The sequence below is a fragment of the Rutidosis leptorrhynchoides genome, chromosome 9 (genome assembly GCF_046630445.1).
Source record: "Rutidosis leptorrhynchoides isolate AG116_Rl617_1_P2 chromosome 9, CSIRO_AGI_Rlap_v1, whole genome shotgun sequence".
Classification (NCBI taxonomy): domain Eukaryota; kingdom Viridiplantae; phylum Streptophyta; class Magnoliopsida; order Asterales; family Asteraceae; genus Rutidosis; species Rutidosis leptorrhynchoides.
This window is the reverse complement of record NC_092341.1, coordinates 261,818,423-261,890,511: the sequence shown is the minus strand read 5'-3', so window position 1 is coordinate 261,890,511 and position 72,089 is coordinate 261,818,423. Positions and strand designations below refer to the sequence as shown.

At 32.6% G+C, this 72,089-nt stretch overlaps 2 protein-coding genes across 4 annotated transcripts; one reads left to right on the top strand and one right to left on the bottom strand.

The window, feature by feature from the left end:
* Positions 1-22,182: 22,182 nt before the first annotated feature.
* LOC139866183 (uncharacterized) lies at positions 22,183-23,187 on the top strand. The gene is made up of 2 exons (XM_071854337.1): positions 22,183-23,007; positions 23,105-23,187. Exons 1-2 carry the CDS (start codon positions 22,183-22,185, stop codon positions 23,108-23,110), a joined length of 831 nt encoding a protein of 276 aa, XP_071710438.1. The 3' UTR covers positions 23,111-23,187.
* A 6,774-nt stretch (positions 23,188-29,961) lies between these two features.
* On the bottom strand, positions 29,962-35,125 carry LOC139866358 (uncharacterized). Of its 3 annotated transcripts, none has more exons than XM_071854580.1 (9): positions 35,064-35,125; positions 33,192-33,555; positions 32,941-33,022; positions 32,656-32,725; positions 32,441-32,521; positions 31,760-31,896; positions 31,351-31,606; positions 31,176-31,239; positions 29,962-30,673 (listed from the first exon to the last, which is right to left on the bottom strand). In XM_071854580.1, exons 2-9 carry the CDS (start codon positions 33,508-33,510, stop codon positions 30,126-30,128), a joined length of 1,557 nt encoding a protein of 518 aa, XP_071710681.1. In that variant the 5' UTR covers positions 33,511-33,555; positions 35,064-35,125; the 3' UTR covers positions 29,962-30,125. The 3 variants fall into 3 exon arrangements, with proteins under 3 accessions (XP_071710681.1, XP_071710683.1, XP_071710682.1); XM_071854582.1 differs by having other exon boundaries at positions 33,204-33,555; XM_071854581.1 differs by lacking the exon at positions 35,064-35,125 and adding an exon at positions 33,792-34,210.
* Between the last annotated feature and the right edge of the window lie 36,964 nt (positions 35,126-72,089).

The window sequence follows — 72,089 nt, the reverse complement described above, 5'->3', positions numbered from 1 at the left end:
ACTGTGAGTATAATCATCGTTCTACATGACGTTCTACATCTTCGCTCTTCATGATGATTATGTAATCTCTAATATTTTAGAGATTATGTATTCTAGTTCTAACGGTAAATCAAATGAGATTAATATTATATTAACTCATTTAATCCATGATTACATCTGAGGAAAATATATATGTAAGTATATTTTCATAAAGATTGTAATTAAAAATTCTTTTGTACAAACTGTTAATGGTGAAAATATTTTAACGGGTAGGTAATACCCGAGGAATATTTAGATTTCACATTAATAAGTTACAATGTACATTCTTCGAATCTGATTCAAAAGTCATTTACTATTCTATTTACAACCACCGATATACGTATTCAATCACTAAAGAATAACTATTTTCATTCATATTCAATTTCATATTTGGATTTTAATTTATCAGAATCCAACAAGTGGCATAATGAAGAAATAATGGACACAATAAAAATTGATTAGAAACAGACTAATTAACAATATAAAATTTTGTTAAGAAACCACGCTAACAAGATCCTAGCTAACTATTCCTAGCTAACTGATTACATTTTATTTATCGCAGTTTATTTATCGCAACTTAATTATCCAATTTTATTTATCGTCATTTAATTTCTGTTATTTACTTTACGCATTTTATTTATCGTCATTTAATTTCTGTATTTATTTTATGCACTTTAAATATCGGGACACGTATACAAGGTTTTGACATATCATATCGACGCATATATATATATATATATATATATATATATATATATATATATATATATATATATATATATATATATATATATATATATATATATATATATATATATATATATATATATATATATTATTTGGAATAACCATAGACACTCTATATGCAGTAATGATCGAGTTCTCTATACAAGGTTGAGGTTGATTCTACAATAATATATATACTTTGAGTTGTGATCGAGTCTGAGACATGTACACGGGTCACGATACGTATTAATTAATTCGAATATTATATATTTAACTATATATGAATTATTGAATTTCTAACTTTGGACTATCAACTGAGGACTACCAACATTAGACAATTAAAATGAATTAAAATATTGATTATAACATATGAAACTAAACAATTCTTCAAGTTTGCCACTTGATTTCATCTTAAACCTCATTTGTATCTTGACGATTACAATCTGCGTTCAAACCTTTCATAATTCTTGAAAACACCTCAATCGAGAGGATGAACCAACCGCACTTCATCTACGGAAGGAAAGATTTATGCATATAGTTATGCACCTGAAAAATATCTCGGAACCTGAGTAAACTTTTAACGCGTAGCTGTGCTAATTCCTTTAGCGTTATTATTACCAAAAATAACTTTGCAATCTCTTTCCAAATTAGCCAATTTTGTCCCAGCTCCAACAAGTCAACTTCGACTTTTCATTCAAAACAACCTTATTATAACTTTGATATATATATATATATGCGTGCTCTTTTATTGCTACCAGAGAACCTTTTATATTTCACCATATTACCTAATCATCTAAAAACAAAATTCTCTTGAAACCACCTCGGATTGATAACCAATGGTTCGGATATGGTAGCATTAAATGCAGAGGAAATAGCAAAACCATAGATGGTCTAAACGGCCAAAAGTTTGATGATAAAAAATTGAGTGTTGGGAACGCTCGATAGAAAATTTGATACTGAAAAACGAATTGAGCTAACCATGAAGGAGACCAAGGACAAATACAAGGACCACACCCTATATTCCAAGAATTCCGATAATTCTGTATTTGGTGAAATCTTTAGAGAATATCTTGCTCCGAAGTCATGTTAAAATCTTGCGGAAAATCTTTCTTCATCAACCTTCAATCTTAGAAATTCTAAAATATCATCATAAATATCTTCGATATTTCTGAGGATATTTTCATAAATATTCTCGTCCGATATTAATTATCTCTCCGCTCTATCTGTGTTATATCATAAAAGAAACTGTTTTGGTTTCTAAAATTCTGAAAAATTCGAATTTGAATTATGAATGATTTTGAAGTAGTGTTGGGAACTGAAGCATGAGTTAGTATAATATAATGACACTTGATCAACATGATTATATTACAGTAAGTCATGCTGAGTTTCTAATGGAACGTGATGATTCACAGACCATAACGTCATCATGTGCCAATTTACACGACTCTTACATTCTACTTAATCTTTAAATATATCAAGAACATATCTTTCTGATAGTTCTATCTTTTCTCTTGAATTCTGGTAATTTAACCAATCAAGATCGTGCTATATTAATTTCTCTCTTAGAACGTTAATCATGTTCATTCAAAACTTCATACCTACGAATTCTGGACCATTATTCGCTTGACTTAAAGTCGGGAAGAGAAAATAAGAGAATGGAACTCCAAAATATAAAGGAAACAAAGAGGGTGGTTTTATAGTGAGATATTAGACAGAGTAATCGAGACAGATCATCGCATTTAACCGAAGAGGATCCTAATTTCCTTAATTATCAAAGAACCAAATCTTATTACGAAGATTTTCTTTAAATCACTTGAATTCCGGAAATCCACCGTGACTACGTCAAAAGTTAAATCTCTATCTCAATCTTTTGTGACAGCTTCACTCGTACGCTTCGCATAATTGAATTGTTTTATTCATATTAGTCAATAATGATAAAACTCTATTTATCAACTCATATTCGTCATGAAAACATATTTATTGTCAGTCATGACCATCCCAATCAAATTTCGAGACGAAATTTCTTTAACGGGTAGGTACTGTGACGACCCGGAAATTTTCGACCAAATTTAAACTTAATCTCTATATGATTTCGACACGATAAGAAGAGTCTGTAAAGTTGAAATCTTACAAACTCTGAACTGTGTTTAATATATTCATTTGACCTTCGACCGTTTCCGACGATTCACGAACCATTGTGTGTAAATAATTATGTAAATAAATAAATACAGATATATATATATATATATATATATATATATATATATATATATATATATATATATATATATATATATATATATATATATATATATATATATATATATATATATATATATATATATATATATATATATATATATATATATATATATATATATATATATATATATATATAAACATAAGTGTATATATAATATTTTGAATTAATAAAATACACTTTAACCAATTAGAACTAAAAATGTAAAAATAATATAGGTTATAATTAAAATGAATATCTATAAGATTTCCATGTATAATTATTATTATATGCATATTGTTATATATATATATATAATTTATGATTATTAGATATTCAATAAAAGTTATTATATAATATAATGTATGATATTACATAACTAATAATATATAATGTAAGTAAAAAAATATATATATAGTTGTTATGTTAATACTATTACATTCATTATTGTTAATATTAATATCATTATTATAAGTATGAAAATAGGATACATTAATTTGTTATATCTTTTATATCACTTGTATTATTAAATATAATTATTATTAAGAATTATTAGTATTATTATAAATTAATATTATCATTAGGAACTAATACCTTTTATTGTTTTTTTTTAACATTTTTATTAGTAGTATCATTATCATTAAATATCATTAACTTATTAAAAAAAAATTTTGTTATTAATATCACCACATTATTATTACCATTAATTTTAAGTTCATTATATTTAGTATTTTATCAAAATAATATTATTGTTATTATTAATATAATTATTATTAATAAGTATTATTATTATTATTATTATTAATATATGTATATTAGTTTTTTTTAATGTTAATTAATTATATAAAATAACAACAGATATAATCGAATCTGTTTTCTCCCATTGTGAAAATATGCTTTATTTTTTTTGTCGACTCCAGTATTATTATTTAATATCATTTATTTGTTATTATTATTTAGAATTATTATATATTACCTAATTATATTCTATAAAATAGGAAAACCGTACCATTTGTTATCTTTCACGATCAAAGCTATATACTCCTGTCTCAAATCTTTATAAAACAACAAAATTCAATTCATAATAGATACAAAATCTGTTGAGTGTCACGATCGTTTTATTTTTTATTTTTATTATATTTATTTTCTTCTATCTGTGATAAGTTGTCAATTCTCATGAGCATCTTTACATATCAAATGATTTAATTGTGTTAACATATTCAACCTTTTGTCATCAGTTATCCACTACAACGGATAGAGTCTTAATTTCGCGAAATTTAAAAAACAAAATATTTAGAACACATCTTATATTGCTCTGTTCTTCACTTTTTCATCAAAACCTTGAAATTGAAATTTAATTCAAAAAGTATTAATGTCGTTCTGTTAGTAATCCCTTATGAAAACTAACTGCAAAAGCTCAAATTCCATTTTTATCTATTGAGTAATAATTTTGGAGTCAAAGTTTAAATGTCAAACAGTCAAAGCTTGTGTTCATAGCGAAATTCGACTTCCAGTTGATGAATTAGGTTCAATTAAGGGTACAGATAGATTATAGAAAGGTTTTTCAATCTTTTTCATGTTGAAAGAATGATCTAAAACGTTGTTAATTTTTGAATTGCACTTTGAGTTCATCGAGTTCATCAGCGAACTGTTTCTACTGATTATATATTTTTTTTTCTTTTTCTTTCCTTTTCTGTTAATGCAAGTCAATCACTGACTGTTGTATTCCAATTTCATATCGTAAGTTCAATTATTGAACTAACAATCGTGGTTATATATTCCTCTGGTCATTCGAGTTTATGATAAAGAAGAAGGATACATAAATTACGGGTTAAACATAATAAAAATGAAAATAATAACAGAAAGACATAAGCAGCGTAACGGTTTGGGTTGTTGACGGGTTTTTGAGAGGTCTCGGGTTTGGTGCATTTTTTTTTTTAACAAAGGCTTATGGAGGTAGTTTTTCAAAATCTAAAATTATTATTATTATTATTATTATTATTATTATTATTGTTATTATTATTATGATTGTTATTGTTATTGTTATTGTTATGTATTATTAATTATTGATATTAATTCAAGTATTATTATTATTATTATTATTATTATTATTATTATTATTATTATTATTATTATTATTATTATTATTATTATTATTATTATTATCATTATTATTATTATCATTATTATTATTATTATTATTATTTAGAAATTATTAGTATTAATATTATTATTATTATAAGTATTATTATTATTGTTAATATTATTGTTAATATTAGTTATTATTATTATTATCATTATTACTAATAAATTTTATCATTACTAACACAATTAAAAATTACAATTATGACTACTATTATTATCATTATCACTAGTATTATTATTAGGTAATAATATTATTAATATTATCATTCGTATTGTTATAAGTAATATTAATATTATTAATCGTACGATATTAGTATTATTATAAATATTATGAATATGATTAACATTGGTATTATTATTATAAAAATGATACGATTTATTAGTACTTTCATAAATATTAGTATTATTATCATATTAGATATATAGTAGAACTATTATTATTAACATAAGTATATTATTAACGTTATTATCATTATTTTTATCTTTACTAATATTAACTTAGTATAATTAGAACTACGGTTTTGATAAACAAATGAAATATATATACATAAATATATTTAACACATACAACATAACAAAGTATATTTTTTTACATATATAAAACGAATATATGAAACCTAAATGTATTATTAATACAAAAATGATATAATTAATAAGTTATATATATATAAACGTATTCGATTACGATTATGAGTATTGATAAATATACAAATGATATAGGTTCGTGAATCCGAGGCCAACCCTGCATTGTTCAATATAGTCATATGTATTTTTACTACAAAATACATTAGGTGAGTTTCATTTACCTTTTTACCCTTTATATTTGTGGGCTAAGAATACATGCGCAATTTTTATAAATATTTGACGAAATAGACACAAATAATTGAAACTACATTATATGGGTGAATGATCGAAGCCGAATATGCCCCTTTTGCTTGGTAACCTAAGAATTAGTAAACCGATCTACTAATTGACGCGAATCCTAAAGATAGATCTATTGGGCCTAACGAACCCCATCCAAAGTATCGGATTCTTTAGTACTTCGATGTTGTTTTTATCATGTCCGAAGGATTTCCCGAAATGATAGGGGATATTCTTATATGCATCTTATTAATGTCGGTTACCAGGTGTTCAATCCATATGAATGATTATTTTTGTCTCTATGCAAGGGACGTATATTTATAAGAAATGAAAATCTTGTGGTCTATTAAAATGATGGAATTGATTATTTATGTTAAACTAATGAACTCACCAACCTTTTGGTTGACACTTTAAAGCATGTTTATTCACAGGTATGAAAGAAATCTTCCGCTGTGCATTTGCTCATTTTAGAGATATTACTTGGAGTCATTCATGACATATTTCAAAAGATGTTGCATTCGAGTCGTTGAGTTCATCAAGATTATTATTAAGTCAATTATAGTTGGATATATTATGAAATGGTATGCATGCTGTCAACTTTCGTTGAAAAGAAAGATTGTCTTTTAAAATTGAATGCAATGTTTGTAAAATGTATCATATAGAGGTCATGTACCTCGCGATGTAACCAAATGTAATGTATTCATCCAGATGGATTAGGACGGGTCTCTACATATTTAATATTAATTTTATTAATAATAAATGTAACTAATAATAATAATAATAATAATAATAATAATAATAATAATAATAATAATAATAATAATAATAATAATAATAATAATAATAATAATAATAATAATAATAATAATAATAATAATAATAATAATAATAGAATTAATAATATCAATAATATTATTAGCAATAATTGTACATCTCAAATTTTATATATTTTTATGAAATTAATAATACAAATATTAATATTATCATTTAGTAAGGTTAATAATATAACTTTTATATTTTAACTTGTAATTAAGTTTTATTACTAATATTAACATATACTGAATATATATATATATATATATATATATATATATATATATATATATATATATATATATATATATATATATATATATATATATATATATATATATATATATATATAAAAGAAGAATCTACTTCAACCGATATGCCCTTAGGCACGGCCATACATAACATAGAAATCACGCTTGGAAAGGGTGTGTAGTGACCCGAACTTTTCCATGTTTATATATATTAATTGAGATTGATATTTACATGATTAAATGTTTCCAACATGTTAAGCAATCAAACTTGTTAAGACTTGATTAATTGAAATAGGTTTCATATAGACAATTGACCACCCAAATTGACCGGTGATTCACGAACGTTAAAACTTGTAAAAACTATATGATGACATATATATGGTTATATATATAGTTAATATGATATTATGATAAGTAAACATATCATTAAGTATATTAACAATGAACTACATATGTAAAAACAAGACTACTAACTTAATGATTTTGAAACGAGACATATATGTAACGATTATCGTTGTAACGACATTTAATGTATATATATCATATTAAGAGATATTCGTACATCATAATATCATGATAATATAATAATTTAAAATCTCTTTTGATATTATAAACATTGGGTTAACAACATTTAACAAGATCGTTAACCTAAAGGTTTCAAAACAACATTTACATGTAACGACTAACGATGACTTAACGACTCAGTTAAAATGTATATACATGTAGTGTTTTAATATGTATTCATACACTTTTGAAAGACTTCAAGACACTTATCAAAATACTTCTACTTAACAAAAATGCTTACAATTACATCCTCGTTCAGTTTCATCAACAATTCTACTCGTATGCACCCGTATTCGTACTCGTACAATACACAGCTTTTAGATGTATGTACTATTGGTATATACACTCCAATGATCAGCTCTTAGCAGCCCATGTGAGTCACCTAACACATGTGGGAACCATCATTTGGCAACTAGCATGAAATATCTCATAAAATTACAAAAATATGAGTAATCATTCATGACTTATTTACATGAAAACAAAATAACATATCCTTTATATCTAATCCATACACCAACGACCAAAAACACCTACAAACACTTTCATTCTTCAATTTTCTTCATCTAATTGATCTCTCTCAAGTTCTATCTTCAAGTTCTAAGTGTTCTTCATAAATTCCAAAAGTTCTAGTTTCATAAAATCAAGAATACTTTCAAGTTTGCTAGCTCACTTCCAATCTTGTAAGGTGATCATCCAACCTCAAGAAATCTTTGTTTCTTACAGTAGGTTATCATTCTAATACAAGGTAATAATCATATTCAAACTTTGGTTCAATTTCTATAACTATAACAATCTTATTTCAAGTGATGATCTTACTTGAACTTGTTTTCGTGTCATGATTCTGCTTCAAGAACTTCGAGCCATCCAAGGATCCATTGAAGCTAGATCCATTTTTCTCTTTTCCAGTAGGTTTATCCAAGGAACTTAAGGTAGTAATGATGTTCATAACATCATTCAATTCATACATATAAAGCTATCTTATTCGAAGGTTTAAACTTGTAATCACTAGAACATAGTTTAGTTAATTCTAAACTTGTTCGCAAACAAAAGTTAATCCTTCTAACTTGACTTTTAAAATCAACTAAACACATGTTCTATATCTATATGATATGCTAACTTAATGATTTAAAACCTGGAAACACGAAAAACACCGTAAAACCGGATTTACGCCGTCGTAGTAACACCGCGGGCTGTTTTGGGTTAGTTAATTAAAAACTATGATAAACTTTGATTTAAAAGTTGTTATTCTGAGAAAATGATTTTTATTATGAACATGAAACTATATCCAAAAATTATGGTTAAACTCAAAGTGGAAGTATGTTTTCTAAAATGGTCATCTAGACGTCGTTCTTTCGACTGAAATGACTACTTTTACAAAAACGACTTGTAACTTATTTTTCCGACTAGAAACCTATACTTTTTTTGTTTAGATTCATAAAATAGAGTTCAATATGAAACCATAGCAATTTGATTCACTCAAAACGGATTTAAAATGAAGAAGTTATGGGTAAAACAAGATTGGATAATTTTTCTCATTTTAGCTACGTGAAAATTGGTAACAAATCTATTCCAACCATAACTTAATCAACTTGTATTGTATATTATGTAATCTTGAGATACCATAGACACGTATACAATGTTTCGACCTATCATGTCGACACATCTATATATATTTCGGAACAACCATAGACACTCTATATGTGAATGTTGGAGTTAGCTATACAGGGTTGAGGTTGATTCCAAAATATATATAGTTTGAGTTGTGATCAATACTGAGATACGTATACACTGGGTCGTGGATTGATTCAAGATAATATTTATCGATTTATTTCTGTACATCTAACAGTGGACAACTAGTTGTAGGTTACTAACGAGGACAGCTGACTTAATAAACTTAAAACATCAAAATATATTAAAAGTGTTGTAAATATATTTTGAACATACTTTGATATATATGTATATATTGTTATAGGTTCGTGAATCAACCAGTGGCCAAGTCTTACTTCCCGACGAAGTAAAAATCTGTGAAAGTGAGTTATAGTCCCACTTTTAAAATCTAATATTTTTGGGATGAGAATACATGCAGGTTTTATAAATGATTTACAAAATAGACACAAGTACGTGAAACTACATTCTATGGTTGAATTATCGAAATCGAATATGCCCCTTTTTATTAAGTCTGGTAATCTAAGAATTAGGGAACAGACACCCTAATTGACGCGAATCCTAAAGATAGATCTATTGGGCCTAACAAACCCCATCCAAAGTACCGGATGCTTTAGTACTTCGAAATTTATATCATATCCGAAGGGTGTCCCGGAATGATGGGGATATTCTTATATATGCATCTTGTTATTGTCGGTTACCAGGTGTTCACCATATGAATGATTTTTATCTCTATGTATGGGATGTGTATTGAAATATGAAATCTTGTGGTCTATTGTTACGATTTGATATATATAGGTTAAACCTATAACTCACCAACATTTTTGTTGACGTTTAAAGCATGTTTATTCTCAGGTGAATATTAAGAGCTTCCGCTGTTGCATACTAAAATAAGGACAAGATTTGGAGTCCATGTTTGTATGTTATTGTGTAAAAACTGCATTCAAGAAACTGATTTCGATGTAACATATTTGTATTGTAAACCATTATGTAATGGTCGTGTGTAAACAGGATATTTTAGATTATCATTATTTGATAATCTACGTAAAGCTTTTTAAACCTTTATTTATGAAATAAAGGTTATGGTTTGTTTTAAAAATGAATGCAGTCTTTGAAAAACGTCTCATATAGAGGTCAAAACCTCGCAACGAAATCAATTAATATGGAACGTTTTTAATCAATAAGAACGGGACATTTCAGTTGGTATCCGAGCGTTGGTCTTAGAGAACCAGAAAATTTGCATTAGTGTGTCTTATCGAGTTTGTTAGGATGCATTAGTGAGTCTGGACTTCGACCGTGTTTTCTTTAAAAATGATTGCTTAACATTTTTGTTGGAAACTATATATTTTTAACATATGAATATTATGTGATATATTAATCTCTTAACGTGTTTGATATTATGTGATAGATGTCTACCTCTAGAACAAGTCCCATTGACTCACCTAATAATAATGAAGAGTCAAATGTAAATTGGAATGATTTGTGGACTGATTCACAAGTTCCCGAAGAGGAACCGGAAGAAGAGTCGGAACCGGAAGAAGAATCGGAACCGGAAGAAGAATCGGAACCGGAAGAAGAATCGGAACCGGATGAAGAAATAGAACCGGTGGGGGAAATAATAAAACGGTTAAGTAAAAGAAAATCCTCAACCAACCGACCAAAGTTAATTATGGTCAATGGTGTTTCCGCCAAGGAAGCAAAATATTGGGAGGATTACCAATTCTCCGATGAATCGGATTCCGACGAGAATTCCGATGATGTTATAGAAATTACCCCAACTGAATTTAAAAAGGCAAAAGAAAATAATAAAGGAAAGGGCATAAAAATAGAGAAATCTAATTCCAACCCCGATGAACTTTATATGTATCGTCAACCCCCGAAGTCCTTAAGTTGTAACAATGACCCGGGAACCTCTAAACCACCAGGTTTTTCTAAACCAATGTGGACAACGACGGCTCGTATTAGGGGAACATCATATATCCCTAGAAACTTGGAAAAACGAACCAAAACCGAAGAAGAAGAAACGAGCGAGTCGGAATAAGATAGTTGTATTCGTGTGGTGTAATATATGTAATATAGTGTTCTTATGCTTTATGATATATGTAAAAATTGCTTGTATTAATAAGTATTTTTTTATGAATCTAACCCTTGTCTATTTTACAGTTTAAAAACACAAAATGGATAGACAACCCAATATTTTAAGAGACCTACCCGGAGACATGATTGATGAAATCTTGTCTAGAGTCGGCCAGAATTCTTCGGCACAACTATTTAAGGCGAGATCAGTTTGTAAGACATTCGAAGAACGTTCCAAGAATGTCTTGGTTTATAAGAGACTTTCGTTTGAAAGATGGGGGATATCACATTGGGAAACCCATAAGTTACGATGTGTTTACTTTGACGCATATATTGCGGGGAACCCAAATGCTATTTTACGCAACGGGTTAAGAAATTATTTTGACTCAATATATCCGAATATTGGACTTCGTGATTTAGAAAAAGCGGCTAACATGCAACATAAAGAAGCATGTTATGCTTACGGATTAGTAATGTTCGCTTCTCACCAAAGTGAGAACAAGAACATCGGGCTACAACTATTAAACAAAACGTTTCAACAAGTGACGGAGTCGGTAATTGGGGTAAGAAATGAGGTTTTTAGATTATTACGGGACTGTTGGACATTACGTAACCCTCGTCCCTTTGATGACGTTACAACACGCTGTCTTATCAACGGCCATAACGGTTATGTTGCACAAGACCAAGGATGGGAAGTAGTCCTAGTAAAACCAGAATGCATGACTTGTTTCTGGATGTATGAATTACGTGTCTTTATTGCATTTGCTGAACGACTTGTGTACTAGCTAGAATTGTCTTCACAACTATCTTGTATCAAAGTTATTGTGTGCTATATTTCATGCTTTATGTAAAATAAGCGGTATTGTAAGTTTGTAAAATATTGTATAAAAGTTGAACGCGAAATATTATTATAATCAGTTTTTCATATAGAATTGTAGTAGTTGAATTGTATATTAGCTACTAAGTATGAACTTAACGGGTAGGTACTACCCGAATTTAAACTTATAAAACGCTAATATGAAGAAAAAGCTTTTATAAATGAGTTCATATTATGCTACGAAATACTATTAACTACTCTTAATATTCTGTATGATTAACTTATTCCATTTAACTATTTTGAAGGAAATGGCACCGACTACTCGACACACCGTGAATATGAATGAAGAGGAATTCCGTACTTTTCTAGCTTCAAACATAGCCGCAGTACAGGCTGCGCTACATACCAACAATAACCTTGGATCTAGCAGTACAGGAAATCGTGTAGGATGCACCTACAAAGAATTCACTGCCTGCAAACCTTTGGATTTTGATGGAACCGAAGGACCGATCGGATTGAAACGGTGGACCGAGAAGGTTGAATCGGTGTTTGCCATAAGTAAGTGTACTGAAGAGGACAAAGTGAAGTACGCTACGCATACCTTCACAGGTTCTGCGTTAACATGGTGGAATACCTATCTAGAGCAAGTGGGACAAGACGATGCGTACGCACTACCGTGGTCAGCATTCAAGCACTTGATGAACGAGAAGTACCGTCCCAGAACCGAGGTCAATAAGCTCAAGACAGAACTTAGAGGGTTACGAACCCAAGGATTTGATATTACCACGTACGAAAGACGATTCACAGAATTGTGCCTATTGTGTCCGGGAGCATTCGAAGATGGGGAAGAGAAGATCGACGCGTTTGTGAAAGGATTACCGGAAAGAATCCAAGAAGATATAAGTTCACACGAGCCCTCCTCCATACAACAGGCATGTAGAATGGCTCACAAACTAGTGAACCAGATTGAAGAAAGAATTAAAGAACAGACTGCTGAAGAGGCCAATGTGAAGCAAGTCAAAAGAAAGTGGGAGGAAAACGGTGATAAGAATCACCAATACAACAACAACAGCAATTACAACAATAATCGCAACAATTATCCCAACAATCGCAACATCAATCGCAACTACAACAAACGGCCCAACAACAACAACAACAACAACAGCAACTACAACAATCATCCCAACAACAATAATAACCGCAACAACAACAACAATCAGAAGCAGCTATGCCAAAGGTGTGAAAAGAATCACTCGGGGTTCTGCACCAAATTTTGCAACAAGTGTAAAAGAAATGGTCATAGCGCGGCGAAGTGTGAGGTATACGGACCAGGGGTTAATAGAACGAAAGGAACAAATGGTGTCGGAACGAGTAATGGCGGAGCAAGTAGTGTCGGAGCAAGTTATGCCAATGTAGTTTGTTATAAATGTGGAAAACCAGGCCACATTATTAGAAATTGCCCGAACCAGGAGAACACGAATGGACAAGGCCGTGGAAGAGTTTTCAATATTAATGCGGTAGATGCACAGGAAGACCCGGAGCTTGTTACGGGTACGTTTCTTATTGACAATAAATCTGCTTACGTTTTATTTGATTCGGGTGCGGATAGAAGCTATATGAGTAGAGATTTTTGTGCTAAATTAAGTTGTCCATTGACGCCTTTGGATAGTAAATTTTTACTCGAATTAGCAAATGGTAAATTAATTTCAGCAGATAATATATGTCGGAATCGAGAAATTAAACTGGTTAGCGAAACATTTAAGATTGATTTGATACCAGTAGAGTTAGGGAGTTTTGATGTGATAATCGGTATGGACTGGTTGAAAGAAGTGAAAGCAGAGATCGTTTGTTACAAAAATGCAATTCGCATTATACGAGAAAAAGGAAAACCCTTAATGGTGTACGGAGAAAAGGGCAACACGAAGCTACATCTTATTAGTAATTTGAAGGCACAAAAACTAATAAGAAAAGGTTGCTATGCTGTTCTAGCACACGTCGAGAAAGTACAAACTGAAGAAAAGAGCATCAATGATGTTCCCATTGCAAAAGAATTTCCCGATGTATTTCCGAAAGAATTACCGGGATTACCCCCACATCGATCCGTTGAATTTCAAATAGATCTTATACCAGGAGCTGCACCAATAGCTCGTGCTCCTTACAGACTTGCACCCAGCGAGATGAAAGAACTGCAAAGCCAATTACAAGAACTTTTAGAGCGTGGTTTCATTCGACCAAGCACATCACCGTGGGGAGCTCCTGTTTTGTTTGTCAAGAAGAAAGATGGTACATTCAGGTTGTGTATCGACTACCGAGAGTTGAACAAACTTACCATCAAGAACCGCTACCCACTACCGAGAATCGACGACTTATTTGATCAACTACAAGGCTCGTCTGTTTATTCAAAGATTGACTTACGTTCCGGGTATCATCAAATGCGGGTGAAAGAAGATGATATTCCAAAGACTGCTTTCAGAACACGTTACGGTCATTACGAGTTTATGGTCATGCCATTTGGTTTAACTAATGCACCAGCTGTGTTCATGGACCTTATGAACCGAGTGTGTGGACCATACCTTGACAAGTTTGTCATTGTTTTCATTGATGACATACTTATTTACTCAAAGAATGACCAAGAACACGGTGAACATTTGAGAAAGGTGTTAGAAGTATTGAGGAAGGAAGAATTGTACGCTAAGTTTTCAAAGTGTGCATTTTGGTTGGAAGAAGTTCAATTCCTCGGTCACATAGTGAACAAAGAAGGTATTAAGGTGGATCCAGCAAAGATAGAAACTGTTGAAAAGTGGGAAACCCCGAAAACTCCGAAACACGTACGCCAGTTTTTAGGACTAGCTGGTTACTACAGAAGGTTCATCCAAGACTTTTCCAGAATAGCAAAACCCTTGACTGCATTAACGCATAAAGGGAAGAAATTTGAATGGAATGATGAACAAGAGAAAGCGTTTCAGTTATTGAAGAAAAAGCTAACTACGGCACCTATATTGTCATTGCCTGAAGGGAATGATGATTTTGTAATTTATTGTGACGCATCAAAGCAAGGTCTCGGTTGTGTATTAATGCAACGAACGAAGGTGATTGCTTATGCGTCTAGACAATTGAAGATTCACGAACAAAATTATACGACGCATGATTTGGAATTAGGCGCGGTTGTTTTTGCATTAAAGACTTGGAGGCACTACTTATATGGGGTCAAAAGTATTATATATACCGACCACAAAAGTCTTCAACACATATTTAATCAGAAACAACTGAATATGAGGCAGCGTAGGTGGATTGAATTATTGAATGATTACGACTTTGAGATTCGTTACCACCCGGGGAAGGCAAATGTGGTAGCCGATGCCTTGAGCAGGAAGGACAGAGAACCCATTCGAGTAAAATCTATGAATATAATGATTCATAATAACATTACTACTCAAATAAAGGAGGCGCAACAAGGAGTTTTAAAAGAGGGAAATTTAAAGGATGAAATACCCAAAGGATCGGAGAAGCATCTTAATATTCGGGAAGACGGAACCCGGTATAGGGCTGAAAGGATTTGGGTACCAAAATTTGGAGATATGAGAGAAATGGTACTTAGAGAAGCTCATAAAACTAGATACTCAATACATCCTGGAACGGGGAAGATGTACAAGGATCTCAAGAAACTTTTTTGGTGGCCGGGTATGAAAGCCGATGTTGCTAAATACGTAGGAGAATGTTTGACGTGTTCTAAGGTCAAAGCTGAGCATCAAAAACCATCAGGTCTACTTCAACAACCCGAAATTCCGGAATGGAAATGGGAAAACATTACCATGGATTTCATCACTAAATTGCCAAGGACTGCAAGTGGTTTTGATACTATTTGGGTAATAGTTGATCGTCTCACCAAATCAGCACACTTCCTGCCAATAAGAGAAGATGACAAGATGGAGAAGTTAGCACGACTGTATTTGAAGGAAGTCGTCTCCAGACATGGAATACCAATCTCTATTATCTCTGATAGGGATGGCAGATTTATTTCAAGATTCTGGCAGACATTACAGCAAGCATTAGGAACTCGTCTAGACATGAGTACTGCCTATCATCCACAAACTGATGGGCAGAGCGAAAGGACGATACAAACGCTTGAAGACATGCTACGAGCATGTGTTATTGATTTCGGAAACAGTTGGGATCGACATCTACCGTTAGCAGAATTTTCCTACAACAACAGCTACCATTCAAGCATTGAGATGGCGCCGTTTGAAGCACTTTATGGTAGAAAGTGCAGGTCTCCGATTTGTTGGAGTGAAGTGGGGGATAGACAGATTACGGGTCCGGAGATTATACAAGAAACTACCGAGAAGATCATCCAAATTCAACAACGGTTGAAAACCGCCCAAAGTCGACAAAAGAGCTACGCTGACATTAAAAGAAAAGATATAGAATTTGAAATTGGAGAGATGGTCATGCTTAAAGTTGCACCTTGGAAAGGCGTTGTTCGATTTGGTAAACGAGGGAAATTAAATCCAAGGTATATTGGACCATTCAAGATTATTGATCGTGTCGGACCAGTAGCTTACCGACTAGAGTTACCTCAACAACTCGCGGCTGTACATAACACTTTCCACGTCTCGAATTTAAAGAAATGTTTTGCTAAAGAAGATCTCACTATTCCGTTAGATGAAATCCAAATCAACGAAAAACTTCAATTCATCGAAGAACCCGTCGAAATAATGGATCGTGAGGTTAAAAGACTTAAGCAAAACAAGATACCAATTGTTAAGGTTCGATGGAATGCTCGTAGAGGACCCGAGTTCACCTGGGAGCGTGAAGATCAGATGAAGAAGAAATACCCACATCTATTTCCAGAAGATTCGTCAACACCTTCAACAGCTTAAAATTTCGGGACGAAATTTATTTAACGGGTAGGTACTGTAGTGACCCGAACTTTTCCATGTTTATATATATTAATTGAGATTGATATTTACATGATTAAATGTTTCCAACATGTTAAGCAATCAAACTTGTTAAGACTTGATTAATTGAAATAGGTTTCATATAGACAATTGACCACCCAAATTGACCGGTGATTCACGAACGTTAAAACTTGTAAAAACTATATGATGACATATATATGGTTATATATATAGTTAACATGATATTATGATAAGTAAACATATCATTAAGTATATTAACAATGAACTACATATGTAAAAACAAGACTACTAACTTAATGATTTTGAAACGAGACATATATGTAACGATTATCGTTGTAACGACATTTAATGTATATATATCATATTAAGAGATATTCGTACATCATAATATCATGATAATATAATAATTTAAAATCTCTTTTGATATTATAAACATTGGGTTAACAACATTTAACAAGATCGTTAACCTAAAGGTTTCAAAACAACATTTACATGTAACGACTAACGATGACTTAACGACTCAGTTAAAATGTATATACATGTAGTGTTTTAATATGTATTCATACACTTTTGAAAGACTTCAAGACACTTATCAAAATACTTCTACTTAACAAAAATGCTTACAATTACATCCTCGTTCAGTTTCATCAACAATTCTACTCGTATGCACCCGTATTCGTACTCGTACAATACACAGCTTTTAGATGTATGTACTATTGGTATATACACTCCAATGATCAGCTCTTAGCAGCCCATGTGAGTCACCTAACACATGTGGGAACCATCATTTGGCAACTAGCATGAAATATCTCATAAAATTACAAAAATATGAGTAATCATTCATGACTTATTTACATGAAAACAAAATAACATATCCTTTATATCTAATCCATACACCAACGACCAAAAACACCTACAAACACTTTCATTCTTCAATTTTCTTCATCTAATTGATCTCTCTCAAGTTCTATCTTCAAGTTCTAAGTGTTCTTCATAAATTCCAAAAGTTCTAGTTTCATAAAATCAAGAATACTTTCAAGTTTGCTAGCTCACTTCCAATCTTGTAAGGTGATCATCCAACCTCAAGAAATCTTTGTTTCTTACAGTAGGTTATCATTCTAATACAAGGTAATAATCATATTCAAACTTTGGTTCAATTTCTATAACTATAACAATCTTATTTCAAGTGATGATCTTACTTGAACTTGTTTTCGTGTCATGATTCTGCTTCAAGAACTTCGAGCCATCCAAGGATCCATTGAAGCTAGATCCATTTTTCTCTTTTCCAGTAGGTTTATCCAAGGAACTTAAGGTAGTAATGATGTTCATAACATCATTCAATTCATACATATAAAGCTATCTTATTCGAAGGTTTAAACTTGTAATCACTAGAACATAGTTTAGTTAATTCTAAACTTGTTCGCAAACAAAAGTTAATCCTTCTAACTTGACTTTTAAAATCAACTAAACACATGTTCTATATCTATATGATATGCTAACTTAATGATTTAAAACCTGGAAACACGAAAAACACCGTAAAACCGGATTTACGCCGTCGTAGTAACACCGCGGGCTGTTTTGGGTTAGTTAATTAAAAACTATGATAAACTTTGATTTAAAAGTTGTTATTCTGAGAAAATGATTTTTATTATGAACATGAAACTATATCCAAAAATTATGGTTAAACTCAAAGTGGAAGTATGTTTTCTAAAATGGTCATCTAGACGTCGTTCTTTCGACTGAAATGACTACCTTTACAAAAACGACTTGTAACTTATTTTTCCGACTAGAAACCTATACTTTTTTTGTTTAGATTCATAAAATAGAGTTCAATATGAAACCATAGCAATTTGATTCACTCAAAACGGATTTAAAATGAAGAAGTTATGGGTAAAACAAGATTGGATAATTTTTCTCATTTTAGCTACGTGAAAATTGGTAACAAATCTATTCCAAACATAACTTAATCAACTTGTATTGTATATTATGTAATCTTGAGATACCATAGACACGTATACAATGTTTCGACCTATCATGTCGACACATCTATATATATTTCGGAACAACCATAGACACTCTATATGTGAATGTTGGAGTTAGCTATACAGGGTTGAGGTTGATTCCAAAATATATATAGTTTGAGTTGTGATCAATACTGAGATACGTATACACTGGGTCGTGGATTGATTCAAGATAATATTTATCGATTTATTTCTGTACATCTAACAGTGGACAACTAGTTGTAGGTTACTAACGAGGACAGCTGACTTAATAAACTTAAAACATCAAAATATATTAAAAGTGTTGTAAATATATTTTGAACATACTTTGATATATATGTATATATTGTTATAGGTTCGTGAATCAACCAGTGGCCAAGTCTTACTTCCCGACGAAGTAAAAATCTGTGAAAGTGAGTTATAGTCCCACTTTTAAAATCTAATATTTTTGGGATGAGAATACATGCAGGTTTTATAAATGATTTACAAAATAGACACAAGTACGTGAAACTACATTCTATGGTTGAATTATCGAAATCGAATATGCCCCTTTTTATTAAGTCTGGTAATCTAAGAATTAGGGAACAGACACCCTAATTGACGCGAATCCTAAAGATAGATCTATTGGGCCTAACAAACCCCATCCAAAGTACCGGATGCTTTAGTACTTCGAAATTTATATCATATCCGAAGGGTGTCCCGGAATGATGGGGATATTCTTATATATGCATCTTGTTATTGTCGGTTACCAGGTGTTCACCATATGAATGATTTTTATCTCTATGTATGGGATGTGTATTGAAATATGAAATCTTGTGGTCTATTGTTACGATTTGATATATATAGGTTAAACCTATAACTCACCAACATTTTTGTTGACGTTTAAAGCATGTTTATTCTCAGGTGAATATTAAGAGCTTCCGCTGTTGCATACTAAAATAAGGACAAGATTTGGAGTCCATGTTTGTATGTTATTGTGTAAAAACTGCATTCAAGAAACTGATTTCGATGTAACATATTTGTATTGTAAACCATTATGTAATGGTCGTGTGTAAACAGGATATTTTAGATTATCATTATTTGATAATCTACGTAAAGCTTTTTAAACCTTTATTTATGAAATAAAGGTTATGGTTTGTTTTAAAAATGAATGCAGTCTTTGAAAAACGTCTCATATAGAGGTCAAAACCTCGCAACGAAATCAATTAATATGGAACGTTTTTAATCAATAAGAACGGGACATTTCAGGGTGGACAATTAGCTAGAGCAGCGGGTGCTGTAGCGAAACTTATTGCAAAAGAAGGGAAATCGGCCACATTAAAATTACCTTCTGGCGAGGTCCGTTTGATATATATATATATATATATATATATATATATATATATATATATATATATATATATATAATATCATATATTTATATCCATTCTAATATTATTCTAATATTATCTTTCATTTTTAAAGTGTACTTTATTAATCCAAAGTTATATATATATATATATATATATATATATATATATATATATATATATATATATATATATATATATATATATATATATATTTACATATTTACTTACAAACAATTGTTCGTGAATCCTCGGGAATAGTCAAAGTTTAAATGAATGTATAACAACAGTTCAAAATTTTGAAACTCAGTTTAATAGACTTTGCTTATCGTGTCAAAACCATATTAAGATTAAGTTTAAATTTGGTCGGAAATTTCCTGGTCGTCACATGAGACCCGTGAAATGAGCGAGTAACAACAAGAGAAATATTTTTGCAGCACATGAGCGTCGAACTCAATACTCCAACACCTTGCGGTTGAATGTATTACCGTTTGATCAATGTCCACAGTGGCTGTTTAATTTATATAAAAGAGCTTAGTAATATACTCGTAGTATCAATATATTACTTTAATCACGAGAGGGTTTTGATAAGGGGTTTGATTAGATGATATAGTTCGGATGTTTTATAACTTAATCAATGTTTAGCATACACGTTGTGCATTACAACAAAATTAAACATATAATTTAGTACTAGATCAATAAAAAGGTAGTGGTTAACAAATCACATTTCTTTCATTTTATCTCTAATTTCTAATATAAACTATAATACTAGTAGCTCAATAATCCTGAACTTTTATACTTACATGATTAATAAGCGTTTATGTGTAATGAGTTATTTAAATTGTAACACTTGTAAAACATTTTTGAAAATTGTCACAATATATTTACAATACAACAAATTTATCAATTGTTCACGCATATTTTTACACAATTGCAATAAAGTGTGAGTTTTTTATCAAATTCTTCACACTTATATATATATATATATATATATATATATATATATATATATATATATATATATATATATATATATATATATAAGTTTGCTACATTTATAAATGTTGAATGTTATTTAAATATTAACACTTAAAATTGTAGGAAAAGTTTGTTCACACTTATTAGTGTGTACAAACACAAATTTGATCACATTTAAAAATGTGAGTAAAATTTGTTACACATCATTTCTTCACACACTGGGAGCGTGAACAAATCTAGTGCAACAAAATTTACTTAACACTATTAAGTGTGGTTATATTTATGATTATACACACAAATTAGTATGACCTTTTTTTCCTACACTTTTATGTGTGAAACTATAACGATATTTTACACTTATACATGTAATACATTTACACATATTTACAAGTATTAGAAATTTAACAAAAAAGTAAACACTTTTTAAAAGTGTGTAAATTTATAGCTGGTTAATTAGCAAATTTATTGTAGTGTTATGACCCTATATTTTGTACATCAAATCATTTAAATTCATATGGTACAAATTACTTTAAATATTTCAGAGTAGGTACTAGTAGAATCAACATTGTACTTAATACACCCTAAAAAGAACATGCCCACAGAAAACCAAAAAAATACAATGGTGGAGAAGCTTTGCTTAATTCAAGTTAGAACACAAACCCTTAATGAAATTTTTGAACATATCTTCTTCTGCTAATGAATTTGTTTATGTAGTTAAATTTTTTATTTTTTATTTTAATCTACTAATCTACAAATTTACAATGTCTTCCTCAAATCCATATCCACATCTTCCCTCATTCACCAGTAATGTCTTCTCTCCTAATTATTTCTTTAATCATGAAAGAACTGATTTTTATTTTGACCCATTTGACTTTCATCTTCATACCTACAATTCAAGTCCTGCTGAGCCTCAGATCATAGACAATGTTTTAACAGACAAACAAGATTCTATTGTGTTGCAGTGTAATCAAAATAATGATGATCTTTTAGATTCAGTAATATCTCCATATAAGAAAAAAGTAGCTACTTCTTTAAAGAAAGAAGGGCATAGTAAGATCTACACAGCTCAAGGTCCAAGAGATCGAAGGGTAAGATTGTCAATTGACATCGCGCGAAAATTCTTCTGTCTTCAAGATTTGCTTGGGTTTGATAAAGCAAGCAAAACCCTAGATTGGCTTCTTACTAATTCCCTTATCGCGATTAAAGAGTTGGTTGAAGAAACCAAAAACTGCTCATCTTCAACTGTTACTGATGAATCTAAAATTAAGTTTCTTGAAACCATTGAAAATAAGGGTAAGAAAAAGAAATTGGCTGTGAGGGCCAAGTGTGTTGATGGGAAAAATAAGAAGAAAATGGTAAAAAAATGTAAAGGTAGAGTTTTTCAAGAAAATAATGTTACTAGGGACCGGTCAAGGGCGGAGGCAAGAGCAAGAGCTAGAGAAAGGACTAAAGAAAAAGGGCGTGTTAAAAAGCTTGATGTTGGTTGCGAATCAAGCAGTTGGTGTCAATTTGAATCACAAAATGATAATAAAGGTTCAAGCTTTCAGATTAGTGCATTTCATTATGAGCAGATGAGTAATGATCATGTAAGTTTAGATCTGGAAAAGGTGAGTTGCTAATCATTCAGACATACATGTAGCTAATACTAAATTAAATGTTTGTTTGCTTTGATTTAATTTGCAGAACTGAACTTTGAATAAGTATAGGAGAATATCATTTCGACACAGCTTAGTGATAAGTGTAATTAATTTAATGGTGGATCTGGAGCATTAATGTAGTAATGATGTAAGTTTAATTATATCATTGTTGATTAGTCATATACCATCAATCAATTTGACCAAGATAATGGATGTATTAAAGTGCTTCTAATTATTTCTCTTGATTATATATACTCTTGTCAATATTGCTGCTGTTAAGTTGTTGACCATGTTAATTACCTTTGTGGATATTGCAACTAGCTGATTAAAAATGTAACATGTTAAGCTATATATATATATCCTCTCTTTGGTATCTTGAGAATGAATGAAAAATATATATGGAACATAAAGGCCTGAACTGTTGTTTTGTGTGCATATATTTATGATATATGATTAGTTAACTAGATGATGCTCAAATGTTGTAACTTATTGAGGTTGGTCTATATTGATCCGAAAGCCCTTAAGAAACTATTCGATGTAGTAAAGAATAATGTTACTATCCAAGATGAAGTAAAACATATAGCATTTCTTGATAAGTGATAAAATATTAAATTGGATTGAATGAGCTTGAAAACTGTGTTCATCTCTATTATCGTTATATTTTCGCTGGTGTAATTTCCTTGTTTAATTTATCTAGCTTCTTACTTGATGTGATCGAACTTAACCACTTAATTAGGCAAAGTGAGCGCGCTGAAGCCGAGCATATATCCTGTTACGTCTTTCTGTTTTAGTCTTTCTAGAGTAACATTGACTAACATAGCTTCTTGTAACATTGACTAACATAGCTTCTTGTTTTAGTCTTTCACTAAATTTGTGTCTTTGGATGAAAAATCATTATATGGAATTGCATCAACCCAAACCAAACAGCAGTATCAGTTCAAAATAACATATGGGCTCAAGTGTGCCATCAAATTATATGTATGTAATGTTAGTCTAGCTAGATTTCACATTGCTAATACTGAAACCACAATACAGTATTAATATTACTATATTAGTATTAATATATTATTAAGTGTAAAAAGATAAAAATTGTGTGATATAAAAACGGAAGTTTAATCATCATCATCATCATATATATATATGGGTTATGGGTTATGTCTGCCGACACGTAAGTAGATTTTCACTGTTTATAAGTAGTTTTAGTAGGTATAAAAGGTAGTTGACTGAGTTTTATATTGTAGTCGGGATCAGGATCATCATTGATGTTGACATCTCATAATTAATCTAGCTTGTCCACGTGTGAATTTAATTAATCTACTAGTATTAAACTTCTATCTTCGGTACCTTTTATATACATATATTGAATTTAATATAAACTGAAATCATTAGTTTATTCTTATATATCCAGATTAGGGCATGGTCCTAGTGACTTAGCATGCCATATTCTTATAACCTAGAATGTTTATACTATTATATATTATATAAATCCGTTACAGATTAAATGTAAACTAAATCTTTTGTTTATTTGATGTCCAGATCAGGGTATGGTTCTAGTCACTTAGCATGCCATAATCATATAACCTAGAATTAATGAAGATATTATTATTATTAAATATGAAGATATTACATTGCTTTTCTGAGTTACATTGATCTACTAATACGATTCAATTATAAAACAGACCCAACTCCGTAGTATAGGCCGGGTTTGTACATATACCAGTAATTAATTAAAATAATTCAAAGATCGATTGACTTACAAATTAAGCTAAACAAATGAACAGTTAAACCATTGAGTAATTTTAATTACTGCTATTTTTATATATGTCTGTAATGTAAAACGAATTAATTGAAGTACACAAGTAGGTGCTGAAAACTAGCCCAAATCTTTTTTCTTTATTTCCATTTGGCTTATAGTTATGAAATTTTACAACTTATCTTGTAATCAGGAAACTGATGTAGACTATACAGTATAGTGTCATACATATATAAATCAATGTGAATTCTTGTATTCTTTTTCTTTTAGTTTTTGATAACATAAATAGGTTTTTGATAACATAAATAGATTTAGTGGTAAAGTCATGGAATTAACCTAAATATAAAAAAAAAAATTCGAAAAAACGGATAAACTTTTATTTAACAAAAGAAAATTCATCCAAAAAATGAAACCTTCTTAAAACATACAAACCATGAAAACCGAGACCAAGCGACGCTAAACTAAACCTAAAAAGGCTTGAAACACCAACTATAAAGACAAAGACCAACGAGACACAAAAAGGAACCTTTTGACAGTGTTGGAAGCAGGAATTTTTTTCGCCGGGGGCCAAATTCTTTTTAAAAGCGTAGCAGATCTTTTTGGGCAAAATATGAAGGTTTTTAGACAAAATATGGAGGTTTTTGCGCAAAATACGGAGGTTTTTGATCAAAATACAAAGGCTTTGAGCAAAATACGGAAGCTTTTGGGCAAAACACGGAGGCTTTGGGGGCAAAATATGAAGACTTTTGAGGAAAAAAATCCACTAAAGGCAAAATCGAATAATCCAAAATTTTTGCACTGAAAACTACAAATCCACCGGGGGCGGGCGCCCCAACCTGCCCCCACATATTTCCGCCCCTGCCTTTCGATACAAAAGATGAAATCTAATTTAACCGATTACGGGAAGAATAAGAAACATCTAAAGACTAAAAGGAAAACTATCAACGCCCAATTCAAAAACGCTTAAGTGTCTTTGATGAATCGTCAAACACCTTCAACTCCTCGACCTGTGTCAATTTTTTTTTCCTTTCATTTCTCGGTTTTTTAACCTGCTCCGAAACGGAGGTTGGTTTACAAAAATTACAAATGACACTTTTTTGAACGCCCTCCATATTATCAATCAAATCATTAACCTAAATATAAGTTATAACAACCAATCAACCCTCTTTTATAGTGATACAAACTAATGTTTTTGATGCATCAATCTGAAATACCATAGAGACAAATAGGACATAGAAACCTGATTTTTAGGTATATGTCGTTAGATCTCCGAAAGTTATGTATCTGATCTTATGCAATTAATGGCATAGTTTATTTCTAAAATTAGTAAGCAAGCACCTATTATTATGCTTTTCCTTAAATTTGATAAATAAATCATAAATTGGTACTATTATTGTATATGTGGAATTATATGATATGTGAGTTTGAAAAAAGAGAGGGTAAATTGGGAAAGACAAATTAGGGAAGATGTGAAGGTTGATGCAGTTGCAGGGTATGGCTTAAAAAAAAACACACTAAAATCAAGGAAAACCCTAAATGACTTTAATAGACCAATTATGATGATTGTATTTGGTATGTTTTTGCAGAATAAGTCCTTTATACACTGTTCCTCTTAATTTGTTAAACCTAACTCCGAGCATTTGCTTCTCATAAATTAACGGACTTTACTTAACCAACTTATGTAATTATACTTGACTTCAAAAGGATAAAAATTTAATTCAATATGATTTAGTTAATCAGTTATTTGGCTAAAACATGATACCACTTCGACACTAATCTAGTAAGGGATATTAGTATTGTGATTAATTGATTAGTTTTAGTTGAGAACCCGTTTTAAATTGAAATATTGAAGATGCAAACAACCGATTTTTCTACTTCTACGAACAAGGTAGACTTAAGACGTCAAATCCTAAAAATGGGTCATAATGATTACTCACAATTGGCAAAGAAGGATACGGGATGGTTCGTGCAAAGGGATGAAGAGGATCTGGATATCCCGATTGAAAATGGTAAAGGCTTTTTTAAAGGTTTGGCGGATCTTTTTTCTTTTTTCTAACGGCGGGTGGGAGTAAAGCTGTAAATGATTCGAGCTACTCGCGAGCTACTGGAGCTCGACTCGTTAAAAGCTCGATTCGAGCCAAGCCTAAACGAGCTCGAGCCCGAGCTTGAACTTTATTTAGAGCTCGTTTAGTAATCGAGCTCGAGCTTCATATCTCGAACTCGAACAAGCTCGCGAGCCTATACGAGTTTTTCATTTATATACATCAAAATATTAAATAATTTAATAATTTAATATATATTTATAATAATTACTATGATATCAATAGTAGTTGTAAATAATGCTAAATCTTATTATATTTGGATAAAAATTACAAAAATAATAAATATGAAATATAAATAATTTAAATTTTATAAAGAAAAATAATATTATATGATTAATGAGTCGAGCTCGAGCTTTTTGAAACTTAAATGAGCCGAGCTTGAGCTTGGCAGTGTTCGGGCTCGGCTCGGCTCGTTTACAGCCCTAGTTAGGAGTCATTGACGGGGTCAAACACGATGTCAACAGTACACCCACCCACCCGATAAATTTCTTTGGAACAAATCATTACAATTCTACCGCCCATCAGGAGGAAACCCACATGACGAATCCATACGGGCATCACATGTGGTAAAACCCCCTCGGATGAAGCCCGAACGCAAGACGTCTGCAACATCCGAGGTCCATGAAAATGGACGAGCAACAACAAGGGAAATTTTGCAGCGAGTGGGAGTCGAACCACTGACCTCTCATATGAGAAAACAATTCACTACCACTACGCCAACTCCTTGTTCTTGGTTTGACGGATCTTCATTTGATACCTCTGTGCGCTCCGGGACCCATTATAAATGGTAGCTCGGCCTACAGTTCTTTCAACTTTTAATCTAGTAGAGGAAAAAGAGTGCATATTGAAAAGGTTGACAGGATAACCTCTTGACCGGACAAAAGAAATAACAAGAATCGGCATTCAAAAGCCGGTTAATTTGTTCGTGAATGTTTATGTTTTGTCATCGGTCCTTTAGGTTGCTTTTGACTTTTTGAGTTATAGATTTGTTATATTAGAATGTTTTTGTGATCTTTGATATGTGGCTTGTTGTTTTGTATATCATTGGTTTTTTGTTCGTTGTGCTCGGTTCAAGTTAGCATATAAGTTAGGTTGATTTAGTTTGATTACTCTCTTCGAGCCCTTCGTTGCATCTTATTTCCTCGATTTGAGCGTTTTTCATCTATTTATGGAGATCCTTTTATTTTAGAAGTAATCGTTATTTTAGCAAAAAAAGCAAATTATTCTTGGTGAAATGATGTGTGTGGATTAATTACTTAGGAGGTGAATTATCACTCCACCCTTTTTTTGGAACGTCAAATTCTATTAAACACACCGGCTAACAAGAATCTAGAAACGGGCTAACAACCCAACCATTACAAGGAATTTATAAGCCACATATTGCGGCTTAATTTTTGTTTACCTCTATAATTTACTCAACGAAAAGAAAAATTACAAATATTATCATATAAACAATCTTTCCTCAATTGGGTACAACACTAAACAAGAATTCGTTTCTATATCTCCTAATACACCAAAGCATAGCTCTCACAATTGCTTCTAGATTCGCCTTCTTTGCAATCGCTGCAGTCCATCCTTCAAACCAAAGAAACCAATTGTTCCATGATTGAAATGGTGACATATTCCAATTCGTTCACACACGAAATTTGGTCCAAAGTTGCTCAGCAATTAGACACGTAAAAACACATGGTCACAAGACTCCACGGTATTACCGCAAGTTGGACAAGCTATAAACATGATTTCCAGCCCTCTCATCGAAAACTTTAACCGAGTCGGGAGTGTATCCATCGCGAGTCTCCATAGAAAAATATTAACTTTACGCAGAATAATATTAAACAAATAAAAATTCACCTGTATCTAAGGTAGAATCCTGTCATCAATAAAGTCTCTAATAACCTTAACGTAAAAACCATTCTTTACATTATTAAATAATGTACATTATTCCCTCCGTTCCAATATAAGGCCCCGTTTGGCTCATGGAATTCAATGAAATTCTGGCGGAATTGAAATTGAATTTAGACACAACGCGTGTCTAGATTTCATTTCAATTCTGCAGGAATCCCATTGGATTTCGTGAGCCAAACGAGGCATAAGTGTATTGTTTGACTTTTGTAAGTCAATCTTTTGATATTTTGACTTTAAATATTTTTATTTGTATTACATAATATTTAATGAAAGATATGTGAATAGATTCGATTTAAAATGGTTCCCCTTTCATTAATATAACTTTTATTAAATATTATATAACACAAATAATAATATTTGAAATTAAAATTTTAAAAGAAAGACCATGCAAAGTCATACATAACATTTATTTTTGAACAGAGGAAGTATTAAATAAATTTTGAGAATTGATATTTTCACCACAACTTTTACGTAATTCTACTAAATGCTCTAAAATACCAAAAACTTCTTGTTAGAATTTAATGATAAATATTTTTTTTTAAAAGGGCATCAAATGATGGTAGAAATATAAAATTGAATGGTGAAAGTATCACCTCCCATGAATTTTGTAAACATTTTTCCTTTTTTCTTTTCAATTTCACTTGTCATATCACACCTTCATATTCTCATTTTTCAAGTTAAGGTTAGAAATGTTCAAGAAATTTATTCTCGAGTGTATGCCAAAGGAAAGTGGTATGCTTTTACCTCCCTACTCTACTCTGAAGATTATTAAGTTTAATTAAGCCCCACGAGCACATCATTTTATATAATTAAAATTAAGATTTACATAACAAGAAAAATTTCTGGTTAAGATACACGCAGGCATCCCCTTATCTGGTTAAGAGGTGGCACCTAGGGACGATATGTAAATTTTATTCATTATCATTTTAATAACACATTTGGGGACTTCAAATCATAGAGTCACATATGAAATATTATGCAATTATCACAATGCAACCATGAATCGCAGTCAATTTAGTAGTAAAAAGAAACCAACAAATATAAAACTAATCCCACCATAGATTAATTAGGTGTACAACATACATATGAAAACCTTAAGGGCTATAAAGTACAACAGCTAAAATGTACGCTTGACAGAAACAATAATCAAAGGGTATATATAGTTATAATTTGAAAAGCCAATAATAGTTAAAATATAAATATAAATATACTTGGGCCGAGGCTAAACTAACAAAAGCACAAGCATATTTTTGCTACCAACCTGATCTCACCTAAGATATCACATGTTATATGTAGCGTGTGTTGACTTACCTCCAACTACGATGATGATGTCGGTCTTCATTCCTGTCCTTTCGGTGAGACGAAGACTCAAAAGAGTACGGGCTCCACCTGTCATCATCATGACTCGAACTCGTTTCATGAACCAAAGAACTTCGTCTACCATAACTCGACTCTCTAGACCCATAACCAGGGTACCTTGATGACACAGGGTCAACTCCAGGTGGACCATCGTCTCTATAATCACGGCCCCACCTTTCTTCATGATAACGAGGTCTGGTTGCAGGTTCGGTTGAATTATCAGATCTATGATTTGATAATCGATTTCTAGGTAAGTCGAATTTCCAAGCCCTAGCTCCCCATCGCCATTCGTCAGCGTTTTCTGGGATTGGGCTGTTCACGCCTGGGAATTGTACGCTCATTTTCTTGGGCGGGTCGGGTTTAGGTGGGTCGGAATCATGAGGAGGGGAGATATCCATATCGAGGATTTCGCCGTCCTCGGTTTCTTGTTTAACGGCAACGACAACCTCGTCCCCGAATATTTCGATCCCGGATGGCTGCTCTTCATCATCCGCATCTGCATTTTAACAAATAAAAATAACAGAATGATTCACAAGTAATTGGCAATTTGGAGAGTAATCGGCTTGGACTTTTTATACATTTAAATAATAAATTTCAAAACTATATGTGTAAATATCCAAGAAACCCATGAACACAGACATAAACGTTAACATAATTGTCCAGAAACATAAACATGATCTTCATTTGTTCAAAAATTCTAAAATTATAATCTTAATCTAAACTCATTAAAATGTTGACAAATATTTACTTTGACCAATTTTGACCAACTAAATCCGTTTTTGACCATCTAAATACAATTCTAACACATTGACCGACGTTGAGTAATTAATTACTCGGACTTTGAAAAATCGGCTAGGCCGGTTCCTAAAAAGGAGAACTAGGGGAGTACTAGGCATTAATCGGGGAGTTTTATAACACAGAGTTAAATAATCACAAAACAAAACTTAAACAAAATGTGTCAAAGTGACGAGAAATATAAAAATAAAACTTTTACTTACCGAGGTACCCTGGTGGGTAACCAATCTCTCGCATTCTGTTAAGCCATGGAGGTGGATCGAGCTCCTAATATATACAAGTAAAAAAGAATGTTACTAATATGTTATGTTAATTAAGCTTGCATAATTATAATTATAATTAATAATTAATAATGTCAAAAGGTTTATGGCATTATACCCCAAGACCCAGAAGTTTTCTTGTTTCTGCATCTAGCACACCTGGGCGTAAACCATCAAATTTGCCCCCTGGAGTGTCTTGATAATATCTAGTCGGATTACGAGAAATCGAATTCTGATTACCACCACGCTTAGCTTTAAGTTGTTTACGAGCGTTATTAACGGCAGCATTATCACGCGGCTTAGTGCATTCCTTCAGTGCATGACTGTATGAACCACAATTGAAGCACCGCGAACCGTCTACTATTTCCAAACCTCTAATCACAAGGGGAAAAAAAAAAAGACAACATTAAAACATTGAAAAGCATGATACATAAAGTACTCTAAAAATCTGTAAATAATACGAGTAACGTATTATAATTATAAAATGAAGCAGTTAAAGTAATATGCACCAGAATAGTGGGCCATACCCGTCTACATTACTCGGACCATCTGTCGTTGTTAGTCCGAACGAATAGCCACGATCATACAGTGGAATTGAATTGGTATCTAGAGCTAAAACTTCCTTGCTTTGTAGATTCTTAGTTTGGCCATCCATCCAGAATGACTATACAAATACACGTTTAAAAAAACAATATGTGAGCTATGTAAGTACATGATATACGAAAACATTTTTCCTAGAAGTAGTAATTTCAACCCATATACTTACAAAGGGGTCATTTTAGTTACGTTTTTATCTCAAACGGGTCGGCACAAAATAGCTAAGAAAGAAAGAGCTCAAATGGATTATGCGTACAACCTCCTATCCTCATTTAAGTTAAGTTCAAGTAAAAAAGGAAAAATAGAAAGAAAAAACAGAACATCATTGTGATAATATATGTTTAAGGATAATAACAATGTATTCGGGTATTAAAAATATTATGTACAAAGAAATGCTTTTGGCACAACACAACACAACCCAACCAATACTAGCATACCGATTTGAACATGTTATCCAACCCATCAAACCTGTCCGTATTGTCACCTCCAAATTTATCATAAAAATACTTAATAATTAGCAATATTTAAAAACCAGACTTTATGTATTACTATAACGTAAGTAGCAAAGTAAAGGGTACAAACTCATTGTACCATGCAGTTAATCTACGTACCACTGCAGAAGGTTTGTCCAAACCGACACTGAGAGCTGGAAAATAGGTGCCTTCACCAGATTCTAACTCAACCTCAGAGTCCTGAACAGTACAAAAACTCAGATTTAAAATCATAAATCAATATTAACAAATCTTACAAATCACCAAACTCCATTATATATACGCAACTGAAATTTAGATTTTATATGTATATCAAATAAATAAGTTCATCTAACCTTTGGTTGATGACGAGCATGCCATTCTGACCACTTTTGTAAGAACTCCTCAAGCTTCCATTTACTCTCTCTGATATGCATAAGCAATCGTTAGAATTCATATGACAAGGTATATCAGCAGACAACATGAAACGGTGGTCCAAAACTAACGAAGGTACAAACTATGAGAATATCATAGAACGTTTCGAAATTTACGAACATGAATATATTATTTAAAACGGGAATGTCAACATCTAAATAAGAACAATAGGAAGTACGTTTGAACAATGGTGTTTTCCTTTATACCTTGTTAAAGAATTATAAACAACATGGACTGAAGCTTGTTGTTCATCAACAGTTATTCGGGGTCTCTTAATACCAGATACAGCTAGCATAATTTGTAAAAGTCAGTGACGGTATACAAAAATACAAATAGAGTAAATAAGAAGTTCACACATGTATGGATCGCAGTAGGATAGAATTATATTTATGTATTACCATGTACAAATCCATTCAAATAAATTAAAAAAGAATCAGTTAAACAAAGTTAAAGATACCGTCTATCTCACGATTTCTGACAGGGCTTCCATTTCTGTTATAAGTTCCATCTTGAACTGTTGAAGTAGTTGAACCATTCTCAGCAAAGGTTGAAACTTTATTCTCTACGATTGTAGACGTATTTACTTCAACACTAACTTGAATTTCAGTTGAATTAACTACTGAATCATGCTCAGAGTTGTCAGTCTCCAAGATCTCCCCATTCAATTGTGGTTCCTTAACCTCATGATCACTAGGTTCTGTGTCATCAGGACTATTAGATGCTGGAAGCATCATAAATTCCTCGCCATCGTTAGTTAACACGGGTGTATCTTCCATATTTTAAAGCGTACAAATTAGATCATAAACTTCAAGTCAATCGTCCTGCATTAAATAAATCAGTTGACATAAATTCTCTTTTTAAAAGAAATATATCGAAAGTAGGAGTATAACAACCATATGCATCTTGAAATTTAAGAAAACCATACACAAGAATTATAGGGTATGTTTGGTAAAACTAGCTGATGGCATTTATTAGCTTTTTAGATGTATTTAGGTGTTTGGCAAAATAATATTCTGAAGCTGTTAAAATAAAGAGTAAAATGACAAAAAGCTAAGACCTTTTTTCCAAACGCTGGTTCTAGTAGCTTCTGGCTTTTAGTTTTTTCCCTCTGTCTAAAAGCTTGAAGATATTTTAACCAAAAACAGTTTTTTTATTATATACGAGCTTTTTTATAAAAGCTAGAAGCTCCTAAAAGCTCCAAAATCTTCCTTACCAAACATGCCCATAACCTCAGCTATTGGAAAATTACAATGTCAACAACATGTTAGAATTTTGTAACTGCCTCCAAAAACAGGTCAATCCCTCACCATCAGAAATTATGTCAATTCTAACCCATTACATAGATACAATATAGTATTTAAGATTGGATATAAAACCCTTTTCAGAGTAATAACTCCTGAAATGTGAAGTACCCCCTAAGATTTTACTTTACAGTTTATTTAACGCTCGAGACACATGTCATCAATATCAGGTTAAGACGTGGTTATTTGAACCAGCCTAATTGGCACTAACTGCAATTAATGTTGATAGACATCCACAAGATTTCATGCCATTGTGGCTATTTGCACGTATTTAAGTAGCATGTAGTCGTTGTGTGGCATAGTCATAATTAGCAACCTTTTGTACCAGATATCAAATCCAATAACTATTTCGAACCTTAAAGTTCTTAAACCACTTTGAGAGCTAAAAACTAGCACATTAAGCTTTTTACATTCATTATTCATTACTCAATCAAATAAGAATTAAAAAAAAAAAAAAAAAAAAAAAAAAAAAAAAAAAACTAGGTTAGAGAACACTGTTATTGCTCAAATTAAAAAAATAGGCAGAAGTACCCTGTACCTCATTGATCAATTCAAATTCTCAGCCTTTAATAGTATTAAAAACCCAAATTAAATTGAGCTTTATACTAATTAACAGTTATCCATGGCAACAAGGATTAATAACTATAATACTTTAAACATTATAGATATAAATTATAAATTAGGGCCAAAGATTAACTGTCAGTTCAATGCAGGCAATAAAACATCTGAAAATTTCATCAAGGAAATAATAAAACACAGAATTCAATAATAATCATCATTAAAACCTAAATAGGGTTTTGGTCATATTTCAGAAAGAAAAAAAATTATCAATTAATCAAAAAAGGTTGAACCAGATGCTTAACTTAGACAACTGGAAACGGATCTAATTAAACGACAATTAGCAAAATCGCTCCCGGATTTATAGCTTATTTTATTTCTTCATATAATAATTGTATATAAAAAGTACACAATTTAATCACCAAGAAGTAAAATTAAGATAGGGTTTTGAGATAGTGAGAAAGATGTACCTGAAAACGGAATAATTTGGCAAAGTATCTTGGGATCTTGATTAATCGAGGGTAAAGATGCACGAAAGCTAAATTGGGGGTCAAAAGTAATCAACGGGTTATATACAATAGTTGGATAAATTTAAGTAATTCAGGGCCGTACGATTGAGATTAACACAAACACAATCCGCCAAAACCTATTCTTTTCTAACTTTAATAATCATAAGAAATTTAAAAATTTCAATTTACTAATCATACTTTGCATAATTAAATTATAAATTTAAAAATCATACTTTGCAAAAGTATTTTCTCGGTCCCAATTTAACTTTTCAAATCTTTTTTTTAGCAACTTTGGCTTAAAATATATTTATTTGTGTTATTTATTATTTAATGAAATTTATATAAATGTATTGAGCTTTGGACGTTTTTCATTTATATAAATTTTGTTAAATAATATATAAAAGAAATTAAAATGTTTTAAGTTAAAGTTGACAAAGAAATACTTGAAAAATTAAAATTAAATTATTAAATTGAGATGGTGGGAGTAGTTTGTATTTGTATTACTAGCTACCAAATTAATGTTTGAAATTTACATTAATTGTCAAAATTTTAATGAATGGTTGATCTGACCTGAGAGAGACAAATATTACATCATAATTAAGTCAATGAGTGGGAGCTTGTATACAGTTTCCTGTTTGGAGATCCATGGGTCATATACGGCATCTACCCTTGGCCTTTTGCATCCGAAAACGTCCTTCCTTCTCAATGCGCGGGCATCTATCCAATGCATTCTTTTCGATCTTGTACCAACAGAGAGATACACTAAACACCAACCCAATCGAGATGAAAAAATAAAGAATACTCCTGACATGAACGACCACTTTCTTGAAATTAATTCATAGGCATTCAAAGTTATAACTCATTTAAATTCATAGGAGGGTTTCCTCGCTTACCAAAAAAAAATGTTAATATTTAATGTTTTGATAAAAGATGACGTAATACAAGTTTTTTTCTATTTAGAGATAAGGGAAAGAGACCAATTACGTAATAATTACGTGTGTGTTTTAGTTACAGTGGAGGAAATGTATATGGGATAAGAATGAAAATATAAATGAAAATACGACGAGACGAGTCAGGACGAAAACGAAAATGATTAGTACTTGACTTTTCATGTAGACATTGTATCTTAAAGGTTCCTAGATGTTGAGATAAATGCATGCGAATATGACCACCCTAATTGTGACCGAATTTGTCCCGAGTGCGGAGAAAATGGTATAACTTGAATTGTGTGTTTTTTTAGACTTGCCCTTCTGGAATATAAATAGTTACATATTAGGGAGCATATTGTATTTATATGTCAACATGTGAAACTTAATTAATTATGTGTTATAAGGGTCATAACATGCGAAGTCTAGAATCTGTCCAAATCAAAACATTGAACTTTGGATGCAAAACTGTATGAATTGGCTACACAAAAATCTTAGATCTTTTTACAGGTGAAACTTTGGGATGTCTTTGATCACCTCCCACTGGTCTTATGTGTTTTTCATTTTTCTAGAATAAATGGTAGATTTTCAATTATGACGCGCGAGCTGAAACTGTTATGTGTAATGTGTGATTGTAAAACGTGTTTCTATGAATGTATAGACCATATGGCCTAGGTTTCTAGAGTGGTATAAACCTTACCTACTGACATGTAAATCACTATAGGCATATCTTACTTGCTTTGGGTTTTATGGTACTATTTGGTCGTTAACGGACTATTTACACGATACGTAACCGTAAACTGTTGAAACAGTGAAACTGAAATCTGAAAGTGGTCAATTGGACTTGGTTTGACTTAGTGACCAATATTTCATGACCTACTAATGTGTTTGACTTAGGTTGACCATCATTGACCAAGTTTGACTTTGGTTGACTTCCATGAACTCTGTTGATTACGTGTTAACTTTTACAACCTAATCGAGTCGGACTGAGCAATAGGATAATTCACACCATGGACTAACTTCTAGTTTGAATAGACTTATGTGACTGCATAATTATATGTCTAGGTTTCATTACACGGTCGTAACCGTCCGAAATTACTTTGTTTTTGCAATACTTTACCGAGCACTTAAGGTGAATCTTCAGCCCCATTTTACTTTTATCTTTGGGATGAGATAACATGCTGATTTCTAAACTATTTTACGCTTTAGACACGTGTACTAAATCTTTATACATATGAGTTGATGCCTAAAAGTCCCTTAGCTTGAATACTTTAGTTACTTGGGAAGCATGAATCGTAAGGACAGATCTATTAGGTTTGACAGCCTCACCCTACATACTGCGGTGCTTATTACTTCGTATAACATACACTAATGCAAGTGTATACTAAGATATGGTAAAGGATTGCATAGTTTACTATGTATTGGTTAAGCTTTGTATTCAAGTGCTCATGATAATGTATATGCTATACAACTGGGTTGTACGAAAACTCGTGGTCTAATACTGATAACTGATTTCTGAAAACCGATTTATTAAAACATACTGGTATTCGTTAGCTAAAATTTGTAGATTCACCAACATTATTGTTGACCTGTTTTGCATGTTTTATCTCAAGTCTATAGTGTTAGGATTTAGGACCCAAACAAGAACATGTGATTGTGGTATCGTTAATCACAAACAACTCACGAACGACAAACGAATAATTAAAGCATAACGATAAATAAAAGCATAAAACGACACGGGATTTAACGTGGTTATATCCCAACTCCAAAACACGGAGAAATGTTTACTCCACGGGCGCAAACCATAGATTTTTCACTATTAATTTTGTGCACACATGTTAGGATTACAATAGGGTGTTTATATAGGCAAATATAAACAAGGAAACAACTTAAAGAACAAGAAAACATGTTTTTCCTTGTCAGGCTCCCGGATAGGCTTAAGTCGCGCCGTGATTGGGGGAGCCGCGTCGTAAATTAAAGTATGATTTCAAAACCGACATCATTGCAACCTTCGAACCTCAATCCAAGTGTTGAGCCATGACGCGCCTTAATGAGTCACGGCGCGCCTTAACACTAAATCGCACTTTTCTTGTGGTTTTGATATCTTTCACACATCCAACAATCTCCCACTTGAAAGATGATCTAAACACAACCTTCGCCAACCCGTCACTATGTTTAAACAAACCCACAATAACTATAGACTAGCCGATTACCAACTCCTTTTGATACCGCCGGATGAGACACCCGAATCACGCCGCACTTCACTCGTTAGCCTACAAGCAAGTAAAGACTTTCGACACCAAAAAACACCGCTGAGTGATAATCTATTCTCATAGTTACTAGCTTGGGCCATCTCGGTTTCTATCGCCACTATCTTTTAACACGAAGATCATCCTCATACACCAGAAGACCAATTGAAGTATGCAACTCTTAAATTATAGGATTCTTCATGAGACTACACCGTTTCACCGATCACTCTAAACATGTCCAATCCCTAACACATATGTCAATGATCACCCTCGTACAGGATTTCACCGTCTATCTATGATTTTCCTTTCCAACAATCAGAAAATTCAACAGACGCCCTCGTAGACTCTTCATCATGGCTCCAATCAGAACGCAGTCACAACCTCAAAATCTACTAACTTTTCAACTTTCCACTTTCTCGCTGGTTCACTGACCTCCTCATAGCTATGAATATCATAAACACATCTTCTCATCCTAAGCACGCTCCCACTGTACGACTAAGAAATAATACCGCGGCTACTCGAGAAGAAACTTGGTTCGTACCACCAGTCAGTCGCAAATTTCTTTGCCATCGGAGTTTAAAACAAGTACTCGAAGCCCTAGTGTTATCTGGAATCATCACACTAATCTTGAGAACATTGGAGAACAACGTCGCATAATCATCTCCGCAACTCTACTAGTTGACTAACTCCCACTAGCTCGATAACTTTCGTCAGTTATCAAACAAACACCAAGTTTTCGACACCCTCAACGATCCTAGAAAGCTGAAGTTCCGGGACTTACAAGATTATCCACCCTTCTTCCATCACCTAAAGACTTCTAATTGATCACCCTCGAAGAAAACCGCTCCTTTTGTTGAAACTTCAACCAAACCCGAGCAACCGTCGAACGCGTTCTATCTGACTCCCTTCGAAAACCAATTTCCTTAGTGACAAGAAACTCCAATCCGCCTGCATATTTTATAAACCCTGGAATATTGACTAAATACCATTGGTCATCCCGTTTCCAAACCCCGCAAGCACCAAACTTCCCTGATACTCCCACTACCGACTTTCAACCCGATGCATCTTGTCTGTTATTCAACCACTCTAACCCGAGAGAAAAAACACCCTCCTGAGCTTCCACAACAAACCCCCATCTCTGAATACATAGCTCGTATCGCTCGAAGTTTTCGAGAAAAAACCATCTCGCACTAGCGTCATCAAACTCAAAAAACTTCATCCTGAAAACTGCCCACATTCGAAAAATCATATCTCAAGATCCAACGGTCAGATCAGCCTCAAATTTTTACCACGTGTAGATCAGTAAGTCTACTATTAACACACAAACAATAAAGTCGATCCAAAAATTAACGAACCCGCTACAAACTTTCTACTACAGCAGCTCTTGGAACTCCGAATTTGAAAGTTCAATCATTTTTTCGCACATGATCGGGAAGAACGAGAACTCAGATCCGACACTCGGATCTCCCAAAAAATCTCTCCGCAACGAACCCATCGACCCCGACCTCTGACTCCGTAACCCTTCGCGAAAAAAATCACCATCATAATGCAATCGCCCGAATCTTGTGTGATCAACTCTCCTGAATACATAGACATATCCTTGAGTTCATCACGACCAACTCAGTCACCTGGTCTCGATACATGTTGCGAAATAAATCCCTCAGCCCGTCGTTTGATCTAACCTTGATAGAAAACCGAATCATCAACCATATCGAAGAAACTTGCTTTCAAATTCGGCATCGCTCCCAAAGTCGAAACCTTGAGCTCATGCTACCACTTGTTAAGATTTAGGACCCAACCAAGAACATGTGATTGTGGTATCGTCAATCACAAACAACCCACGAACGACAAACGAATAATTAAAGCATAACGATAAATAAAAGCATAAAACGATACGTGATTTAACGTGGTTATATCCCAAATCGAAAACTCTGATAAGGGTTTAATCTACGGGCGCAAACTAGATATTTTCACTATTAATTTCGTGCACACATGGTAGGGTTACAATAGGGTGTTTATATAGGCAAATCTAAACAAGGAAACAACTTAAACAGCAAGAAAACGCGTTTTTCCTCGTCAGACTCCCGGATAGGCTTATGCCGTGCCGTGGCTGGATGAAATGTCCCATTCATGTTGATTATAAGCGTTCCATATTAATTGATTTCGTAGCGAGGTTTCTGACCTCTATATGAGACGTTTTTCAAAGACTGCATTCGATTTTAAAACAAACCATAACCTTTAAAATATTACGACGATTATCAAATAATGATAATCTAAAATATAGCGTTTTTCACACGACCATTACATAATAGTTTACAATAATATTACACATCAACATAAGTCTTCGAATGCAGTTTTTAAACAATATTATCCAAGCATGGACTCCAAATCTTGTCCTTAATTTAGTATGCAACAGCGGAAGCTCTTAATAATCACCTGAGAATAAACATGCTTAAAACGTCAACAAAATTGTTGGTGAGTTATAGGTTTAACCTACATATTATTAAATCATAATAATAGACCACAAGATTTCATTTTTATAACACATCTCTTATAAGGCATTTCGCAAAATGCATAGAGATAAAAATCATTCATATGTTGAACACCTGGTAACCGACATTAACTTAATGCATAGAATATCCCCAAAACAAAACCTCTCGTCTGTATAATAATCTCGAAGTACTAAACCATCCATAACCTGAATGGGGGTTGTTAAGCCCAATAGATCTATCTTTAGGATTCGCGTCAATTAGGGGCCATTTCCCTAATTCTTAGGCTACCAGACTTGAAGGGCGATATTCGGTTTAATAATCCAACCATAGAATGTAGTTTTGCGTACTTGTGTCTATTTTGTAGAACATTTATAAAGCTGCATGTATTCTCATCCCAAAATATTAGATTTTAAAAGTGGGACTATAACTCACTTTCACAGATTTTTACTTCGTCTGGAAGTAAGACTAGGCCACTGGTCGATTCACGAACCTATAACAAATATGTACAAATATATCAAAGTATGTTCAAAATATATTTACAACATTTTTTAATACGTTTTAATGTTTTAAATATTTTCAGTCAGCTGTCCTCGTTAGTAACCTACAACTAGTTGTCCATAGTTAGATGTACAGAAATAAATTGATATATATTATCTTGACCCAATCCACGACCCAGTGTATACACGTCTCAGGCTAGATCACAACTCAAAGTATATATATTTTTGGAATCAACCTCAACCCTGTATAGCTAACTCCAACATTACTGCATATAGAGTGTCTATGGTTGTTCCAAATAATATATATAGATGGGTCGATATGATATGTCAAAACATTTGCATACGTGTCTATGGTATCCCAAGATTACATAATATAATAGAATACATGTATAATACAATATAAGTTAGCTAGGATATGATTTGTATAGATTTGTTACCAATTTTCACGTAGCTACAACAAGTAAAAATATCCAATCTTGTTTTACTCATAACTTCTTCGTTTTAAATCCATTTTGAGTGAATCCAATTGCTATGGTTTCATATTGAACTTAAGTTTATGAATCTATACAGAAAAAGTATAGGTTTATAGTCGGAAATACAGGTTACAAGTCGTTTTTGTAAAGGTAGTCATTTTAGTCGAAAGAACGACATCTAGATGACCATTTTGGAAAACATACTTCCATTTTGAGTTTAATCATGATTTTTGGATATAGTTTCATGTTCATAAGAAAAATCATTTTCCCAGAAGAACAACTTTTAAATCAAAGTTTATCATAGTTTTTAATTAACTAACCCAAAATAGCCCGCGGTGTTACTACGACGGCGTATATCCAGTTTTACGGTGTTTTTCGTGTTTTCAGGTTTTAAATCATTAAGTTAGCATATCATATAGATATAGAACACGTGTTTAGTTGATTTTAAAAGTCAAGTTAGAAGGATTAACTTTTGTTTGCGAACAAGTTTAGAATTAACTAAACTATGTTCTAGTGATTACAAGTTTAAACGTTCGAATAAGGTAGTTTTATATATATGAATCGAATGATGTTATGAACATCATTACTACCTCAGGTTTTGTGGATAAACCCACTGGAAATGAGAAAAATATATCTAGCTTCAAAGGATTCTTGGATGGCTTGAAAGTTCTTGAAGCAGAATCATGACACGAAAACAAGTTCAAGTAAGATTTCCACTCGAATTAAGATTGTTATAGTTATAGAAATTGAATCAAAGTTTGAATATGAGTATTACCTTGTATTAGAAAGATATCTTACTATAAATAAGAAAGATTTCTTGAGGTTGGATGATCACTTTACAAGATTGGAAGTAAGCTAGCAAACTTGGAAGTATTCTTGATTTTATGAAACTAGAACTTATAGAATTTATGAAGAACACTTAGAACTTGAAGATAGAACTTGAGAGAGATCAATTTGATGAAGAAAATTGATGAATGAAAGTGTTTGTAGGTGTTTTTGATCGTTGGTATATGAATTAGATATAAAGGATGTGTAATTTTGTTTACATGTAAATAAATCATGAATGATTACTAATAGTTTTGTAATTTTATGAGATATTTCATGCTAGTTACCAAATGATGGTTCCCACATGTGTTAGGTGACTCACATGGGCTGCTAAGAGCTGATCATTGGAGTGTATATACCAATAGTACATACATCTAAATGCTGTGTATTGTACGAGTACGAATACGGGTGCATACGAGTAGAATTGTTGATGAAACTGAACGAGGATGTAATTGTAAGCATTTTTGTTAAGTAGAAGTATTTTGATAAGTGTCTTGAAGTCTTTCAAAAGTGTATAAATACATATTAAAACACTACATGTATATACATTTTAACTGAGTCGTTAAGTCATCGTTAGTCGTTACATGTAAATGTTGTTTTGAAGCCTTTAGGTTAACGATCCTCTTAAGTGTTGTTAACCCATTGTTTATTATATCAAATGAGATGTTAAATTATTACATTATCATGATATTATGATATATTAATATATCTTAATATGATATATATACAATTAAATGTCGTTACAACGATAATCGTTACATATATGTCTCGTTTAGAAATCATTAAGTTATTAGTCTTGTTTTCACATATGTAGTTCATTGTTAATATACTTAATGATATGTTTACTTATCATAATACCCTGTTAACTATATATATATATCCATATATATGACATCATATAGTTTTTACAAGTTTTAACGTTCGTGAATCACCGGTCAACTTGGGTGGTCAATTGTCTATATAAAACCTATTTCAATTAATCAAGTCTTAACAAGTTTGATTGCTTAATATGTTGGAAACACTTAATCATATAAATATCAATTTCATTTAATATATATATATACATGGAAAAGTTCGGGTCACTACAGTACCTACCCGTTAAATAAATTGCGTCCCGAAATTTTAAGCAGTTGGAGGTGTTGACGTATCTTCTGGAAATAAGTGCGGGTATTTCTTCTTCATCTGATCTTCTCGTTCCCAGGTGAACTCGAGTCCTCTACGAGCATTCCATCAAACCTTAACAATTGGTATCTTGTTTTGCTTGAGCCTTTTAACCTCACGATCCATTATTTCGACGGGTTCTTCAATGAATTGTAGTTTTTCATTGATGTTAATTTTGTCTAAAGGAATAGTGAGATCTTCTTTAGCTAAGAACTTCTTCAGATTCGAGACATGAAAGGTATTATGTACATTGGCGAGTTGTTGAGGTAATTCAAGTCGGTAGGCTACTGGTCCGACACGATCTAAAATCTTGAATGGTCCAATGTATCTTGAATTTAGTTTCCCCCGTTTACCAAATCGAACAACGCCTTTCCAAGGCAAAACCTTAAGCATGACCATCTCCCCAATTTCAAATTCTATATCTTTCCTTTTAAGGTCCGCGTAGCTCTTTTGTCGACTCTGAGCGGTTTTCAACCGTTGTTGAATTTGGATGATTTTCTCTGTAGTTTCTTGGATTATCTCCGGACCCGTAATCTGTCTATCCCCCAATTCATTCCAACAAATTGGAGATCTGCACTTTCTACCATAAAGTGCTTAGAACGATGCCATTTCGATACTCGAGTGGTAACTGTTGTTGTAGGAAAATTCTGCTAATGGTAGATGTCGATCCCAACCGTTTCCAAAATCAATAACATATGCTCGTAGCATGTCTTCAAGAGTCTGTATCGTCCTTTCGCTCTGCCCATCGGTTTATGGATGATAGGCAGTACTCATGTCTAGACGAGTTCCCAATGCTTGTTGTAATGTCTGCCAAAACCTTGAAACAAATCTGCCATCCCTATCAGAGATAATAGAGATTGGTATTCCATGTCTGAAGATGACTTCCTTCAAATACAGTCGTGCTAACTTCTCCATCTTGTCATCTTCTCTTATTGGCAGAAAGTGTGCTGATTTGGTGAGACGATCAACTATTACCCAAATAGTATCAAAACCACTTGCAGTCCTTGGCAATTTAGTGATGAAATCCATGGTAATGTTTCCCATTTCCATTCCGGGATTTCGGGTTGTTGAAGTAGACCTGATGGTTTCTAATGCTCAGCTTTGACCTTAGAACACGTCAAACATTCCCCTACGTATTTAGCAACATCAGCTTTCATACCTGGCCACCAAAAATGTTTCTTGAGATCTTTGTACATCTTCCCCGTTCCAGGATGTATTGAGTATCTGGTTTTATGAGCTTCTCTAAGTACCATTTCTCTCATATCTCCAAATTTTGGTACCCAAATTCTTTCAGCCCTATATCGGGTTCCGTCTTCCCGAATATTAAGATGCTTCTCCGATCCTTTGGGTATTTCATCCTTTAAATTTTCCTCTTTTAAAACTCCTTGTTGCGCCTCCTTTATTTGAGTGGTAAGGTTATTGTGAATCATTATATTCATAGCTTTTACTCAAATGGGTTCTCTGTCCTTTCTACTCAAAGCGTCGGCTACCACATTCGCCTTTCCCGGGTGGTAACGAATCTCAAAGTCATAATCATTCAACAATTCAATCCACCTGCGCTGCCTCATGTTCAGTTGTTTCTGATTAAATATATGTTGAAGACTTTTGTGGTCGGTATATATAATACTTTTGACCCCATATAAGTAGTGCCTCCAAGTCTTTAATGCAAAAACAACAGCGCCTAATTCTAAATCGTGTGTCGTATAATTTTGCTCGTGAATCTTCAATTGTCTAGACGCATAAGCAATTACCTTCGTTCGTTGCATTAATACACAACCGAGGCCTTGCTTTGAGGCGTCACAATATATCACAAAATCATCATTCCCTTCACGCAATGATAATATAGGTGCCGTAGTTAACTTTTTCTTCAACAATTGAAACGCTTTTTCTTGTTCATCCTTCCATTCAAATTTCTTCCCTTTATGCATTAATGCAGTCAAGGGTTTTGCTATTTTGGAAAAATCTTGGATGAATCTTCTGTAGTAACCAGTCAGTCCTAAAAATTGGCGTATATGCTTCGGAGTTTTAGGGGTTTCCCACTTTTCAACGGTCTCAATCTTTGCCGGATCCACCTGAATACCTTCTTTGTTCACTATGTGACCGAGGAATTGAACTTCTTCCAACCAAAATGCACACTTTGAAAACTTAGCGTACAGTTTTTCTTTCCTCAACAACTCTAGCACTTTTCTCAAATGTTCTTCGTGCTCTTGATCATTCTTTGAGTAGATAAGTATGTCATCAATGAAAACAATGACAAACTTGTCGAGATATGGCCCACACACACGGTTCATGAGGTCCATGAACACAGCTGGTGCGTTAGTCAATCCAAACGGCATAACCATAAACTCGTAATGACCGTAACGCGTTCTGAAAGCAGTCTTCGGAATATCGTCCTCCTTCACCCGCATTTGATGATACCCAGAACGTAAATCAATCTTCGAATAAACTGACGAGCCTTGTAATTGATCAAATAAGTCATCGATTCTCGGTAGTGGGTAACGGTTCTTGATGGTAAGTTTGTTCAACTCTCGGTAGTCGATACACAACCTGAATGTACCATCCTTCTTTTTGACAAATAAAACAGGAGCTCCCCATGGTGATGTACTTGGTCGTATGAAACCACGCTCTAGAAGTTCTTGTAATTGGCTTTGAAGTTCCTTCATTTCGCTGGGTGCGAGTCTGTATGGAGCACGAGCTATTGGTGTAGCTCCCGGTACAAGATCTATTTGAAATTCAACGGATCGGTGTGGAGGTAATCCCGGTAATTCTTTCGGAAATACATCGGGAAATTCTTTTGTGACGGGAACATCATTGATGGTCTTTTCTTCAGTTTGTACTTTCTCGACGTGTGCTAGAACAGCATAGCAACCCTTTCTTATTAACTTTTGCGCCTTCAAATTACTAATAAGATTTAGCTTCGCGTTGCTCTTTTCTCCGTACACCATTAAGGGTTTTCCTTCTTCTCGTACAATGGGAATTGCATTTTTGTAACATATGATCTCTGCTTTCACCTCTTTCAACCAGTCCATGCCGATTATCACATCAAAACTCCCTAACTCTACTGGTATCAAATCAATCTTAAATGTTTCGCTAACCAGTTTAATTTCTTGATTCCGACATATATTATCTGCTGCAATTAATTTACCGTTTGCTAATTCTAGTATAAACTTATTATCTAAAGGCGTCAATGGACAACTTAATTTAGCACAGAAATCCTTACTCATATAGCTTCTATCCTGATAATGCTAAAAACGAACATATATTTCATAGCATTATTCCTCAAGAAAGACAAGCTTTTAGTTGCAATTGTTCTATTTACAAGTGATATTCGTTTAAATAATAAAAGGTGAAGACAAAAGACAGATTCGACGAATTGAAGACGCAAACGACCAAAAAGCTCAAAAGTACAAAAGACAATCAAAAAGGTTCCAATTATTGATAAGAAACGTCTCGAAATCACAAGAGTACAAGATTCAAAACGCAAAGTACAAGATATTAAATTGTACGCGAGGACGTTCGAAAATCCGGAACCGGGACCAGAGTCAACTCATAACGCTCGACGCAACGGACTAAAAATTACAAGTTAACTATGTATATAAATATAATATAATATATAATTAATTATATTAATTATATATATATTATATATATATATTAAAAACCGTCGGCAGAGAAAACTCCAAGGACTGAGCTGTAAATACTATCTCCGCGACTCGCGGAGTTTGAAGAGCATTTTGCCGCGAGTCGCGGAGCCCCAAATTTCAACTCTGGCTATAAAGGAAACCGAATTCTGATCAAATTTAATATTCTATTTCTCTATCTCTCTATCTATACGTAAAATTTATATATATATATATAATTTATATTTTAATTTTAATTATAATTCTAATAATAAGGGTATGTTAGCGATTGTTGTAAGGGTGTAAGTCGAAATTCTGTCCGTGTAACGCTACGCTATTTTTAATCATTGTAAGTTATGTTCAACCTTTTTATATTAATGTCTCGTAGCTAAGTTATTATTATGCTTATTTAAAACGAAGTAATCATGATGTTGGGCTAATTACTAAAATTGGGTAATTGGGCTTTGTACCATAATTGGGGTTTGGACAAAAGAACGACACTTGTGGAAATTAGACTATGGGCTATTAATGGGCTTTATATTTGTTTAACTAAATGAAAGTTTGTTAATGTTAATATAAAGATTTACAATTGGGCGTCCCTATAAATTACCATATACACTCGATCGGACACGATGGGCGGGGTATTTATATGTACGAATAATCGTTCATTTAACCGGACACGGGAATGGATTAATAGCCACTAGAATAATTAAAATAGGGGTGAAATTACATTCAAGGGTAATTGGTGTAATTGTTAACAAAGTAGTAAAACCTTGGTTTACACGCAGTCGATAACCTGGTGTATTCATTAAACAAAGTATTAAAACCTTGTTACAATTCGAATCCCCAATTAGTTGGAATATTTAACTTCGGGTATAATAATAATTTGACAAGGACACTTGCAATTTATATTTATGACTGATGGACTGTTATGGACAAAAACCAGACGGACATATTGAATAATCCAGGACAAAGGACAATTAACCCATGGGCATAAAACTAAAATCAACACGTCAAACATCATGATTACGGAAGTTTAAATAAGCATAATTCTTTTATTTCATATTTAATTTCCTTTATTTTATATTTAATTGCACTTCTAATTATCGCACTTTTATTTATTGTTATTTAATCGCACTTTTAATTATCGTACTTTTAATTATCGCAAGTTTATTTTATCGCACTTTTATTATTTGCAATTTCATTATCGTTATTTACTTTACGCTTTAATTTAAGTCTTGTATTTATTTTATATTTTACATTAGGTTTTAACTGCGACTAAAGTCTTAAAATCGACAAACCGGTCATTAAACGGTAAAAACCCCCCCTTTATAATAATAATATTACTTATATATATGTTTGTATTTTTATAAAAGTAAACTAATATAGCGTTGAGCTTTGTTTAAAGATTTCCCTGTGGAACGAACCGGACTTACTAAAAACTACACTACTGTACGATTAGGTACACTGCCTATAAGTGTTGTAGCAAGGTTTAAGTATATCCATTCTATAAATAAATAAATATCTTGTGTAAAATTGTATCGTATTTAATAGTTTTTCCTAGTAAAATATAAACTATTTTATATACACCCCGCTGCACATCAAGTATTTTTGGCGCCGCTGCCGGGGAAACTATCTTAAAAGCCGGAAGCGCAACGCTAATATATAAAATAAAAAAAAAAGATTTTTAGTTACTTTTATTAAAATTTGTTTTTGTAAAAATACGTTTTAATTATTCGAAAATATAAAAAGAAAAAAAATAAAAATATAAGTATTTTTAAGATTTTGTTAAATATTTAAGTTTTATAAGTTTCTTTATTTCTATTTTAGTTTATAAAAATATAAGTTTTATTTTAAAATCTTTTATTTATTTTAAAAAAACAGAAAACATAAAATAAAAAAATAATAAAGAAAAACGCGTAAAAATTTCAAAGCTGTCAACTGAATTTCTGAACCCCGCGACTCGCGGGGTTTTCCTCATTAATCACCGCAACTCGCGGAGGCCATCTGACACGCGAACAGAAACCCTAAAACTGCATTAATTACGGGATATTATTAATTATAATTATTATTTAACCTAATTACTATTATTATTATTATTATTAGTTTTAGTTTTATTTTTACTTTTTATTTACTTATGTATTTAGTATTAATTAGTTTTTATTAAATTGTAAAATTTGTAGTTTTATTAAAAAAATAATATAAAAATAATATTTTTATAAAAATTGTACTTTTTTACAACTTTTTATATATTTTTATATTTTGTCCCTTTTTAATCGTTGTAGCGTAATATTTGTATTTTTTAGCTCATATTTAATTTTAAACTTAGTTTTTGCTATAGTTATTTTTACTCCTAGATTTTTAGGCTTTGCCGTAGAATTCCTTAAGTGCTTTTTCTTTAGACTAAGATTTAGGTGCTTTAGAATTTTGCGACGCCTTTTTAAGTTTTAGTTTCTTTTTAAGTTATTTCTATTTGGGATTTAGTTTTTCCTGTAAGCTTTAATATTTTTAGACTCCTTTTACTATGTACCAATTATCATTCCAATTAGTAATTTCAATTTGCGATTATAATTTTAAGTTAGTTGTAGTGATAAGGTTAGGTTAGTTAAGTATTTTTAAGTTTTTATAAGTTTCTTTTATTTTTCCGTCACCTTTTATTCTTCAACCATTTTTTTTTTCTTTTTCAACCTTTTGCGACGAACTCTTTTTCTCTCTTATTTCTCGCCATTCTAGTTTTTAGGACTTAGAATTTTTTCTACTTCTTATCTAAATTTCTTAAAATTACGAAAATTTATTTTAAGTGGTTAAATTGATAGACATCAAAATTTTCTGGTTCGTAGTAATAGTTGGATTTGTACGTGGACCGGGTTATTGGAGCCAAACAGTCCTCAATTATATTGAGACCAAACGAATCCTGCCCCTCTGCTGCATCTTTTGGCTATTCGAAACGTGGGCAAAATCAGAAAAGTCTATTGATTGGATAACTTATTATAATTTTTCTTTCCTTTTAAAAACTAATAGGATATTCAGTGAATGCACCGAGCAAGACGTTCATCACCTTTTGTACGTTCACCACCTGTAACTCGATCAAGACATCGTTTAACAAATATAACCGCCGTTGATTTTTCTTTAGAATCGTCATCCAGTCGACCAAGTACTTCAGTTCAAATTTCCGATAATCCATTTTTTGAACCCAACCTCACAATTGAGAATCCAGAGAATATTCAGGAACGGTTCGTAGATCCTGAACCACTAAACTTTCCTCCGGAGCCACCAATCATTCAAACAGAGATTGTTGAGGAACGAACCATTAAAACAGAATCATCTAGTGATACCGATTCAACAAATTCAATTATGGAGAATCTGGAACCTTTAAGTATGGAAGACCGAATGAGAGCTAAACGCACTGGCCAAGGTCACGCAATTACTCATCCAGACATTAATGCGCCAGATTATGAAATCAAAGGACAAATTCTACACATGGTGACTAATCAATGCCAATTTAGTGGTGCGCCGAAGGAAGATCCAAATGAACATCTTCGTACCTTTAATAGGATCTGCACACTATTTAAAATACGAGAAGTGGAGGATGAACAGATATATCTCATGTTATTTCCCTGGACTTTAAAGGGAGAAGCCAAAGATTGGTTGGAATCGTTACCTGAAGGGGCGATTGATACATGGGATGTTTTAATTGATAAATTTCTTAAGCAATTCTTTCCTGCATCTAAAGCCGTAAGACTTCAAGCAGAAATTGTTACGTTCACACAAAAGCCAAATGAAACTCTATATGAGGCGTGGACAAGATATGGAAAGTTATTAAGAGGATGTCCGCAACATGGTTTAGACACCTGTCAAATAGTACAAATATTCTACCGAGGATGCGACATCACTACAAGGAAAGACATAGATATAGCAGCTGGTGGTTCTATTATGAAGAAAACCGAAACTGATGCTTACAAAATTATTGATAATACTGCTTCCCACTCACATGAGTGTCACCAAGAAAAAGATATCATTAGATCATCTAAAGCAGCTAGAGCCGATTCTAGTCATGACTTAGATTCCATTTCCGCAAAGATAGATGCTTTCGAGAGACGAATGGAAAAGATGACTAAAGATATTCACTCAATACGAATTAGTTGTGAGCAGTGTGGAGGACCACATTTGACAAAAGATTGTCTCAGTATTGAATTAACAATGGAACAAAGAGAGAATATTTCATACATAAACCAAAGGCCTGGAAATAATTATCAGAATAATTATCAACCGCCAAGACCGATTTACAATCAAAACCAGAATTATAACCGAAATATTCCATACAACAACCAACAAGGTCCTAGCAATCAACAAGTATCCAATAATACTTACAATCAGCAAAGACCTAATTTTCAAAACAAACCACCACAAGAAACCGATGATAAAAAGCCGAATTTAGAAGATATGATGACGAAGCTAGTTGAAACTCAAACGCAGTTTTTCACATCTCAAAAACAAACTAATGAACAAAATGCTCAAGCATTTAGAAATCAACAAGCTTCTATTCAAAATCTGGAACAAGAAGTAAGTAACCTAGCAAGGTTAATAGGTGAAAGAAAACCGGGAAGTTTACCTAGTGATACAAATGCTAACCCCCGGAATGAAACAGCTAAAGCCATTACCACAAGAAGTGGTACAACACTTAAACCACCTGAAATACCTGTAAATTCTGATGAAATTATTCCTACTCCACAAGAACCACAACCTGATCAAGATAAGGAAAAAGAACCGGTAGTTGAAAAGGTTAATGAAGATAACACAGTTAAGGATAAACCTTATGTTAAACCATACCAACCACCACTTCCTTACCCGAGTAAAATGAAGAAAGAAAAACTTGAAGCCGAGCAATCCAAATTCTTGGATATGTTTAAACAGATAAATATAAATCTTCCTTTCATTGATGTGATTTCAGGAATGCCAAGATATGCTAAATTCTTGAAAGATCTAATCTCAAATAGAAAGAAAATGGAAGAACTCTCGGCTGTTACTATGAATGCTAATTGTTCAGCAGTACTGTTGAATAAGATACCAGAAAAATTATCTGATCCAGGAAGTTTCACAATTCCATGTTTTCTGGGTAGTCTTAGTTCAATAGAAGCATTGGCAGACTTAGGTGCTAGTATAAATCTAATGCCGTATTCACTATACGCTAAACTAGACCTTGGAGAATTGAAACCAACCAGAATAAGCATACAACTAGCCGATAGATCAATAAAATATCCTAGAGGGATAATGGAGAACATGCTAGTTAAAGTTGGTACTTTAGTATTTCCAGTAGATTTTGTTGTTTTGGACATGGAAGAAGATTCTCAAGTTCCTCTCATATTAGAAAGACCATTCTTAAACACGGCTAAAGCAATGATAGACGTGTTCGGTAAGAAACTGACCCTAAGTATAGAGGATGAGAGTGTTACCTTTTCAGTTGATAGAGCAATGCAACAACCACAATCTGCAGATGATACATGTTATTATATTCAAACTATAGATGCACATGCAGAATTATTAGAAGAATTTCCAGAATTACAAGGAACAGGAGAATGTTCTTTAGGAGAAGGTAATGAACCAATTGATGAAGCTGAAATGTTAGCTACACTTATAGCTAATGGATATGAACCAACAACAGAAGAAATTCAAATGCTAAAAGAAGAAGACAGATATCGATATAAATCATCGATAGAAGAACCTCCGAAATTAGAGTTAAAGCCACTTCCAAACCATTTGGAATATGCTTATTTACATGGTGAATCTGAATTACCTGTAATAATATCGTCTTCTCTTACTGAAAATGAGAAATCACAACTCATTTCTGTGTTGAAAGCTCATAAACCAGCCATTGAATGGAAGATTCATGATATTAAAGGAATAAGTCCTTCGTATTGCACACATAAAATCCTTATGGAAGAAGGTCATAAAACGTATGTGCAACGCCAACGAAGACTAAATCCTAATATGCAAGATGTAGTTAAGAAAGAGATTATTAAACTGCTAGATGCAGGTTTAATATATCCAATCTCTGATAGTCCATGGGTAAGCCCAGTTCAATGCGTGCCTAAGAAGGGTGGCATGACTGTCATTACAAATGAGAAAAATGAGCTTATTCCTACTAGGACCGTAACAGGATGGCGTGTATGTATTGATTATAGAAAATTAAATGACGCCACCAGAAAAGATCACTTTCCCTTACCTTTCATAGATCAAATGTTGGAAAGATTAGCCGGAAATAGTTACTATTGTTTTCTAGATGGATTTTCCGGATATTTTCAAATTCCAATAGCACCCGAGGACCAAGAGAAAACCACATTCACGTGCCCTTATGGTACTTTTGCTTACAAACGCATGCCATTTGGACTTTGTAACGCCCCTGCAACCTTTCAAAGGTGTATGATGGCGATTTTTCACGACATGATAGAAGAATGCATGGAAGTATTCATGGATGACTTTTCAGTCTTCGGTGATACATTTAAATCATGTCTAGTTAATCTGGAACGAATGCTAATTAGATGCGAAAAATCAAATCTAGTACTTAATTGGGAGAAATGCCATTTCATGGTTAAAGAAGGCATCGTTCTTGGACATAAAATTTCAAAAGAAGGAATTGAAGTGGATAGAGCTAAAGTAGATGTAATTGCTAAACTTCCACATCCCAGCAATGTTAGAGGAGTTAGGAGTTTTCTAGGGCATGCCGGTTTTTACCGACGTTTCATAAAAGATTTTTCTAAAATTGCCACTCCTATGAATAAACTCCTAGAAAAGGATGCGCCATTCATCTTTTCAGATGAATGTATCAAATCTTTTAATATTCTTAAAGAAAAACTCACTAATGCGCCGATCATGATAACACCAAATTGGAATCTACCATTTGAACTAATGTGCGATGCAAGTGATTTTGCAATGGGAGCCGTTTTAGGACAAAGGATTGAAAAACGATTTCAACCTATATATTATGCTAGTAAGACATTACAAGGAGCACAAACGAACTATACAACTACTGAAAAAGAACTCCTTGCTATTGTCTTTGCTTTTGACAAATTTCGATCATATCTCGTTCTAGCAAAAACGGTGGTCTATACCGACCATTCTGCTCTTAGATACCTATTTTCAAAACAAGATGCTAAACCAAGATTAATCCGTTGGATCTTACTCTTACAAGAGTTTGATATTGAAATCCGAGATAAAAGAGGAGCAGAAAATCTCGCCGCTGATCATCTTTCTCGTCTTGAAAATCCCGAATTAGAAGTTCTGAATGAATCGGCCATACAAGACAACTTTCCTGATGAATATCTATTGAAGATAGATTATAAAGAAATCCCATGGTTTGCAGACTATGCAAACTACTTAGTTTGTGGATTCCTTGAAAAAGGATTATCGTACCAAAGACGAAAGAAATTTTTCAGTGATATAAAACACTATTTCTGGGAAGATCCACATCTGTTTAAAAGTTGTCCCGATGGAATAATACGCCGATGTGTATTTGGAGATGAAGCTAGTAAAATTTTAAACCATTGTCACACAGGACCAACAGGAGGGCATTATGGGCCTCAACTAACAGCAAGAAAAGTTTATGAAGCTGGATTCTATTGGCCTACAATTTACAAAGACGCAAACCTTCTTTGCAAATCCTGTGATGCATGTCAAAGGGCCGAAAAAATAAGTCAACGTGATGAAATGCCACAAAATGTCATCCAAGTATGTGAAGTATTTGACATTTGGGGTATTGACTTTATGGGTCCATTTCCAAAATCTCATAATAATTTATATATACTCGTAGCCATTGATTATGTATCTAAATGGGCGGAAGCACAAGCTCTCCCAACTAACGATGCACGAGTTGTAGTCAACTTTTTAAAACGTCTTTTTGCAAGGTTTGGAACACCGAAAGCTTTAATAAGTGATCGGGGTACTCATTTCTGTAATAATCAACTTGAGAAAGTTCTTAAAAGATATGGAGTAACTCATAAAATCTCCACCGCATATCATCCACAAACAAGTGGACAAGTTGAAAATACCAACCGAGCTTTAAAACGTATTCTAGAGAAAACCGTAGGATCAAATCCGAAGGAATGGTCCATTAAATTGGAGGATGCACTCTGGGCTTTTAGAACAGCCTACAAAACTCCAATTGGAACCACACCTTTTAGACTTGTTTATGGAAAAGCATGTCATCTTCCAGTAGAAATTGAACACAAAGCATTTTGGGCTTTGAAGACATGTAATCTTGATTTACATGAAGCTGGACGTCTACGATTAAGTCAACTAAATGAATTAGAAGAATTAAGACATGAAGCATACGAAAATTCGTTAATCTATAAGGAAAGAACGAAGAAATGGCATGATAAAAGAATCAGAAGTTCAAAAGAATTTAAAGAAGGAGACAGAGTTCTTCTTTTCAATTCACGATTCAAGCTATTTCCTGGAAAATTGAAATCAAGATGGTCTGGACCATTCATAGTCAAAAGAGTTTTCCCATACGGAACGATAGAATTGATAAATTCAAATGGGATTGAATTTAAAGTTAATGGTCACAGAGTTAAACATTACATACATGGTCCGATGGAAGTCGACAACGAAGTTAATCACAATTTCAATACCACAGCTAACTAAGTGTGGGGAGAATCAAGTCTTTAAAGGATAATATGTATTTCTGTTAGAGTTAGATTGTCTGTTTTCGTGTAGTTCTCGAAAATGGAACACGTATGGTCTTTCCCTAGCAGACCCTAAAGAACTAGTCTTCTCCCCCCATTCTGAATTTTTATTTTTTTTAGGTTTTTACAAAATGAAGACTGCCTGTGAACTAAACCATGGTCTAATGCTACACGCTTTGATCACTAAACGTAATAATGACATACTACCGAGTGAATTAGTATCAGTAATCAGAGAAAGAATGGACGGAGTTAGAAAAGAATCCAGATGCGAAGATAATAAGTTACAATTTGGTAAAGGAAAATCAAAATCCGCAGCGAAAAGAAGAGCACGACACCTAGAACGATGTCACAAATGCGGAAAATGGTCACATGGAGGTAAATGTTCAAATAATCAAACCTATTCAAATACCGAATTTGTTACTTTATGCAGAGACGGACCGTTCATATGTTTAGAAGAAAAGACACTGAATGCTCGGGGTTACGCCTATGCAGCCATGGAAAATCAATTAAACCGACTATCTTATGAATGGAATAGATCATATAACTAAGAAATCTATTTCACAGGTATGTCTGTACAGTTTTTATTTTTATTTTTATTTTTAACCTTTTGATAATAAACGCTAATTTGTTCGCTAAAAAGTATTAAATTGGTATTAAATAAAATTAGGTTTGGCGACCGAAATTATTGATATCATTCAAAAATTTATTACATCACTGCGAAATTTAACGTTTATTCTTAAGGTATAAATATCTTTAATCAATCAACCCAAAATATTTCAAAAATTCGTCATGAGTTAAATTAGGTCTTGTAACCGAAATTACTTTACCGAAAAGAGGGGCGCATATTTTTGATAATATTTGATTGATTAAAGTGGGATAAAAAGACAAAAAGATTTTTAATTTTATTTTTACCATGTTTATAAAATTAATATTTAAATCTTAAATTAATATTGTAAACTTTGTAAAAACAATATATCTAAAATATTTGAAAAATTAATATAAGTTTGATATGAATTTATAAATTTTTAAATTAAGTTTGGTGTGAATTTTTAATTTTTAAAATATAAATTTTTAATTTTATGCATTTCAAATTTTAAGTTTGGTGTGAATTTTTAATATTAATTTTAAATTTCATATTTAAGTTGTGTGAATTTAAAAACAAAAATTTACTTTATCTCATTAAGTTAAGAATATGATTTTTAAAATTCGTCGTAAGTTGAAGACTAGGTCTTTGAACCGAAATTGCTTTACCTGAGGAAGGGACGAGAACTTTTATTATCATTATTTTTAATCTTATTGAATTAAAGTATGCCAAAAACATTGAAAAAAAAATCCAAAAATCTTAGCTTTTAAAACAATCGCTACTAAAAGACAAATTTTAAAATTTTGTCGAAGGACGGACTAGGACATCGATCCGAAACGACCTCGTCCTAAATAACAAGGGAAACAAAATTTTAAAATTAAATACTTAATTGTTTTATAAGTTAAAGATTATATATAAAAAAAAAAAAAAGAGCAAACTCCGCGACTCGCGGAGTTTGAAGTACAAAACCTCCGCGACTCGCGGAGGGATCAAAAACCGAAAAAAAAAAATATAACTGCAGAACAGATCAGTTTACTCCCCACAAAAACACACCCGAAAAACACTGCGAAAACTGCATCCGAAAAAACCCGAAAATCACCCCCAAAAATCTCAATTTTTAACCGTTAATCACCAAATTTTTTGCTAAAATCATGTTGAGAAGGATGCTATCTAAGAATTACTCAAGAAAAACGGTAAATTTCTACACCTAAACACCATTTAATCCGAATTTTGGTGTTCTTGAGCTATTTTTTCCCCAATTTGATTTTGATGCTTTTTAGTGTAATTAGACTTAAATTGTTTATGTATTATGCTTGTATAGCCTAGATTGATGATGTTTAACATGATTAGAAGCCTTAAACTTCAAATTTTGAGTAATCTAGGGTTTGTGTTCTTGAGCAATGATAATGCTAAAAACGAACATATATTTCATAGCATTATTCCTCAAGAAAGACAAGCTTTTAGTTACAATTGTTCTATTTACAAGTGATATTCGTTTAAATAATAAAAGGTGAAGACAAAAGACAGATTCGACGAATTGAAGACGCAAACGACCAAAAAGCTCAAAAGTACAAAAGACAATCAAAAAGGTTCCAATTATTGATAAGAAACGTCTCGAAATTACAAGAGTACAAGATTCAAAACGCAAAGTACAAAATATAAAATTGTACGCAAGGACGTTCGAAAATCCGGAACCGGGACCAGAGTCAACTCTTAACGCTCGACGCAACGGACTAAAAATTACAAGTTAACTATGTATATAAATATAATATAATATATAATTAATTATATTAATTATATATATATTATATATATATTATTAAAACCGTCGGCAGCAAGAAACTCCAAGGGTGTGAGCTGTAAATACATCCTCCGCGACTCGCGGAGTTTGAAGTGATTTTTGCCGCGAGTCGCGGAGCCCCAATTTTCAACCCTGGCTATAAAGCAAACCGAATTCTGATCAAATTTCATCATCTTTTTCTTCCTCTTCATACGTAAAATTTATATTTATATATATAATTTATATTTTAATTTTAATTTTAATTTTAAATCCTAATAATAAGGGTATGTTAGCAAATGTTGTAAGGGTGTAAGTCAAAATTCTGTCCGTGTAACGCTACGCTATTTTTAATCATTGTAAGTTATGTTCAACCTTTTTATATTAATGTCTCGTAGCTAAGTTATTATTATGCTTATTTAAAACGAAGTAATCATGATGTTGGGCTAATTACTAAAATTGGGTAATTGGGCTTTGTACCATAATTGGGGTTTGGATAAAAGAACGACACTTGTGGAAATTAGACTATGGGCTATTAATGGGCTTTATATTTGTTTAACTAAATGAAAGTTTGTTAATGTTAATATAAAGATTTACAATTGGGCGTCCCTATAAATTACCATATACACTCGATCGGACACGATGGGCGGGGTATTTATATGTACGAATAATCGTTCATTTAACCGGACACGGGAATGGATTAATAGCCACTAGAATAATTAAAACAGGGGTGAAATTACATTCAAGGGTAATTGGTGTAATTGTTAACAAAGTAGTAAAACCTTGGTTTACACGCAGTCGATAACCTGGTGTATTCATTAAACAAAGTATTAAAACCTTGTTACAATTCGAATCCCCAATTAGTTGGAATATTTAACTTCGGGTATAATAATAATTTGATGAGGACACTCGCAATTTATATTTATGACTGATGGACTGTTATGGACAAAAACCAGACGGACATATTAAATAATCCAGGACAAAGGACAATTAACCCATGGGCATAAAACTAAAATCAACACGTCAAACATCATGATTACGGAAGTTTAAATAAGCATAATTCTTTTATTTCATATTTAATTTCCTTTATTTTATATTTAATTGCACTTCTAATTATCGCACTTTTATTTATTGTTATTTAATCGCAATTTTATTTTATCGCATTTTTATTATTCGCAATTTCATTATCGTTATTTACTTTACGCTTTAATTTAAGTCTTGTATTTATTTTATATTTTACATTAGGTTTTAACTGCGACTAAAGTCTTAAAATCGACAAACCGGTCATTAAACGGTAAAAACCCCCCTTTATAATAATAATATTACTTATATATATATTTGTATTTTTATAAAAGTAAACTAATATAGCGTTGAGCTTTGTTTAAAGATTTCCCTGTGGAACGAACCGGACTTACTAAAAACTACACTACTGTACGATTAGGTACACTGCCTATAAGTGTTGTAGCAAGGTTTAAGTATATCCATTCTATAAATAAATAAATATCTTGTGTAAAATTGTATCGTATTTAATAGTTTTTCCTAGTAAAATATAAACTATTTTATATACACCTCGCTTCACATCAAGTATTTTTGGCGCCGCTGCCGGGGACTATCTTAAAAGCCGGAAGCACAACGCTAATATATAAAAAAAGAAAAAAAAAAAGATTTTTAGTTACTTTTATTAAAATTTGTTTTTGTAAAAATACGTTTTAATTATTCAAAAATATAAAAAGAAAAAAAACAAAAAATATAAGCATTTTTAAGATTTTGTTAAATATTTAAGTTTTATAAGTTTCTTTATTTCTATTTTAGTTTATAAAAATATAAGTTTTATTTTAAAATCTTTTATTTATTTAAAAAAACAGAAAACATAAAATAAAAAAATAAAATAAAGAAAACGCGTAAAAACTCAACCCTGTCAGCTGAATTTCTGAACCCCGCGACTCGCGGGGTTTTCCTCATTAATCACCGCAACTCGCGGAGATACTCTGACACGCGCACAGGAAGCCCTAAAACTGCATTAATTACGGGTTTTAATTTATTATTATTATTATTATTAGTTTTATATTTATTTTTACTTTTTATTTTATTTATATATTTTAGTTAAATTAGTTTTATTAAATTGTAAAATTTGTAGTTTTATTAAATAAATAATATAAAAATAATATTTTTATAAATATTGTACTTTTTACAACTTTTTGGTATATTTTTATATTTTGTCCCTTTTTAATCGTTGTAGCGTAATATTTGTATTTTTAGCTCATATTTAATTTTAAACTTAGTTTTTTGCTATAGTTATTTTTACTCCTAGATTTTTAGGCTTTGCCGTAGAATTCCTTAAGTGCTTTTTCTTTAGACTAAGATTTAGGTGCTTTAGAATTTTGCGACGCCTTTTTAAGTTTTAGTTTCTTTTTAAGTTATTTCCATTTGGGATTTAGTTTTTCCTGTAAGCTTTAATATTTTTAGACCTTTTACTATGTATCAATTATCATTCCAATTAGTAATTTCAATTTGCGATTATAATTTTAAGTTAGTTGTAGTAATAAGGTTAGGTTAGTTAAGTATTTTTAAGTTTTTATAAGTTTCTTTTATTTTTCCGTCACCTTTTATTTTTCAACCATTTTTTTTTGCGACCTTTTGCGACGAACTCTTTTTCTTTCTTATTTCTCGCTATTCTAGTTTTTAGGACTTAGAATTTTTTCTACTTCTTATCTAAATTTCTTAAAATTACGAAAATTTATTTTAAGTGGTTAAATTAATAGACATCAAAATTTTCTGGTTCGTAGTAATAGTTGGATTTGTACGTGGACCGGGTTATTGGAGCCAAACAGTCCTCAATTATATTGAGACCAAACGAATCCTGCCCCTCTGCTGCATCTTTTGGCTATTCGAAACGTGGGCAAAATCAGAAAAGTCTATTGATTGGATAACTTATTATAATTTTTCTTTCCTTTTAAAAACTAATAGGATATTCAGTGAATGCACCGAGCAAGACGTTCATCACCTTTTGTACGTTCACCACCTGTAACTAGATCAAGACATCGTTTAACAAATATAACCGCCGTTGATTTTTCTTTAGAATCGTCATCCAGTCGACCAAGTACTTCAGTTCAAATTTCCAATAATCCATTTTTTGAACCCGACCTCAAAATTGAGAATCCAGAAAATATTCAGGAACGGTTCATAGATCCTGAACCACTAAACTTTCCTCCGGAACCACCAATCATTCAAACAGAGATTGTTGAGGAACGAACTATTAAAACAGAATCATCTAGTGATACCGATTCAACAAATTCAATTATGGAGAATCTGGAACCTTTAAGTATGGAAGACCGAATGAGAGCTAAACGCACTGGCCAAGGTCACGCAATTACTCATCCAGACATTAATGCGCCAGATTATGAAATCAAAGGACAAATTCTACACATGGTGACTAATCAATGCCAATTTAGTGGTGCACCGAAGGAAGATCCAAATGAACATCTACGTACCTTTAATAGGATCTGCACACTATTTAAAATCCGAGAAGTGGAGGATGAACAGATATATCTCATGTTATTTCCCTGGACTTTAAAGGGAGAAGCCAAAGATTGGTTGGAATCGTTACCTGAAGGGGCGATTAATACATGGGACGTTTTAATTGACAAATTTCTTAAACAATTCTTTCCTGCATCTAAAGCAGTAAGACTTCAAGCAGAAATTGTTACGTTCACACAGAAACCAAATGAAACTCTATATGAGGCGTGGACAAGATATGGAAAGTTATTAAGAGGATGTCCGCAACATGGTTTAGACACCTGTCAAATAGTACAAATATTATACCGAGGATGCGACATCACTACAAGAAAAGACATAGATATAGCAGCTGGTGGTTCTATTATGAAGAAAACCGAAACTGATGCTTACAAAATTATTGATAATACTGCTTCCCACTCACATGAGTGGCACCAAGAAAAAGACATCATTAGATCATCTAAAGCAGCTAGAGCCGATTCTAGCCATGACTTAGATTCCATTTTCGCAAAGATAGATGCTTTCGAGAGACGAATGGAAAAGATGACTAAGGATATTCACTCAATACGAATTAGTTGTGAGCAGTGTGGAGGACCACATTTGACAAAAGATTGTCTCAGTATTGAATTAACAATGGAACAAAGAGAGAATATTTCATACATAAACCAAAGGCCTGGAAATAATTATCAGAATAATTATCAACCGCCAAGACCGATTTACAATCAAAACCAGAATTATAACCGAAATATTCCATACAACAACCAACAAGGTCCTAGCAATCAACAAGTATCCAATAATACTTACAATCAGCAAAGACCGAATTTTCAAAACAAACCACCACAACAAACCGATGATAAAAAGCCGAATTTAGAAGATATGATGACGAAGCTAGTTGAAACTCAAACACAGTTTTTCACATCTCAAAAACAAACTAATGAACAAAATGCTCAAGCATTTAGAAATCAACAAGCTTCTATTCAAAATCTGGAACAAGAAGTAAGTAACCTAGCAAGGTTAATAGGTGAAAGAAAACCGGGAAGTCTACCTAGTGATACAAATGCTAACCCCCGGAATGAAACAGCTAAAGCCATTACCACAAGAAGTGGTACAACACTTAAATCACCTGAAATACCTGTAACTTCTGATGAAACCATTCCTACTCCACAAGAACCACAACCTGATCAAGATAAGGAAAAAGAACCGGTAGTTGAAAAGGTTAATGAAGATAACACAGTTAAGGATAAACCTTATGTTAAACCATACCAACCACCACTTCCTTACCCGAGTAAAATGAAGAAAGAAAAACTTGAAGCCGAGCAATCCAAATTTTTGGATATGTTTAAACAGATAAATGTAAATCTTCCTTTCATTGATGTGATTTCAGGAATGCCAAGATATGCTAAATTCTTGAAAGATCTAATCTCAAATAGAAAGAAAATGGAAGAACTCTCGGCTGTTACTATGAATGTTAATTGTTCAGCAGTGCTGTTGAATAAGATACCAGAAAAACTATCTGATCCAGGAAGTTTCACAATTCCATGTTTTCTGGGTAGTCTTAGTTCAATAGAAGCATTGGCAGACTTAGGTGCTAGTATAAATCTAATGCCGTATTCACTATACGCTAAACTAGACCTTGGAGAATTAAAACCAACCAGAATAAGCATACAACTAGCCGATAGATCAATAAAATATCCTAGAGGGATAATGGAGAACATGCTAGTTAAAGTTGGAACTTTAGTATTTCCAGTAGATTTTGTTGTTTTGGACATGGAAGAAGATTCTCAAGTTCCTCTCATATTAGGAAGACCATTCTTAAACACGGCTAAAGCAATGATAGACGTGTTCGGTAAGAAACTGACCCTAAGTATAGAGGATGAGAGTGTTACCTTTTCAGTTGATAGAGCAATGCAACAACCACAATCTGCAGATGATACATGTTATTATATTCAAACTATAGATGCACATGCAGAATTATTAGAAGAATTTCCAGAATTACAAGGAACAGGAGAATGTTCTTTAGGAGAAGGTAATGAACCAATTGATGAAGCTGAAATGTTAGCTACACTTATAGCTAATGGATATGAACCAACAACAGAAGAAATTCAAATGCTAAAAGAAGAAGACAGATATCGATATAAATCATCGATAGAAGAACCTCCGAAATTAGAGTTAAAGCCACTTCCAAACCATTTGGAATACGCTTATTTACATGGTGAATCTGAATTACCTGTAATAATATCGTCTTCTCTTACTGAAAATGAGAAATCACAACTCATTTCTGTGTTGAAAGCTCATAAACCAGCCATTGCATGGAAGATTCATGATATTAAAGGAATAAGTCCTTCGTATTGCACACATAAAATCCTTATGGAAGAAGGTCATAAAACGTATGTGCAACGCCAACGAAGACTAAATCCTAATATGCAAGATGTAGTTAAGAAAGAGATTATTAAACTGCTAGATGCAGGTTTGATATATCCAATTTCTGATAGTCCATGGGTAAGCCCAGTTCAATGCGTACCTAAGAAGGGTGGCATGACTGTCATTACAAATGAGAAAAATGAGCTTATTCCTACTAGGACTGTAACAGGATGGCGTGTATGTATTGATTATAGAAAATTAAATGACGCCACCAGAAAAGATCACTTTCCCTTACCTTTCATAGATCAAATGTTGGAAAGATTAGCCGGAAATAGTTACTATTGTTTTCTAGATGGATTTTCCGGATATTTTCAAATTCCAATAGCACCCGAAGATCAAGAGAAAACCACATTCACGTGCCCTTATGGTACTTTTGCTTACAAACGCATGCCATTTGGACTTTGTAACGCCCCTGCAACCTTTCAAAGGTGTATGATGGCAATTTTTCACGACATGATAGAAGAATGCATGGAAGTATTCATGGATGACTTTTCAGTCTTCGGTGATACATTTAAATCATGTCTAGTTAATCTGGAACGAATGCTAATTAGATGCGAAAAATCAAATCTAGTACTTAATTGGGAGAAATGCCATTTCATGGTTAAAGAAGGCATCGTTCTTGGACATAAAATTTCAAAAGAAGGAATTGAAGTGGATAGAGCTAAAGTAGATGTAATTGCTAAACTTCCACATCCCACCAATGTTAGAGGAGTTAGGAGTTTTCTAGGGCATGCCGGTTTTTACCGACGTTTTATAAAAGATTTTTCTAAAATTGCCACTCCTATGAATAAACTCCTAGAAAAGGATGCGCCATTCATCTTTTCAGATGAGTGTATCAAATCCTTTAATATTCTTAAAGAAAAACTCACTAATGCACCGATCATGATAACACCAAATTGGAATCTACCATTTGAACTAATGTGCGATGCAAGTGATTTTGCAATGGGAGCCGTTTTAGGACAAAGGATTGAAAAAAGATTTCAACCTATATATTATGCTAGTAAGACGTTACAAGGAGCACAAACGAACTATACAACTACTGAAAAAGAACTCCTTGCTATTGTCTTTGCTTTTGACAAATTTCGATCATATCTCGTTCTAGCAAAAACGGTGGTCTATACCGACCATTCTGCTCTTAGATACCTATTTTCAAAACAAGATGCTAAACCAAGATTAATCCGTTGGATCTTACTCTTACAAGAGTTTGATATTGAAATCCGAGATAAAAAAGGAGCAGAAAATCTCGCCGCTGATCATCTTTCTCGTCTTGAAAATCCCGAATTAGAAGTTCTAAATGAATCGGCCATACAAGACAACTTTCCTGATGAATATCTATTGAAGATAGATTATAAAGAAATTCCATGGTTTGCAGACTATGCAAACTACTTAGTTTGTGGATTCCTTGAAAAAGGATTATCGTACCAAAGACGAAAGAAATTCTTCAGTGATATAAAACACTATTTCTGGGAAGATCCACATCTGTTTAAAAGTTGTCCCGATGGAATAATACGCCGATGTGTATTTGGAGATGAAGCTAGTAAAATTTTAAACCATTGTCACACAGGACCAACAGGAGGGCATTATGGGCCTCAATTAACAGCAAGAAAAGTTTATGAAGCTGGATTCTATTGGCCTACAATTTACAAAGACGCACACCTTCTTTGCAAATCCTGTGATGCATGTCAAAGGGCCGGAAAAATAAGTCAACGTGATGAAATGCCACAAAATGTCATCCAAGTATGTGAAGTATTTGACATTTGGGGTATTGACTTTATGGGTCCATTTCCAAAATCTCATAATAATCTATATATACTCGTAGCCATTGATTATGTATCTAAATGGGCGGAAGCACAAGCTCTCCCAACTAACGATGCACGAGTTGTAGTCAACTTTTTAAAACGTCTTTTTGCAAGGTTTGGAACACCGAAAGCTTTAATAAGTGATCGGGGTACTCATTTCTGTAATAATCAACTTGAGAAAGTTCTTAAAAGATATGGAGTAACTCATAAAATCTCCACCGCATATCATCCACAAACAAGTGGACAAGTTGAAAATACCAACCGAGCTTTAAAACGTATTCTAGAGAAAACCGTAGGATCAAATCCGAAGGAATGGTCCATTAAATTGGAGGATGCACTCTGGGCTTTTAGAACAGCCTACAAAACTCCAATTGGAACCACACCTTTTAGACTTGTTTATGGAAAAGCATGTCATCTTCCAGTAGAAATCGAACACAAAGCATTTTGGGCTTTGAAGACATGTAATCTTGATTTACATGTAGCCGGACGTCTACGATTAAGTCAACTAAACGAATTAGAAGAATTAAGACATGAAGCATACGAAAATTCGTTAATCTATAAAGAAAGAACGAAGAAATGGCATGATAAAAGAATCAGAAGTTCAAAAGAATTTAAAGAAGGAGACAGAGTTCTTCTTTTCAATTCACGATTCAAGCTATTTCCTGGAAAATTGAAATCAAGATGGTCTGGACCATTCATAGTCAAAAGAGTTTTCCCATACGGAACGATAGAATTAATAAATTCAAATGGGATTGAATTTAAAGTTAATGGTCACAGAGTTAAACATTACATACATGGTCCGATGGAAGTCGACAACGAAGTTAATCACAATTTCGATACCACAGCTAACTAAGTGTGGGGAGAATCAAGTCTTTAAAGGATAATATGTATTTCTGTTAGAGATAGATTGTCTGTTTTCGTATAGTTCTCAAAAATGGAACACGTATGGTCTTTCCCTAGCAGACCCTAAAGAACTAGTCTTCTCCCCCCATTCTGAATTTTTATTTTTTTTAGGTTTTTACGAAATGAAGACTGCCTGTGAATTAAACCATGGTCTAATGCTACACGCTTTGATCACTAAACGTAATAATGACATACTACCGAGTGAATTAGTATCAGTAATCAGAGAAAGAATGGACGGAGTTAGAAAAGGATCCAGATGCGAAGATAATAAGTTACAATTTGGTAAAGGAAAATCAAAATCCGCAGCGAAAAGAAGAGCACGACACCTAGAAAGATGTCACAAATGCGGAAAATGGTCACATGGAGGTAAATGTTCAAATAATCAAACCTATTCAAATACCGAATTTGTTACTTTATGCAGAGACGGACCGTTCATATGTTTAGAAGAAAAGACACTGAATGCTCGAGGTTACGCCTTTGGAGCCATGGAAAAACAATTAAACCGACTATCTTATGAATGGAATAGATCATATAACTAAGAAATCTATTTCACAGGTATGTATGTACAGTTTTTATTTTTATTTTTATTTTTAACCTTTTGATAATAAACGCTAATTTGTTCGCTAAAAAGTATTAAATTGGTATTAAATAAAATTAGGTTTGGCGACCGAAATTATTGATATCATTCAAAAATTTATTACATCACTGCGAAATTTAACGTTTATTCTTAAGGTATAAATATCTTTAATCAATCAACCCAAAATATTTCAAAAATTCGTCATGAGTTAAATTAGGTCTTTGAACCGAAATTACTTTACCGAAAAGAGGGGCGCATATTTTTGATAATATTTGATTGATTAAAGTGGGATAAAAAGACAAAAAGATTTTTAATTTTATTTTTATCATGTTTTTAAAATTAATATTTAAATCTTAAATTAATATTGTAAACTTTGTAAAAACAATATATTTAAAATATAAAAAAAATTAATATAAGTTTGATATGAATTTATGAATTTTTAAAATTAAGTTTGGTGTGAATTTTTAATTTTAAAAAAAAAAAAAAATATGAATTTTTAATTTTATGCATTTCAAATTTTGAGTTTGGTGTGAATTTTTAATATTAATTTTGAATTTTATATTTAAGTTGTGTGAATTTAAAAACAAAAATTTACTTTATCTCATTAAGTTAAAAATATGATTTTTAAAATTCGTCGTAAGTTGAAGACTAGGTCTTTGAACCGAAATTGCTTTACCCGAGGGAGGGACGAAAACTTTTATTATCATTATTTTTAATCTTATTGAATTAGAGTATGCCAAAAACATTTAAAAAACCCAAAAATCTTAGCTTTTAAAACAATCGCTACAAAAAGACAAATTTTAAAATTTTGTCGAGGGACGGACTAGGACATCGATCCGAAACGACCTCGTCCTAAATAACAAGGGAAACAAAATTTTAAAATTAATTTCTTAATTGTTTTATAAGTTAAAGATTATATAAAAAAAAAAAAAAAAAAAAGAAGAGCAAACTCCGCGACTCGCGGAGTTTGAAGTGCAAACCTCTGCGACTCGCGGAGGGACCAAAATCCAGAAAAAAAATAAAAAGAGCTGAACGATCAGTACACACAAAACACAAAAACACTGCGAAAAATAGCTGCGAAATACTGCCGAAAAAACCCGAAAATCACCCCCAAAAATCTCAATTTTTAACCGTTAATCACCAAATTTTTTGCTAAAATCATGTTGAGAAGGATGATATCTAAGAATTACTCAAGAAAAACGGTAAATTTCTACACCTAAACACCATTTAATTCGAATTTTAGTGTTCTTGAGCTATTTTTTCCCCAATTTGATTTTGATGCTTTTTAGTGTAATTAGACTTAAATTGTTTATGTATTATGCTTGTATAACCTAGATTGATGTTGTTTAACATGATTAGAAGCCTTAAACTTCAAATTTTGAATAATCTAGGGTTTGTGTTCTTGAGCAAATTTGGGGCTTTTTGATATAAACAGGTTATGGCCGATTTTTGTCATGAATTGTTGCTAAAATGAGTAGTGTAACATGTCTAGGTAGTTAAATGATCCAAACTTTGAGCTTAAACATGATTTTGAGAATTAAAGTGGACTTTTTCAAGTCCAAAATTCATGAACTTGATTTTTGAAAGATAATGCCATTTGAGACTTGTTTAATTGCTAGTAATGATTATTTTGACATGTTATTTGAGTTGAATGCTTATGAACTTGGCGAACATTTTCGTATATGCTTATTTGAAAAAGTGTAGATTTGATAAAAATGTGAAAATAAGCTTAAGTTTGATATAAATTGATAATGTCTTTGTAATTATTTTGATTGATGATTTTGCTGACACTAATGCATATTTGGATGCACAAAATTTGTGTTTGATGTGTTTTGCAGAATGAAAGGGGTGAATCTTCATCCCAAGCCCGCAATGCTCCTGCTGAGAATTTGGAACAGCAGGAGGTAGATAACTACTACAAGCAGGATGTACCTCATCCAGTCATGACCTTTTCCGATATGCATTTGGAAGAATTGCACCCGAACCTGAGATTTGACAGACTTTGGATAGATTATCCAAAATATCAACGGGGTTTGCATACTCTTCACTCTAAGGTTGTTGAGGTACCGAGGGTCATAGAATGGGGACCCTTAGAAGCTGTAGAATTGGCCGGGCCAATTAGGGAATTACTGGTACAGAGGTATGGTAATTCTTCTTTTAATGACTGGATATGTTTATTCACCATACACAGACCTGTATATAAAGTATGGTGTGAAGAGTTGTTATGTAGTATAGAGTTGAATGATCGGGTAGCTAGTTTAACCGATCGTTCTTTTATTAGATTTTTGTTAGGCGGTTCGATGCGCTACATGTCTTTACTGGACATGGCTCAGGCTTTACGTATATATACGCCTGAGGAGTTAGCGTCTGCCGATTGTAGAGGATTGATACTAAACGGTAGAAAGATAGATGAGAATTTTGATACACACGGTGTGTGGAGTCAAATGACAAGCCATCACCGTTTCAAAGGGGGAAACTACTCTTATTTGGATATAGATAGAGCCGAATTAAGAGTGATACATAGGTTTTTAGCTAATTCGATTACACAAAGGGGTAAGAACAAAGAAAAAGTAAATGAACAGGATTTGTTTTACCATATGTGTATTCGAGACCCACAGAGCGCTGTAAGTATACCATATTGTGTGGGTTATTATTTATCAGCTATGGTTCGGGGGATGCGTCCACATAGCATAATAGGAGGTGGTATTTTTATTACTTTGATTGGTGAATATCTCGGTGTGGATATAAGTCGGGGGGGATTATTACTAGAAGAGCCGGAACCCCGCGACACTATAGGTTTAAATGTATACCATGGTGCGAAAGTTTTGAAGAGGCGAAATAACGCCGCAGTACGATACCATGGTAGACATCCACAGGTGGAGAGAAACTAGGAGCAAGGTAATGTAGGAGGGGGGAATGAGATGCAAGAAATGCATAGGTTTATAGCTTCTCAGGAATACGAAAATGCTAGACAGAGAGCATTTGAAGATTGGCAAGTTCATCAGAACCAGATCATAGCGCATTGCCAACATATAGGTAGAAACTATATTCCTACACCGAAACCCGTCTTCCCTCCTTGGTCGATAGAGATGCAGCCACCATATCCTACGTATGACCCTGCCGAAGCATTCTATAGCACTTATGGTTATGCCTGGAACCCCTATTGGTACCAATATCATCCTTAGTTTACTTATTATTTTTTTTTATTATTTTGTAATTTGTAATTATTGATACATTTAATATTTTTGTTAATATTGTAATCATTTTTATAATTGTCTAACTTTTATTCTTAGATTTTAATAATTTTTAAATGTGGGGTAATATACCAAACTTCAAAAATATGTATATATGTTTGCAGTTTATCTTATGTACACAACAGGGTAAAACAACGCATTTTCAAAGACTGGCATTAAGTTCAGCAAAAGCAACTAATTTTGACGACAAGATGCAAAATATATGTGAAATAACAACAAGACGGAATGAACAAATGATATGCACCATTTATCATTCAGCAAACAAACGCCAATATATTTGGAAACTTTGGTAAAAATTTAATCATTTTCACACAAATCACCCTCAATAATTTAAATTGTTACTGATTTCTTGTAAATGAGGGCATTGCAAGATCTTAAGTGTGGGAAGGGATTAAATTCTTTCGGATTTTAAAATTTTTATATTAAACACTTGGTTACCATTAAAAATACTAGTAAAGCAGTAGTTGTATTAGAATCTAGTGCTCTCTGATAATAAAGAACAGCCCTAGTCTTATATACTGACTACCCAATTCTAGTAAAGTTTTTTAAAATTTTTAAATTAAATGAATTCAAAATCATGTTCATACATATTTATGAACGATAAAACTAGGTTTTAACACCGAAATTATTGTTACCTCGGAAAGGACATAAATTAAGAAACAAACTAAAATGTTAAAATTCATTTAAAATGGAATAGAGGACGATAAAAAAAAGAAAGTAAAAGCCAAGTGTGGGAAAATTTACCAAGTTATCTTAACATATGTCACATATATCTGTAACAAATAACTGAAAATACTTTTGCTTTGAACTAAACTAAACTGTTTTACCCAATGAAAGAAAAGAAGAGATGGATCTACACGATGAATCAATTCCATCATTAAAAGGAAGTAAAGTCTTCCGAAAAAGACACGCGCTTCTTGATTTAGGTCATGAAGTTGTCGTCCAGACCAGCTGTAGGTTGACGAAAAATCTAGAAAAGTCATCACTAAAATCAGCAGGAAATTCACGGACCTCAGCATAAAACAGGGTCGCCAAGTGGTCAGATTTATCCTAACCATGAGAAGGATTTATCTCGTACAATGGGGGGACACCATGCAAATTAGCTAGATAAGACTAATGAATCAGATCCCCAGAAAGGATAATCTCCTTAAAGATTAAAAATCAGCTTTTAAGACTGATATTACTCAATCCTAGAGATTGACCTTAAAGATTGAGAATTCAAACTCATGGAATTCA

Excerpts from the sequence above, each read along its gene's own strand:
- LOC139866358 (XM_071854580.1), bottom strand. The coding sequence starts at position 33,510 with ATGGAAGATACACCCGTGTTAACTAACGATGGCGAGGAATTTATGATG. Across the intron at positions 32,522-32,655 it reads ATGCTCGTCATCAACCAAAG|GACTCTGAGGTTGAGTTAGA; the intron begins GTTAGATGAACT and ends TGTACTGTTCAG. Across the intron at positions 30,674-31,175 it reads TTACCCACCAGGGTACCTCG|ATGCGGATGATGAAGAGCAG; the intron begins GTAAGTAAAAGT and ends GTTAAAATGCAG.
- LOC139866183 (XM_071854337.1), top strand. The coding sequence starts at position 22,183 with ATGTCTTCCTCAAATCCATATCCACATCTTCCCTCATTCACCAGTAAT.